Genomic DNA, 72,089 nt, shown 5'->3' with positions numbered 1-72,089 from the left:
TCAATTAGAAAGTGCCGACGTCGATAACCGATACGTAAGACGATAATTATTTGTAAAGTTAACTTGAGTACAAATATACTTTAGTGTGGATTCGATTCGATTAATCCCGGTACAAATCTATGAATTGATTATTGCGATTTATTAACTCAAATTTATATAACTCAAATTTAGAAAACACAAATCAATAGTGTTAATCCCAACCCTAAGTAAGACGTTTTGTTGAACATTCCCTTAAAAAATTGATGTTTAAAAATCGATTCGGCCGCATATCGAATGGTTTCGAGAATTGCGCGCTGTAATATCTTGCCGAATCGATTTTTTCTAACACCCCTATACTTTAGTCTTTCAATAAGTCTTAACATGTTAAAAATACATTGTTAAGCACCATGAAGCTGAATTTGATTGATATCTCTGCTTCAAAGACAACCAGTAACTCATTGTCATGTTTTAAAAATGCAACACAGAAAAGAAAGCCCACACTGGCGATATTGCCATGATACATCTTTTGCGAACACGAGGTCGCGCACATTATGACATCACAAATATGCGACACAACCATAGCAGAGGGGAAGGGTTGAGGAGTTGGGCACAACCTGAGCCGCAAACACAACAGGTGGACCAACGTGGCAAGTCTATTATTATCTGCAAATTTCTTTATTATCTGGTTTATATGTATGATGTCAAATTGTTTGATAATTATCGTCAGATTTCTTTATGATCCGTTTGACGTCAAATTGGTCGATAATTGCCGATAATTATCGGTCACCGATATTATCGTGCATCCCTAGTCTATCTGTGTGGTACCAAATGCTTAGGATTTCAAGCAAACTACTTGGGCGTGTTTTTTATTTGAAAACATTATCTTCACGTGATGTAATTATTGATCAAACTCCTTCGGTGCATGCATGTGTAGTAGCGTGTTTGCTTTGATACTTTTTTTTTTTTTCCCCTCTGGAAAAGTGAGGCGTGAAGTAGTGGGCTACCACAAGTGTATTTTTTTTTTGCCACTTGTCGCGGAATTTACTTCAAGATGGAGAGCGCTTTTGTTTTGTTCCGTTTGGTGTAAATTCACCCACTTAATGTGCTCGTATTTCCCAATTCATTTGAATAAATTCAAATGTGTGACGTGTGTGAACTTGACAGTATTTTTATTTATAGAATAACGCCCCAAATAAAATTTAAGTTGTAATTTTCCCCTCTGTTGTGTCTCATTCTTTCATCTTGTTCCTGTATTCGTCCATGTATGGTTGAATCTCAATCCACACCTGGAAGCAGTCACATAATTCACATATATATACTATATGTTTATCTTCAATATTGAGTTCTTGAGTTTGTTTGGGTCAAACTTGCCTTTTGCTGCCTGAGGAGCGCATGTGCCGCCTCGATATCAGAGCTCATGATGCGGTCTTTTCCCAAGCACTGGGGAGAAGACAATTTGTTAGCCTAAAAGCATTTTTAACATAAATCAACTGGTCTAGAAAGGCATGACTGGCTTCATGATGAAATGTGAAGACTATTTGTTTCGTAACAAAGTAAATTAAGATTATTTGAAATTATGATGTCAGGCGGAATCCTTGTACCTTCAAAATCATCACTTTTCAGGAGACCCCAAAAACGGCATTTTTGTTCAACTTTTAACATTGCATGGTCAAGAGCCAGCCATTTTCAAGATCTTAGATTGGGCAATAATTTGTATAAAAAAAATATCACCCCCACGTGTGGATTTAACAATAGTATAGATTTGACAAAAAATATTACAGGTAAATTTAGAGAAAAGTGTGACATAGGAGGTTTTGGCCCGAAATACTGTAGTGTAGCTGTTTCTCCTCTAAAATTGCACAATGGAAATTTATTAACTCATTCACTGCCATTGACGACTATGGATGTCAAAAATTCATGAGAACTATTTCTATTAGTTAAAAAAAAAAATCCCATTTCATTAGATTTTTTATGAAAACCTAGAAAAAAATCATTGTAAATTTATAGCATATAAAAATTTGTGATTAATCGTGAGTTAACTAGTGAAGTCTACATTTAGAACAGATATCAAATTTGTGATCAAAAGAGTTAACTAGTGAAGTCATGCGATTAATTATGATTAAAAAATGTAATCGCCCGACGGCCCTAATTTTTATTAAAATTTTCTTCTTTAAAAAAAAAAAGATTATTAAAAAATTGTTTTTTAAATAATTAAAATTACTTTAAGAAGAAGAAAATATTACAAAAAATTAGGGGCATCAGGCGATTTTTTTTCATAATTAGTCGCATGACTTCACTAGTTAACTCACAATTAATCACAAATTTTATATCTGTTCTAAATTTACAATAAAAAAAAGTCTAGGTTTTCATACTCTTGTTAGCAAAAGTGGAAAAAAATGTTAAACAAATAGAAATAGTTAAAATGAATTTTTGACGTCTATAGCCGTCAATGGCAGTAAATGAGTTAATTTTACATTTGACTTTCATTTCATAACAATTGGCTCGTTTCAAATACATTAATTTCAAATGTTATCATTTTAAATTGTGAATGAATTATCAACTGTATCATTGAAGCAAACTATTCATTTATCCCATTTGATCCATTGGTTAGTACATTTATTTTTATTGTAAATAAAGAAATTGTGAAAGCGCATCTGCCTGTTTGAAATCAAATGTGGCCCTTAAGGACAAAGGTTTGCCCACCTCTGTGCTAATACTTGCGGTGCAGTGTGGGATCACGAAGCCTCCATCTTTGACCAGGAAGGCCGGCAGCTCGCCGAGAGCCGGGTTCATCAGCCTTTCGATCCTCCTCTCGCTTAAATTGGCCAGCTCGTGCACACCGATGGCCAGGTAGTCCAGCGCCTGAAACGGCACAAATGGAGGTATAGTAAAGTCAAAGGATTTGATTGGATTGATGTTGTGCTTGGAAAGAAATTGCTCAATTACTGCCCAAACTTCATCATGCATATTATTTCACATAATATTCTTACTTGCCAACCCAAACAGAATTTACGGATCGGATGCATCATTGGCTATGACATCATCGTACCTTAGCAGGATACTCTCCATGGAAATTCCCTCCAGATATGATCTCCCCGCTCTCTGCAAACACCAGCTGAAGTCAAGTTCAGGATCCAGCATGCAGGTTTGAGTTCATGGAGTGAAAATACTTCTACCCTGTGGACATACTGTGAATTACAGCCAGCCAGGTGCAAAGGAGGTTTTTGGGTTAGGCTGACCACGTTGAGTTAATCATGTACAGTACTTGTAAAGTATATAATAAATAAAAAGATATGTAAAACACAAAAAGTATATACAGTTCATGCATTATTAACTCATTCACTGCCATTGACGGCTATAGACGTTTTGGTTAACCAAAATACTACAAATAGAGATTGTGTCTCACTAATTGTGCATGTGGTTACTATTGCAACTGGCAATGTGTGTGCGTATAAAACCCTACAGGCGACAACATGATGGGATTTAAAAGGTGGCGGTGTACCGTTGAAGGCCTTGATAATGGCATCAAGGGTTTCCATGGAGATGCCACTGTAGCCTTTTGCCAGTATGTTGATCCTCTCCACGCTCAGCGGAGGCCCCACACCTACGCACGCACGCGCACGCACACACACACATACACACACAGCAAGTTACGGGCTTTAAGACTAAATACCTTTGCCTTCCCTTATAAAGCCATCAATCACTGCTCTGCATTTATTGACTTTGTCCACTGCCTCTGGGGTTAACTGAGGGGAGGGGGTGGAGTCAAATGAAAAATCTGGGCGGGGGTGGTGGGGGCGTGGGTGGTCAGTTAAGTATATAATCACTTTTTGGACTGATTATAAAAATATGTGTTTAATCTGGAAATGTGGCACTTTGATTTCAACATACAGTATGCTTATATATGGAATTATTTATTGGCATTTCATCTCTGATTTATTTAAATTTAGGAAAATAAATAAATAAATAAAGAAAGAAAACAGGCAGAATTTTAAAATCCCATAGATTTTAACATGAAAAAAAGGTGTAGATTTTATTTGAAATATTTTTCATGCTCTTATTTTTTTTTTTAATTACTGATTAATATGTTTATATTATTTTATTTTAAATTGTGTAGATTTTATTGTAGAGCCCCAGCAGTCTCCACAGCCCCGTTCAAATGCCAAGGGTTTTGTGACCAAGCCAAAATAAAGCTTTCCACCGTTCGGAAAAGTATACTAGAACATCAGAACATTATTTGGGGTTTATCAGTGGCATTTTAAATGGTCGCAGGTGTGCGCTGACTCCCATTTCAAATGGGTTTGAATGAGATTAATTGTGAACATGTTCTGGTTATAAGACAACCGTGTACACACGTGTTATTTTTACTTCCCCTCTTGAAAAGATTAGGATTTTTCCCCCCCAATTGAGTTGTGTACAGTAGGTTATGGGAAATGTTTTGAAACCTGCCATTTTAACACAGTGTGAAGTATGAAGCTGCAAAGCACTCATTATCTTGATCTTGGTGAAAATCTAGTAAATAAATGAGCGAACTCACCTTTATTTTGAACAAACCTCGGCCCAAAGCTACCAGATTTGCTGTTGTCGGACTGTTGCCATCCACAGAGAGAAACTGGCAAGACCCACATAAAACAAAATTAAAAAAAAGAATAATATGATTTTCAGATTACATTTGTGTATAAATAACAAGAAACACACATTCTGTAGGCTCCGGAGACGGTTGCCTATTTCAAAGCAAGTCAAAGAAGTAGAAAGAAAAGACTTCCAAAGAGACACAAAAGCCTTACTTTAAATCAATCCCACAAGATGAGCTATTGTTTTGATATTTGATACACTGATTTGTGGAAGTGACATTTAACATGTAAGTACGTGGATGCAAGCAACTTAAATGTCATATTTCCTGTTCGTTCCCCTCCTTGTCGCTCCCCCGGGACAAACACTGCAAGTGGACTGAAGTAACTTAAATATTTATTAAAATTCCTCTAGGCGGTCCTTCCTCACTGCCCCTGGGACGCAACCGCACTTCCTCCTATAGAACCACAGGAACCGCTCTTGGACTTTTTGCTCGGGAAGCCTCCATTTGCAGCTTCCTGAGCCGCACCCACTTGAGGAATACACGACCCACTTCGGTGTCTCCCCACGCCACTAGCGGACGGACTACACAGTGCCAGAGCGTGTCACGCAAACCAGCTGTGCATCTATCTTGTGTCTGAAGAGTTTCCTTTCTTTTCAAACGTTTTAACACATCACTCAACATCAGGCCGCCTGTCTGCTTGCAACCCCTCCCATCCCCTTCTTGTGTTCGTATCACACTATAAATAACAGCAAACTACGCCTGAGTTCAAGTTGTTACCGCATTTATTCATCGTGGACAGGATCTTCTCCTCTAAACAGTAACAAAAGTACCATGAAACATCTGGAAATAACAGCAAATCTGTCAGAATGCAAAATTGTGCGTCAACAGCCCCCCATCAGGTCACCTCACCGTAACTCATTCACTGCCATTGACGGCTATAGACGTCAAAAAATTCATTTGAACTATTTCTATTAGTTTGACATTTTTTTCCACTTTTGTTAACAAGAGTATGAAAACCTAGGATTTTTTTTTAAATTGTACATTTAGAACAGACATAACATTTGTGATTAATCGTGAGTTAACTATTGAAGTCATGCGATTAATTACGACGCCTGACGCGATAAAAAAAAAAAGATTATTAAAAATGAGTGGCGTCAGGTAATTAAAATGTTTTAATTGTAATTTATCGCATGACTTCACTAGTTAACTCACGATTAGTCACAAATTTTATATCTGTTCAAAAATGTACAATCAAAAAAATTCTAGGTTTGCATACTCTTGTTAACAAAGTGGAAAAAGATGTTAAACTAATAGAAACAGTTCAAATGAATTTTGGACGTCTATAGCCGTCAATGGCAGTGAATGAGTTAATGTTGTCCATCAGGATAAGCAAAAGTTCAACTTTATTTCGGGTTAATCAGTTAGTTAACAGTTAAATACTGACTACCATTTAACAGGAGGTCTAATGGCACGAGTTAATTTTCAACACATACACATTCCCAAATTTAAAAGCAACAGGCCACCAATGCACATTTTCTCAAATTAAATGAGTGGACTGAATAAAGAGATCATTAAGATCATTACAAAGAAATAGCAAATAGCAAGTCTCGTTAATACAATTTCACCTGCTTAGCTCTTTCAAAGTACCACTTTCATGACCAACATTAAAAAACTGTTGCTTTGTAGGCCCGAGTATTCATCAAAAATGAGACAAAGAAGTTTTTTTTCTTAAAAATTATTCATATCATCAGCATAATATTTTTGTTAGCCACTGCCACATTACACACAGTTTGAAAATAAACACTGCGCTTAAATACAGCAAAAATAATTAAAAAAGAAATAAATAAAAAATTAAAAACACACACACACACTTAAAGGATTTAGTTGAAATATACTGCACATAAAGATTAATAAAAAAGAAATACAATTTGAAAAAAAAAACACTTTTAAATGCAAAAGCATTATAACGAAAAGTTGCATACAATTAATTCAGTGATTCTTTGGCATACCACTAGAGGGAGCCCCGCATACGACAGCAAATCCTTGCAGTACTACATTTAACCATTTCCAGATGAGCCTTACTATTAGCCATTCAAATTTGCCGTCTCAAGAAAAAAAAAAAAGTCGTCAGAAAACCAAGTATATGTACCATCTGCGACGAACATGGAACTGCTGTTAAGATGCGTGGCCGTGAAAAGAGTCAGGCATTCATCGGACAAAACAGTGGACGTCTGCTGTGGATCTTGCCAACAGTTTGCGGTGATAGCGCCTGCAGATAAGCGAGCTCGCCATCAGCCAAAGATAGAGGCATCACTCTGTCACTGATTCCTCGGAGGTCTCTCGGCCCAATAGCGTTCTGGTGAATGCTATCCTATACGCGCACATCACCTCCTCCCTCACTTTTGACCCTATCTGCTCTGGTGCGTGGCAACGTGACCCCGAAATAGGAGAACTGACAGCTAAGCGCCCCACAGTCAAAGCAGAGGCAGAGGAAAGTCGCATCTGCTTCAACCCAGAACTCCCTGACACAACTTTTTTTTTTCTTTTTTTTCTTCACCTCCCTTAAACACACGCGCACACTCCTTAATGCTCCAGATGCCGCTCCACTTGGTACCAGGCCTCTGATAACAAGGCGTGGAGTGTTCTGCATCCCATCATTACTCGGCGCGTCCTCCCACACTGCACGCCGCAGCAAGTGTTGCAGAACCGTTTTGCTGATTAAATATTTGTAATTCTCACTGAACATAAGCCAAAGAGCCTCACACACCCTCACCGACGTTGAAAAAACAAAACAAAAAACACCTTCAATCTAACCTACGAGAATAGTATTTACTTTTGAAACACAACATGCGAACAGTGGTAACAAAATGAAAACTAATTCTGACCATTTGTCAACATTTATCATCTTGGGATGAATAGAATGTCATTAGCAATCAAAAGGGTATGTTTGCTACTGACATGGTGGACTTAACTCCTTTACTGCCAATGACGGCTATAAACGTCAAAAATGTATTTAAACAATTTCTATTAGTTTAACATTTTTTTCCACTTTTGTTAACAAGAATATGAAAACCTAGAATTTTTTATTGTACATTTAGAACAGATATTAAATTTGTGATTAATCGCGAGTTAACTAGTGAAGTCATGAGATTAATTACAATTAAAAACTGACTCGCCTGACGCCCCAAATTTTTTATAATATTTTATTTTTTATTTTTGTATTCATTCACTCCCGTTGACGGCTATAAACGTCAAAAATAAATTTGAACATTTTTCCCCCCACTTTTGTTAACAAGAGTATGAAAACCTAGGATTTTTTATTATACATTTAGAACAGATATAAAATGTGTGATTCATTACAATTAAAAAAAAAAAAAAAAACGCCTCTTGCCCCTAATTTTTAACTATCTTTTAAAAAAAATAATTGATGGCAGTGAATGAGTTTTAAAGGGGAAGTCAACCCCCAATTTTTTTTTGGACAATAATATGTTCTCTGCAGCCCCACTGGTCTAAACATGGTATTCTGGTTAATATTGCGTTAGTGGAATATGAGTTAAGCAGCACAATCCAGCCGTTTTTATACTTTTGCCACTTGCTGTCGACCGAAGATGACATCAATCACAGCTCTGCTTCAGAAAACAGGTGAGCTGTGATTGGTCGTTACCTGAACCCTGAGCAAAATTGATGGTGGCAAAATGGCCGCCCTCCTGAGATAGATAAAAATGGCTGGATTTTGCTTATTTTTTCCACAAATGTAATATGAATCAGAATGTAATGTTTGGACTAGTGAGGTCATATATAACATATTATTGTCAAGAAATGTTTAAGGTTGACTTCCACTTTAACGTAAAAAATTCATTTGAACTATTTCTATTAGTTTGAAAAAAAATATCCACTTTTGTTAACAAGAGTATGAAAACCTAGACATCTATAAAAAAAAAAATATATATATATATATATATATTTTTTTTTTAATTAGGGGCGTCAGGCAATATTTTTTTAAAATTGTAATTAATCGCATGACTTAACTCACGATTAATCACAAATGTTATATCTGTTCTAAATGTACAATATTTTTTTTTCTCGTTTTTCATACGCTTGTTAACAAAAGTGGAAAAAAATGTTAAACTAATAGAAATAGTTCAAATGATTATTATTATTTTTTTAAACGTCTATAGCTGTCAATGGCAGTGAATGAGTTAATGGCTCAAAAATGGGTCCAACTGGACTGATAGGACAGCGACAAGGCCACGTGGCTGGGTTGTGCGTGTTTTGGTTTTAATCAACAGTTACTTCTGAAACCTATTTTTGCACATACCTCACATTCCAATGAACTACGCTAAAATGATACTTAAAACCTGTTGAACTCAAACGCAATATCCCAGTGTCATACAGTGACAACCAGACTAATTAACTGTTCTTCCACTAGATGGCAGAATGTCCAATTAACTCTTGTATCCACTTTTTTACAACAGTGGTGTGCCATGTACGTGGGAAACACTGACATAAGCAGCCATTACAAAGCATGTCGCTTTCTACTTGAAAGTCAAGTGTTGAGTGTGCTGAGGGAATTGTTCCTTGAGGCTTTAAGAGGCACTCTGGATATATGGACATAAAAGTGGCCACTCTAGTCTGGGCCGACTGACGGAATCAGGACTCTGGGAAAACTTCACGAGGAGCATTTCAGACATTGTGCTATAGTCGAAAGCAACAATTTTGCATGTCGGAAAGCGATCCAGGCAAGAGTGGAAGCATGCGTCAGTGTTTGAGTGATGGGATGACAAACGGAGGAAGGGAGCGAGGGAAGGATGTGTCACATCATTTCCGGAAGAGTGAGCTCCGTGTCTCATTTTAGTTGTGACTCACGCGTCGTGACCATTTCGAAAAGAGGCAAAACGCACAAACCTAAAATGTCAATACAAATGCTACAAAATACCATTTTTTGCACTCATATTAGTGCCACTGTCGTATATCAGGCATGTAATGATGATGTTCTACTTTGCCCTTTAAATGGTGCATCTCCATTGCAGAACAGGGCGAACGTAATAATATAGTATTATTTACATAATACCGAGCACGGCATTACAACACAAAATGAAAAGAGAGAAGGTAAAAAAGAAAAATGGACTGTTAGATGAGGCAAAAAAAAAGAAGAAGATATTTTTCTTTTTATGTTTCTTACATTTTTGGAGGATTTTGTGATTGTTGCCTTTTTTGTCTAAAGATGCACCCATGAAATCTTTTTTGTTTGTTTGTTTCTTTTTAGCTATGTACAGCATAAGACTTTTTGTTCAGGTGGTATCATTGATTTAGTATTATATATGTTATATGACACTCTATGGAGGACCAAAACTGCAGAAAGTCAAAATAAATAAATGACTAAATAAATAAATAAATGACGAAAAGTGAATGTAAAAACAAATATAAAAAAATATATTTCGAAAATGTAATCAAAAAAATATATATAAATGGAAAAAAAAAAAAATATATATATATATATATATATATATATATATATATATATATATATATATATATATAAATACATAAATAAATAAATACATTTGTATTTAATTTTAGAATTATATATTTTTTATATCCGTTTTTAATTTCTTTTTCAGTCATTTTCAAAGTCATTTATTTATTTTAAATTTTGGCAGTTTTGGTCCACACTGCCAGGACGAAATGTTATTCAAATGAGGGGGCGGTTCTAAGCGTGTCTTGGGTTGGACGACTATCTGGTCCACCTCGACCCAAGTCGCAAGTTGTGGTGACAGTGGACCAGATAGTCGTCCATTGCTGGAGTTCTCCAATGCAAGTCGGCGAGACGTCCTTGTTCGCCGACCCGCTCACTCGACCATTGAAAGGCAGTGGTGGAGTCCAACCCAATACACACTTAGGACCGCCCGCTCATTTGAATAAATGAATCGTCCTGGCAGTACGGACCAAAAACTGCCAACATTAAAAATAAATAAATGACTACATAAATTAATAAATCACTAAAAATGAAAATAAAAACGAATATAAAAAATATAATTCTAAAATTAAATACAAATATATTTATTTATGTATACATAAATATATATTGTGTTGTTTTTATTTCCATTTAAATTAATTTTTTTATTTAATTTTTGAATCCTTTTTTTCTATCCGTTTTTATTTTCACTTTTTGTCATTTATTTATTTATTTAATCATTTATTTATTTAGAATTTTGGCATTTTTGGTCCGCCGTAAGATTTTAAGGATTTTCCTTTAAAAAGTAAAACACAAAAGTGAATGAGATTTTGCTGGTATTCAAATGATTCCAATTTTCTTTTTGATAGGTAATCATTTCAACCACCTTTTTTTTTTCTCGAGCAGGAATGGGCAACTTCAAAAATGGAGGCCACATTTTTTTTTAGTAGTGCTTCTGTTTTTTGTATTTGAGAGTTCTTCTGTAGTAGAAAAAAAACACCTTTGTACCTATAGAATGTTTGGTTGGGTTATATTTTAGTAATTTGGCCCAAAAATATATATATAAAAAAAACTCTTGTTTTCTGAATTGGTGGAACAATACAATCATATCTAATCACTACGGATTTGTACGTGTGCGATGTTTCTACACACACACAAACTAGTGGCATCGGGCCCTGCCCTCTCATGTCCGGCGTTTGAATTCCTCACTTGTGAGCTCAGCCGCTCTATCCCGTCCAACTTTTCTGTCCTGTAGTCTAGCGAACCGAGGGGGTGGGGGTGGGGGGGGATGGGGGGCACGCTGTAACCCCCCTCGTACCCACACCACACCCAGCCTTCGTTAGCCTGCTACAATGACACCGGCATGTTAAGAATGTGGCACGCATACACATCCACACAATCCTCCTAGCACCTTCTGGTTCATCTTGAGAACCCCCCCCCCCCCCCCTGACCCTACCTTAGACTCCTCCATATCTTCAACCCGTCCGCCTGGTGCTGCTCAGCGCCTCTATCAGTGTTGTGAAACGGTACCAATCGCAGGGCGGTAGCGTCCTAATCCGACTCATAATTTAATGTTGCCTTCTTGTTTCAAGTGAATTTATTGTGAGCATACATCTTCATGTAACAGATTTATATGATCATGTCATGATTCAAACTCTTGGTTCATCTTTCAGGAATTGTTGAATTTATCAGTGGGGAGGCCTTTCTCTGTAGGTTTACGTTTGTAAGTTTCATCTGAGTATCAGGCTTTTTCATTTTTTTTTAGGCTGAAGGATGAGGAATGATATTTACCATGAACCAATCCTAGGATTACAATGAATGCAAAGCATACGTACATTTATTGATACGGAATATAATCTCCTTTGATTTGCTGTGTTGCCGTTTTTAAGTTGACTTTTAAAATACTGCAATTTTACCTTCAAATGAGGTGAAAACTGGACATCATTCCGAACTTCTCCCGCCGGTGATCGCAACACAACACGTGCAACCCAGGCCTGTTTGGTGAGCGTGTTGATGTCTGGGGAGAGAAGTAGCTTGGATAAGATCAGGGGTGTGGAAGTTTTCCTGGCGGTTTCCTGCCACTGCATCAGTTATTTAATCATGGCGGGGAGGAAAGAAGGAGGGGGGGGGGGGACTTCAAAGATTGAGATGTGAACGATATGAGTCACAGCTTGGGTACGGATGTTTCATTTGGTTAAGTCTTGTCTTTTACGTGACATATCCAAATTATTTACATACAGACTGAAAACTATGCTAAATTGGATAATAAAATGTGATAATCAAGCTTACAGTTGTTTAAATTTTGAAGGCTAAGCTTGTTTGTAAGCAGTTTAGATACAGCAGTGTTCCAAGTGTGTTCGCCCTATTACTCCCCCTACAGTTGTGGAGTGTCAATTAATTAATTTCAGGTTTACTTTCAGTACAAATGACTAGTTATTAGGGGTGTGCCAAAAAATCGATTCTCATAAGAATCACGATTCTCATAAGAATCACGATTCTCATAAGAATCACGATTCTCATAAGAATCACGATTCTCATAAGAATCACGATTCTTATTTAGTAGGATTCCGAATCGATTTTAAATGTCCCAAAATCGATTTAAAGTAAATTATTTTATACTGTCTTGCCTTTGTCTGTGTGTGCCTTTATTTGGAGCGCTGTTTATGTTGTACCCGGTTTGGCCACTGAGGGGCAGTGTGGTTCCACGCGGTCTCATACACTGTTAAGTTGTAGCCACATTAGAGAGTAGAAGGAAAAAGTCACGATCAAGTTATTCCAATAAAAGTTTTTTTTTTCAGCGTCGAGACGTTCTTTTGAGTGATAAAAGTGCCATGAGTAGCGCGCTAATTAGCATGAGCGAGTCCGACTGGAGTAGATCATTACAATTCCTTGCACATCAATAGATTGAAGCAAAAATCATTGTCAGTCAAATCAATTTGAATCAAATATAGTTCTTAATTGAAAATCGATTCTGAATCGAATCGCAGACCCAAAAATCTGAATAATTGAGCATATTATGAGAACTTGGGCTCTACTGCTTCTACTGTTCATTGTTAGTCCACTCATATACAAGTCTGTGAATCTTGACAAAGGTCTTATTTTGGAATAAATGCTTCCAGTGCCGTCAGCTGCTGTTTTTTTCTTTTCTTTCCAGTGACAACGTGTTTTTGGTGATTTAAAACTGAGTTAAGCGCTGAAAGAAACAAAGAGAAGAGTGACGTTGCTCACGAAGAATATGTCACAGCAAATAAATGAATTTGATTGCACAGTTCATTTTGAACCGGGACGAGCAGCTACTACTACTACTACACTACAATACTTGAATGTTAGATGCTAGGTACTTGGAGAGCTAGGCAATTTTTAAGTGAGATGATTGAGAATGACTATCAAAAAAGGCATTTATATAAATCACTTATTAAGTCCATCATGTTAGCTGTTTATTTTAACTCATTCGCTGCCATTGACGGCTATAGACGTCAAAAATTCATTTGAACTATTTCTATTTCACATTTTTTTCCACTTTTGTTAACAAGAGTATGAAAACCTAGAAAACATTTATTGTACATTAAGAACAGATATAAAAATTTTGATTAATCTTGAGTTTAAATAATTAAGTAATTAACCAAAAAATAAAATATTATTTCAAAATTAGAGGCGTCAGACGATATTTTTTTTATTTGTAATTAATCGCATGACTTCACTAGTTAACTCACGATTAATCACTAATTTTATATCTGTTCTAAATTTACAATAATTTTTTTTCTAGGTTTTCATACCCTTGTTAACAAAAGTGGGAAAAAATGTGAAACTAATAGAAATATTTCAAATTAATTTTTGACGTCTATAGCCGTCAATGGCAGTGAATGAGTTAAGATTCTTCACAACGTTGCATGCTGATGATAGATTTTTGGAACACACACGACGTGCCGTGTTGGTATCCAAATGTCAAAAGATGACAAGTTGACACAATGTTGACTCGATCAAACACTCGGTCGGTGCTGATGTGACTTCACCCCTCGTCCTTGATGTCACGCAGCATTTTGGGAGCAGAGGGCCTCATTGTCTCACCGCTTCCTTTGTTATTTAAAACGCCGCTCCGGGATTGGCCCGCGCTCTTGATAAGGGAGGCAGGCATGGTTCGGGGATGGCAATGAGCAGCTCTTTAGTGCTAGAGTGAGGGCCGCGCTGAGCACAATACTAGCCGGGAGCGAAAGGGAGAGGGAGGGAGCGAGCAAGCGCAGCCAAGGAGACGGCAGAAAAACTCGTCCCCCCCAAATCCCCATCTCTGCAAAGAGGGCCGGGGACGCAGGCATGCACAAAAGCATTCTTGGCTTTCACTTTTAAGGAAGAAAACACAAAAGGCCCTCGCGGCGAGATCATTTACTTCAAATTGGAGGAGAAAGGCGTGACAGGACGGCGCGGCTCCAGTTTTAGCACACTTAAAAACTCATCCACTGCATGAATGATAGCTACATCTGGGAGAAGAAGAAGAACGCACAAATAGGATGGGAGCCACTATGAGGATTGCGTGTCTGCTGCTTAGTGAGTACTTGTTGAGTTCTTACTCTTTGTATTAATGCAAAACAAAAATGAATACATGAATATGTTGGAAGCGTAAAGAGGTGACAAGAGCGCGCACAGCAACAGGTGCGCGTACATGGGATGCACATGGAAACATTTTGGTGTCATCAATTGTGCAGTATTCGCCAAAATCGAGCTGGACTGCTACCATTTCTTTTAATTTTTTAGAAAATGAAAACTTATTTTATCCAGATAAAAATGAAAAATATTTAAAAAATAGATTTTTTATTTGACATAAAATGCATTTCATTCAAATTAATTTCTATTCAATAAATTATTTAAGTAAATTATATTGATTTATTACACTAAATTATACAATTTTAAAAATAAATGATAAAACGAATGTACATTTAATTCAAAATAATTAATAACACCAACCCACCCCCAACACACACACACACACCCACACACGCACGCACACACACAGCTACAAAGTCTAGAGGAGCTTGAATAATGAAGTAGACCCATGACCTCCCTCCCTGGCTGCAAGTAAAGAGAGTTTCTTTAATTATGCACCTGCCTCAGCCACCGCGCTGCGTGAATCCAAATGGGAGCTTTTAGTTTTCTACCCTGGGAAAAACAACGTGTGACACAGGCCGCACGTCCAATACCACCCCCCCCCCCCCCCCACCGCCCCCCGATAGAAAAACTCAATCGAAAGCCTGTCAGCACAATACAAACTCCTAAAAATAGAAAAGAGTGTGTGAACATGCCGTGTGTGTATTTGTAACACTACACAAGCACGTGAAGGCTTCAACGTGCGCAGGACTAAAAAAGCGTTGACTGAAGGTTGTACTACGTTTGTTTTTGGTGAACAAAAGTATATCAATTTAACACTTAAAAAGAGAATCAATTGAAAGAATATTCAAGATGTCACAACTAAACAATGATGACGTATTGTTCTGTATTTTTTCATTTGCATGTTTATGTTCTTGTATTGCCTCAGCCCAAAGTGTTATATGTCATATAAACATGCAGACTATTATGGCTAACGTTCAAGCATCCTGCATGTTATATATTTTCAGCACTATTACTGCTGACAAGGAAATTATAATATTGTACGCATACGGAGTTCATTATGACTCCACCTGGTTAGCGTGTATTATTATTGGATTATTGCTTCTGTCAAGGCAAGTATACATTTTGGGCTTTCTCAATCAACTATGATTCCATAAACAGCCGAAAAATGGTTCCATGCCTCCAGCGCTACTTTTCTTGCTATGTTCTCCTCGGGTTTTGCATTTTGGAATTTTGCCTCTGCCTATGAAGTTAAAGCAGGTTCGAATACTGCAGGGTCAAATGGTCACTTCTTTTGTTACACCAAATCTAGTTACTATAACCAAAGTGTTGGGTGAGTGAGTCTTTGTTTTTGTCACTTTTCACCTGACGTTATTTAATGCTTGTTTGATGTCAAAACAGCTTCTTTTTTTTATTTATTTTTATTATTATATATTTTTTCTACTTACCTCCAAAACATGCTTGAATCAAACACTCGGACGCCGGCCAAGAGGAATTGGTAGCGTCATTAGTTATCAGTCTTCACCAGGACTTCCGAACTCTACGCAGACAGGCTGTCCTCTGCTTTTGGCTGGGGGTCGTGACCTGTCAGTTTCCTACAAGATAACAGGCGGTTCAGATTCCAGGACACCAGGGTGCCGGGGGGAAGACGCTGCCTGCTTTGGCACATTGGTTTGGTGTCTTTGCTTGCCGGTCGGAGCATGGGAGAGAAGTGAGAACAATAGATGGAGGGGGGGTGGAAGGGGAGGGGATACTTTCTATCAACATCCTGGTTCCCAAGGAGGGTGTGGTGGCAGGAGATGACCTTGAACCGCCTTCTCTCGCTTGGTGGAACCTTTTCATGTGGCCTGCATTGCGAAAAAAAAAAGAAGAAGAAAAAAAAAAAGCATCGTGCATGAATATATTTTTGCATTATTACCTTTGCCAGGGTAGGGAACTCCGTCCCTCGAGAGCCGCTGCCCTGCCTGTTTGAGATGTTTCCCCTCTTCCAACACACCTGATTCAAATGATAAGCTCATTGGAAACTTCTGTAGAAGTCCAACAACAATCCTGATCATCAGCGGTGTGAGTCAGCTGTGTTGGAGGAGGGAGACATCTAAAACAGGCTGGCAGGACAGTGCCTGTCAAGGAACGGATTTCCCCACCCCTAGGTTAAAGGCTGGGTCCTATAAACAGCACTTTAGAAGCTAAATACAGCTATTTGCATTTAGAGCCCCATTTACACTAAGGCTGAGAGGCTTTGAAATTATTTTGGATTATTACCGCTACCATTAATAGACTATAAGCATGTCACATTCTTTCTTCTTTTTTTTTTTTTCACCAAAGAAGCCAAACATGGATCCCTTTCATTTCAAAACTCATTTAATAGGCACTTTAAACCAGTAAGCGTGGCCAAAAATCATGCATGAATAAATATTATATTACAACCTCTGCCAAGGAAGTTACAATAGGGTTAGGCTTTAATTGGGAGGCATGCTCTTGTAGGTTTTTGCATTATTTTGGATGACCCCTGCCAAAGATATTAGAATAGGTTATCGGTATGTTTAGTCCAATGTGATTCCACAAAAGTAACGGTTCCCTTTCCTTTTTGAGCTACTACTTTTGTAACTGCACGTACAATATTCACGTTTGGATTATGCCAAGTCATGAACTCATGCACTGCCATTGACGTCAAAAATTCATTTGAACTATTTGTTAGTTTCACATTTTTTTCCACTTTTGTTAACAAAAGTATGAAAACATATTTTAAAAAATGGTACATTTAGAACAGATATATTTGTGATTAATTGTGAATTAACTATTGAAGTCATGCAATTAATTTAATAGTCTGACGTCCCTAATTTTTAATAATCTTTTCTTTTTCTTTTTTTTTAATTAGGGGCATCAGGCGATTAATTTTTTAAATTGTAATTAATCACATGACTAGTTAACTCAAGATTAATCCCAAATTTTATATCTGTTCTAAATGTACATTTTTTCCCCTAGGTTTTCTTACTCTTGTTCACAAAAGTGGCAAACTAATAGAAATAGTTCAAATGAATTTTTGACGTCTATAGCCGTCAATGGCAGTGAATGAGTTAAGAGACTGCGTTTTGATTGATGACTTATGTATTGTATACACTATATATATATATTCTTGCATGCCATTATCCTTTCCCAGGTGTGAGACATTACTCAGGCCCCGCACCTGGTACCGAATGGACCTCCTTCGCACCGCATGGTGTCCCCGTCTTGTTTTCGTTCGCTCTTCTTTTCAATCTGCCTCATCTTAGCATGTCAACTCCTCCGTCTGGTTGCAACATTCTCAAAACACACCATGGTTGGTGCTCAATTAGCCGTGTACGGTATGTGGGATACATGCTTACATGTTAAAAGGTTAATCAGACACGGTAATTTTTTTATTTTTTTTTAAGTGATATTCAAAGTTATCTTTATTCATGACTACTACGAGAGGGGTGCACTTTTATCACAAACGTACCCCACAGCTTGTGTAAATACACATACCAGTCTGGTTTCCAAGGTCGGGGAGTGTGCTACAGTGGATAATGTGCAAGTGTGTGTGTGTGTGTGACAGTTCATTTCCATTTGGCAGTTCAATTTACAGCGTCTCTTCATGTTCTCTCCTCTGACCCTCCTCCCTCTCACTTGTCTTGCTCTTTATTCCCACCGACGACAATCACGCCTCCTCACCTCCCGACACCGCACTTTGGGAAGACCCCTCCCTTATCCGGCTTTCACCCGGTGCCCCCTCACAATGGTGCGCCCGGCCGAATTAGCTCTCTGGGTGTAACGAGGCCCAGGGGATGTGGAATCGTTGCATGAGCGCACGTGGGGGCCCTTTGTGGGGGTGTCACCAAAGTAATGGGGAAGATTTGTCCCACTGGTTTTTTTTTTTTTGGAGCGCATTGTTTAAAGCGAGTTGTGATCAGTCCGGGGCCGCAGTCCTTGGCAAAGTGGACAAACTACTAGCTGGCTGGCAGACAAAAACACTCATAAATGTGTCCGATTAGTAGATGTAATGTCTTCCTGAGCCACTAACCCAATTTTCATGCTCACTCTTTTCACCATATTTAGCAACAAAGAGGTTCAAAATAGATGGGAGGCCATCCATTTGAGTCAGGCCACCTTCTTGACCATATATTTGTGTCTGCTGTTCAAACCTTCAGCGTAGTGGATCTAAGAGACCGCAGGTGACCTACAGTACATCAGTAGGAATGCGTGGGTGAGGTTAAAAACAACCTTGGTGGAGATAGTGGAAGGATCAGGGGTGCTGTCACCCGCAAAGAAACAGATGCTGCGCTGACAGTGGGAAAATGACATGATTTGTTGCTCAGCAAGTTTAAACGCAATCACTCAAAGTAGTAGTGTTGTAAGAAAATCACAACTCATTCACTGCCATTGACGGTTATAGACGTCAAAAAGTCATTTGAACTATTTCTATTAGTTTAACATTGTTTTCCACTTTTGTTAACAAGGGTATGATTTTTTTTTTTATTGTACATTTAAAACAGATATAAAATATGTGAGTAATCTTGAGTTGACTCGTAAGTCATGCAATTAATTACGATTTTAATCGCCTGACGCTCCTAATTTTGAATTGTAATTAATCGCATGATTTCAAGAGTTAACTCACGATTAATCATACATTTTATAGCTGTTCTAAATGAACAATAATTCGTTTTTCTAGGTTTTCATACTCTTGTTAACAAAAGTGGAAAAAATGTTAAACTAATAGAAATAGTTCAAATGAATTTTTGACGTCAATTGCCGTCAATGGCAACGAATGAGTTAAAAAAGAAAAAATACATGCGACTCAGAGGCCAAAAAGGATTGTTATGATTAAGGCGTATTAATGAAAGTGTTTGTCCTGCAACTGCAGATTTGTTCGAGAAGCAGGCTGCACTCTGGAGTGTCAGCAGCCAATCACAGCAACTGTGCCTTCCGCAGTAAAATAATTATCGCATCAAAAAAAATGTGGGGAAAAAAAATGGGGGAAACTGTGAATAATGAATACAAAAATAAACAAATGAACACAAATATCGCATATAGTAATCTATAAATATGTCAGTAATTGTATTACTGTAGGTGTTGGTGCGTGTTAAGTTAAGTTGGTATGCAAGGAGATGACATCATCTCCAGTAAATCATGGCTAATTGTGCTGTAATATGTCATATGTCATCAGTGGTTTTGTGCGCGGGGTATAATACAATAGCTGGGCGGAGGTCACAATCCACAGAGGTGGTAGGGCCAGACACTATTGTAGTGCAGACGTGGATAGCCCACTGCTCCACACACATATATACGAAAAGGCAATGGACTGTTGAGGTGTGGTGCTTCCAAGTTTATTGTGTACAACATCCTGGCCCGGACACTATAAATAGAGCGATGGAGGAAGATGGATGGCTGAAATAATATTAGCAGTGAATGTTAACATTATTTCAGTTTTGATATTTGAATGTGTCTTTGTTTGTGGGCTCTTATTGCCCGATAACCCACCTTTTTTACAAAAAAAATATTATTATTATTATTAACTCAAAACAAGCCAATAAACTGATAACTGAAACTGATCAATGTTGATACATTAGCTCCTAAAAGTGACAATATAGTTGTTCACAAAAAACAATTTAAAAATACAGTATATAGAAAAATATTTTTCTTCTTCTATTATTTGTTATAAATATGAATCATATACAGTAAATACATGACCATAATTCCAAATACCTTAGTGTTGTAAATTCCAATTGATATTTGAAATTGTAAATGTTTTTTCTATTTATTGAAATAAGACAATTAAAGTACATATTTTCATTATTAACTCATTCACTGCCATTAATTAATTTTTACTATATTTATAAGTTTAACATTTTTTTGACTTCACTAGTTAACTCACGATTAATCACAAATTTTATATCTGTTATAAATGTACAACAAAAATGTTTTAGGTTTTCATACTCTTGTTAACAAAAGTGGATTTTTTTTTTAAACTAATAGAAATTGTTCCAATGATTTTTTAACGTCTATAGCCATTAATGGCAGTGAATGAATTTATACATTTGTGTTCATAATCCAGATTAGTGTTGACTACCTACATTATGTCACCAATTAGCTTGCTTTTGAACTAAAATTAAATGTTAATGGTAATAATATTTACGTAGGCCTATACATTATTATTTTTTTTTATTTCTCTACAGTACTGTTGTGTAGTGGTAAAGGGAAAAGCCGAAAGGAAAAGGAGAAGAAGAAGTGCAGTGATTTTACAGTGGTAAAAAATATAATTAGGATTTTATATATATATATATATATATATATATATATATATATACTCTTACTCTATTTTTAGGTCTTTTATGTCACAAAGCGTGCTCAGACACGACGGCAGCTACCGGAGTGACTGTGGCGAAGAAGGCTCCCACACAAGGGACGACAGCCACACCCACGAAAGTGCCAACCGATGCCAGCATATCTACAATACAGGCTGTAGTAGAGCCCGTTACTGACAAAACACAAACTGTAGCGCCAACAATTGCTGACACAAGTACGGTGACGCAGGTCCCAACGAGTTTACCCCTGGTCACCTTACCTGCCCACATAACGGCACCCACTGTCAAGGTAACGACAGCCCCAACACAACCGCATCGGCCACAAACGCACGCCCCAGTTGTTGCTGGCACCTCCAGCGTGCCACTGACTGTTAAGAGTGCGACCCTTCTTAGCCCAATTATCACAACGGACCCGTCAAAAGCCACCCTCACAGCCACGACAGTGGCTGGCACACTAGCACCTGCCCCAAGCAAAAACCCCAATGATATAGTCACGGTCACGCCTACGACTGAAGTGGCCACACGCGGCACTACGGCAGATCATCAGCCCGCCATGCACACCACTGTCATCGTCAAGACAACGCAACAGGAAGTCAAATCAGGTAAGGCCACTATCTATCTATCTATATATATATATAGATATATCTATATCTATATATATATATATATAGATATATCTATATCTATATATCTCTATATATATCTGTCTATCTATCTATCTATCTATCTATATATATCTATATCTCTATATCTATATCTATATATATCTATCTATATCTCTATATCTATATCTCTATATCTATATCTATATATATATATATATATATATATATATATATCTATATCTATATAGATATATATATATATATATTACGGGTGGAAATCTTTGAATGTCTCAACATTCGATTCAGATTTTTGGGTGTGTGATTCGATTCAGACCCGATTTTCGATTAAGAACGATTTTTTATTCAAAATGGTTTGATTGACAATGATTTTTGCTTTAATTTATAGATGTTCAAGGAATCGTAATGATCTACTCCAGCCTGACTCGCTAATGCTAATTAGTGCTCTTCTCACTGCACTTTTATCACTCAAAAGAACGGCTCCATGCTGCAAAAAAACTTTTATTGGAATAACTTGATCGTGACTTTTTCCTTCTACTCTCTAATGTGGCTACAACTTAACAGTGTATCAGACCACGTGGAACCACACTGCCCTTAAGTGGCCAAATTGGGTACAACATGAACAGCGCTCCCAATAAAGGCACACACAAACAAAGGGAAGACAGTATGAAAACATTTAAATAAAATCGATTTTGGGACATTTAAAATCGATTCTGAATCGTACTAAATGAGAATCGCGATTCTTATGGGAATCGATTTTTTGGCACACACCTAATATATATATATATATATATATTGTTTTGTGCCTAATCCATCACAACAGATGTCAGTAACTATATTAACTCATTCAATGCCATCGATGGCTATAGACGTCAAAAATTCATCTGAACAATTTTTATTAGTTTAAAAATGTTCCCACTTTTGTTAACAAGAGTATGAATACCTAGATTTTTTTTATTGTATTAGAACAGATATCAAATTTGTGATTAATTGTGAGTTAACTAGTGCAGACATGCGATTACAAATTGTAATCACCTGATGCCCCTAATTTTTAATAATCCTTTCTTAAAACACTAACAAAAAAGATTATTAAAAAAAAAAAAAATTCAAAGAAAAGAAAATATTATTAAAAATTAGGGGCATCAGGTGATTACAATTTGTAATCGTAATTAATCGCATGACTTCACTAGATAACTCAAGATTAATCACAAATTTTATATCTGTTCTTAATGTACAAAAACAAAATTCTAGGCTTTCATATTCTTGTTAACAAAAATGGAAAAAAACGTTAAACTAATTCAGTTATTTTTTTTTTTTTGACGTCTATTTTAATCCAATGCAATGCTGTAGCTAAAACCACCATGACGAGCCCCCAACAAACAGTGACTTCAGGGACCACCAGAATAGCTGTGAGAGAACAGACGACGACGAGGCCCCCCATCCTGGCCTCAACTGCCCCCTCCGCTGTTGTAACCACAAGTGGGACCCCTGGCGGCACGTCCTCGAAAATAACCACAACAACTGAATCTTACATAAAGAAGTTTTCGGTAAGCTAGGAGAGTTGGAACAGAATAGTGCATCCTTGTAATAAAAATTGCTGATAAACTAAATTGCTTTTGTCTAAAATGCAATATTGTTTTTTTCCCTCCTCCATCATGTCTAGTACTCACTGAACAATGGACAAGAGGTAGGGATTTGATTTCTTATTATTTTTTAATCACTCTGTATCCCACTCTAGCTCTCCTTGCCTCAAACGCGTGTGCATATAAACACACTTGCTATCCGCTCACAATTCATAACTTCCTCCATTCATTCCTCCGTCTCCTGACTTTGCTAATTGTGCCCGTGCAGAAAGAGGAGGAGAAAGACCTGGTGGAGGTGTGCAGGCGCCTCATGGGCAACCTGAAGGACGGAAACTGCACGTTGACATGGCGCCACCATAAAGGCAAACTTCTCTTCGACTGTGTGGAGATCAACGGCAAAGGTACTGCTGACTCCATTTTATCACAGCAAAATTGCTTCTCTCAAATGTAATTCGCTATGCGCAGTGAATAAATGTCCTGGGCCACTAACAAACACAAACAGCATATAAATACGGAAGCGTATTACATTCACTTGGAAAAAAAAAAGTCCTGTTTTTCTGGCAAATTTTTGGGGGCTTTGCTTTTTTGAGTACTTTTTTCTTTTTTATTGAATACTTTTTCCCCAGTTTTTAAAGTATTTTTTTTTCAGTTTAAAAAAAAGATTTTCCTGTTTTTCTGAATATTTTTTTCCGTTTTTCTGAGTAATTTTTGCGTGTTTTATAAAAAAATGTTTTCCTGAATATTTTTTTAAAGGGGTTTCCCCTCAGAGATTAGAGAACAAACCACAATACAGTATACACATTCATTCCTTTATTGAGAAACATTAAGTAAACATGACCATCTTATTGCATATGGAGGTCTGCGGCAAAGTGTCCGCTTCAGCTATTAGCGAGTCTGCAACAAGTCACTTGGAGTTCAGAGGTAAAAATAAAAATAATAATTACTCCGAAAAACAGAACACCAGCTTTGTTTTTCGGGGAATTTTTTTTTCTGTTTTAATTATTTATAGCCTGTTTTTCGGAATATTTTTTTTGACAGAATTTTTTTTTCTGTAAAACAGAAATAAGTATTCAGAAAAACAGACAATTAAAAAAAATAATCCCCCCCAAAAAAACAAAGCTCCGCCCCAAAAATTAGTCAGAAAAACAGGAGTTGTCTTTTTTTCAAGTGAATGCAATACGCTTCCGTATATAAACACTTGTATGTCTGTTACAGTGAAAACAGCCCTGGCAACTCAGTATTATGAAGAAATAACCAAGGTGGGTTGGCTCTGATACAGTCACAAAGCATGCTTAGCTTGAACAAGCCACTAATATTTCCATTGGATTATTTTGCTGTGCACATGAAGAAAGCGACCGATAACAAAACCCTGATTGCTATTTTGGCTTCGTGCGGCGCTCTGCTGATTATGATCATCATCCTGGCCGTGTGTGCGTCCCACCACCGCAAACCTTACAGCGAGAACCAGGTACGTGGCCATCTCTCCTATTTCTAAATGTTGAGCAATGAATCAAATAAAAAAAATATCCATTTGCTTGTATTGGGTGAGTTGTCAATTTAAATAAAAAAATTCCCTGGATGAATTAAATGTACATTTTAAATTGGAATGGTTGAATTTGTGGAAAAATTTACCTTTTTTGTCGTGTTGAAAATGTGGCATTATAGGGAAAGTGGAATTTAGAAAACTTTTGCTGGATATACTGCATGAACAGAATATTTTTTTTCTAATTAATGCCTTTAGATGTGCAGCGGTATTTACTATTATTCCTTTGTAATATGAAAACTTTAATTTGTACATTGATCACAAGTTCGCACCATAATTCATCAACGACATTGTGCCTCAAATGAACATCATTTGAGCAAATGCCTTTTTGAGGAATACAGTCCTTTAACCATAGCAACTTGCAATTAATGGGTAAATGTCCGTTGGAACTCACCAGCAACACCTGACTGAGGAGCTGCACACGGTCGAGAATGGTTACCACGACAACCCCACACTGGAGGTGATGGAGGTGCAGCCGGAGATGCAGGAGAAGAAGGTGGCCCTCAACGGCGAGTTCAATGACGGCTGGATCGTGCCCATCGACAACCTGCTCAAGGAGGACGTCTCCGACGAGGAGGACACGCACCTGTAAAACGTGACAGCCTGGCACACATTAAACATGACCACCAATAAAACGGAAATGCGCAGTGGGTATCCACACTGAACTGCTTTGACACCCGGCCGGCTTCAACATATAACGCAAGTGAGGTTTACACACGGTGCCTTTACAAAAGGGCTTATATAAATGCTCATTATACACTTTGTACACACACCGGCTTTGTGTATCCCACAAAACAAGTTCAAAGACACTTTAAAATATGGATAATTACATCTAATTGGGATGGCTGCTTTATATTCCCAAGAAACAACAATGGTGCCCTGATACGATCAACCTTTACCCAACGGATATTTGTTGAGTGATGTCTCCAAGTACATCGATATTATACTGCTCCTAGGTGGCCAACAAAAAACTGTTATAGTTCTTTATACTCTATTTAATTATGTCACTACTGTATGTTTTTATAAATTACAATATAAAGAGTGCCATTGCATTTGGGGGGGGGGGGGGGGGGCTGCTGCATTGCATTGACATTTCCATTCATTTCAATGGAACCAATTAAACCCGTATCTCAATGCATCACTGTCTTTACTTGGGTATCAAACTTAGTCTGATGACAATCAGGCACTACAGGCCAACTAAATTCTTCTTATTGCTGAACATTGTAAATATCGAATTATTAGTTTTTATTGCTTATGCTGTACGGTTCAAGTCATTTTTGACCTGAGCACGTGTTTGAATGTATTCAAATGGTTTCCTTCCCCTTTAAACCAATTGATAACTATATCTCAACTTCAAACTACAGTAATCCCCCGCTCTTTGGCAACTAGTGAAAAAACACACGAAATTGACATGCTGCTAATATGTTTATAATTGCCTATGTTAATATTTGGAAGCATAAATATACCACAAACTTCACAAAACTGATTTCAAACTCATCTTATTACCCTTAAATATAAATGTGTAACGGATTATAGCGGTATTCCATTTTGAAAAATAAAAATAAATATGTGGCTCCCCATAATTTTCCACTAATCACAATCTTGTGGCATTTTAGGGCACTTCATAAAGTACAGAAAAATGCACCCATGTCACTTTTTCAGGCAAAAAAAAACAAAACGGTGTGGGGGCACAAAAAGGTGAATTTGTTAATAGCGGACTGTGAATATGTAGGGGATTACTGTATCTGTTAATTCATCACCTCCAATTAAACGTGTTTGTGTGTTTGATATCTCAAGTATGTTTCCAGTATTTGTACTTTTTGTATTTATGGTTGGTTTGCTGACAGAAGTGAACAACAGGGGTCTAACACACTGGAAGTTGTAAATTGTTGTCACTACATTTTTGCAAATAAAGATTTTTTTTCTTCCACATACAGGAGTTAAATTGCATTTTGAACACATACGAGAAGTAGAAAGGTAAGACAAAAGTCAGAATATAAGAAAACCTGAACAAAATACAATCTTTATTCATTATTTACATTACATACAATGCATTACTACAAGGCTTTCTACACATTCCACAGAGAAGTGCTCACAGATTGGACAGTACCACACTTGGAAGTCCACAGTTCCAACCAGGGCTCGAGATAAATGACGATGTGGGACGGGGGAGGAAATTAAACAGAAATATTTGGCATTGCTTTTAAACAAAAGGTGCTTTAGATTTTTTTTTTTTTATATATATATATAGTTATTTTAGACTTTTTTTCCTCTCAATTCGCAGACACACAGCAACATACACGCACACCCTGTTCCAACACAAAATATGACCAGTGTTAATGAAAAAGAAGCAAGGTGTAATTAAAAGCTCCCATTACTTGCACTAATGACGACAAGTCATTAATACAGTAAACATACGCCATTCTGTACGCATCAATGACATTTCTGGAAAGGACTATCAGGGCCACGCTGAAATACACAATGAGAATAAGAATAGAATTACAAGAACGAGTCTAAATATTGGGGAAAATGGAACTCAAAATTTTACATGATTTATTGGGGGAGAAAAAAAAAAAGTACAAATATTGACAGAATTTTTTTTATTTCAATTGATTTTTCGATAAGAAAATGGTAATTTGATGAGAAAAATATTATACACCGGTAATCACAAGAAAAGCAATTTACAAAGAAAAGTTTTATTTGAAAAGATTGAGTCATAATGTCAGCATTGTAAGCATCAATATTGGGGAGGAAAAAATTTAAAGTCTTCATATTCCAAGAAAAGTTTTGAGTTTAAGAATTGAAATTGATTTTAAGACGATCATTCAATCCCCAGAGAGGAAATTTTTGTTCATATTGTGTTTATTCTAGTCTAGGGCAACATAATGAATTGTATTTTTATGAGAAGAAAATCACGATAGTATAAGAAAAAATGAATTTTAGGAGAAGTAATTTATTTTTTGCAATTAAGTCAGAATATTACAAGAAAAAAGTCACTTTACAAAAAAAAAAGTTGTAAATTTATGTGAACACTTTAGAAAAAAAATCTAAGGTTAAAAATAAATCAAGAGAAATTTTATTTTAAGAGGGAAAAAAATACTCAATTTTGAAGTTTGACGTTCTAAAATAATCAATTAATTTTGAAAGAAAAATGAATGACCTTTACGAAACATTAAATATCATGACGGTAAAGTCCCATTACATTTAATAATTCATTTCTATGATGCAGATGATGCACACGATGAATTCCAAACCACAATGTACAATCTTGTGAACCTATCAAGTCCAATCAGAAAAGCACCAAATAATTATATTCAAGTGTCTCTAGCATGAGGGGAAAAAAAGGCTTTATGCTTGTGTTTTCTTACAATGGGTGCCATCCCATTTCTTCCATTTTAGGTTATGTTTCAAATTGTATTACAATTATAGCTGTAAAATTAGATAAGCCAAATTTTTACATAAACTTTTATTTTTGCTCAAAGGAATCTCATTTGTCTTAAGGTCCTGTCATGATGGGTAATACATAAAATTGTGAGCATAACTGTAATATACTCTGATGGAGGTTATTGATTGCAGAAAACTACTAGGTGTCTGTCTTACTGAGTGCTGTTCTACTTATTAATAATATATATATATATATTTTTTAACTCAAAACATAGCACGTTTGAACATGATCAGCTAGGTGTATGGATGCAAATGATCAAGGCAGGAGAGGAAAAAACAAAAGCTTGGCAGTTGGTCGTCTCACACGCACGCGCAAACACACACACACACACACACGCACGCACACGCACAATGTCACACTAGTATAGCACAGTGTTGGCTAGACGTGTCTCAGTTTCAGGGGGGCAGCAGCAGATTGTGACGTAAAATGGAGTGAGGGACTCGATATTAGAAATGGAAAGTACCTGGTGTGTCGCGCTCTCTCGTCCACCTGTGTCTGAGCACTTTTGTCCAGTTGGCGAGGTTGTGGTTTGTCACAAGGCAGGGGAGGGGACAAACAGAGGGCTAAAGGGTGATGAGATCCACTAGGTTGCCCTTCGGCGGAGTCATGCTGTCGGGAAAGAAGTTGACGAGTGTGTCGAAGAGCTGCGTGCGCTGGGCGTACGTCTGGTCCACGTCCGAGAAACCTGGAGGGCATTTTACATTTATCTAACATTTAGTACTCCAAGTGCTAAAAGGTGAGTTTAATTACTTAATACTGTTTGTGTAAAGTGCTAGTGTGTGCTTAGTTAGCAAATGTTTGCCCATATGACCCCAAATGATCAACTACTCAATCAAGTGTGTCGTGCTTTTTCTTTGCCTTTTCTCATGATGCTAAATCAGACAATTGATGGCAAAGATGAAAAATGCGATAACCGTAGAACTAGAAATGGAACTTAAGATATAGGACACGTCTGTAATTCATTTGATAAAAATATTGTCTAGCCGGTTACTAATAATGGATCTATGGGTTTAGTTTTCTTGTTATTCTCTTCCCATCCAAGTGAAAAAAAAGCTGGCCAATTGATGAACCCCAGTGCTCCACCCTATTGGTGCCATACCATTGTGGTGGGTACACCAAAAAGCACAGGACAAATCTGTACTTTTGCAGACTCGTGCCTCTGCATTGCCTTAACTGTCACAAAAGTATAACTTAGTATACAAATGTTACTGATAATTTAAAACCCCATATATATGTTATGTATAAGGCCAATGTAGATTATACTAATAAATATTACCATAGTTGCATTTCATTAGCGGTGTAACTGTATCCTGCATAATGACAGTATTGCTAGCTATCTCTAAACAGTTACACAACAGTATATATTCAATGTCTATCAAAAGATGTAGTCAAAAATAAGTTTGGAGTGTTACCCAGGGGGATGAAGTCATTGCTGGACCTGAACAGAGCTGAGGGCAGGAGCTGAAACTATAGTGCAACATGAATTGTCATGTCACACAGAAAAAAAAGTTAAAACATTGTTTCAACTGACAAAATATCTGCAAAAAGGACAAATCCAGTACCTCTTTGGTCTCCTCGGGGTCTGTGTGGTCCACAGTGAGCGACAGGTCATCCTGCAGGTATTTCAGCGCGCTCAGCGGCTCCGATTGGGCTTTTTCTTCGAACCTGGACACACAAAAACATATTTGTGTTACTGTAGTACTGATAAATAGACACTAGATGGCAGCTGAGTCACTGAAATTGTGTACCCTCTACAGCAGAGGTGGGAAAATATGTGCAGAAGGGCCACATTTAAGTTTTGCAAAACCAATTGAATGGGCCCTGTCATTTGTAGATACATTTTACTGTCTATGTAAAATGGTTTATCTTAATAATATATAATTGTCAGATCTTTATTGTACAGTTTCTAATTCTATTTGAATTTATGATTAAAAAATTCTGCTAATGTTAATATTCAAAAGGTTTTCTATTAACAGTAAATTAGAAAAATTACAAAATAAGTAAAATCAAACGTCCATGTTGCTTTTTTTTACCAAATATTTAAACAAATGAATAAAAAAAGAAAGTTTTTTATTTTTTAATTGTTCTAATTTTGTAGATGAAAAATGTGTAAAATACATGAGATTGTTTTTCAAACAAAATAAAAAGTAAATGGTTCCGCTAATAAAGTTTTCTTTTATATTTATAATTTAAAAAAAACTAATTATTTAATAAAATAAAGAAATGCAAAATATTTTGTATTGTCAATTTTTCTAATATTACAGCACTTTTGATTATGTCTGCTTGGTGGACAAAGAATGGCCATATGTGTGGCACTTGGGTAATGTCAGAGCCCCAGGTGGGGACATGGTTCTATCGAGCAGCCACAGACCTGTACTTCCGGATGAGATATCTGCAGTGGCGCAGCAGATACTCCTTGGAGGGCCGACACAGTTTCAGTGACCAGAAGTCGTCCAGACGCATTTTAGGAGAGCAAGACTTGCCCGGATTGCCGCCAAACAGGTAATGCACCTGGGAAGACATTCCAAATTGGGAAGACATTCCAAATGCAAACCAGACAATAACGGGACATATTTTAGAAAAATAACTTTTTTGTATGCTAATAGCGGGAGCTCTGAAGGGCCTGTGAACTTATCAAGAGTGAAATTAAACAAGCAACTAAATCTTTATATGAATCATGCTAAACATTTGCATAGTAGTTATGTTATGTTGCTATTTGCCACAAAAATTGTGTGATGGGTACGTGAATTAAAACACCATACCTTATGCATCTCGTCGTAGACCAGCTGGTGAGCGAAGCGCGGACACGGCTCCTCCTCCTGCAGGACCTTGCTGGGGTTTTCCTTCATTGCCTGGTCGTTCTTATACACACAGGACCTTGGATAGCAAAAAAATAAAAAATAGAAGAGCAAGAACACTAGCATAAATTAACTTTTCCTCAAACTCTCAAGGAAAACTGTATAAATACGCCACCACATGGCCAGTAAAAAGATACGTTTCTGAGTCCATTTGAAGACTTGAATTAAAGGTAAGCCTTTACATTCTACAATAATATCAAGTACTAGTGTTCCACAAATAGTAGTTGTCATCTATCCCTCCTCAAAAAACAAAAACAAAAAATAAGCAACTCAAAATATTCCAGCCCATTTGAAGTGTTTACTTAGGAGGGTTCCTTTTCTTAAAGTTTATTCCAATTATATTAAATACGTATTCCAATTACATTATATACTGTGAACAAGTTACTTAAATAGCGGCCGTCCCTAATAGACACCGTGCCCTCGTCACTGGGTGCATCAGTTGCTTAAGATAAATAAAACAAATGCCCTAAATAGACACCTCCTTTATTCACATAAAAAAAAAGTAGCAAATGTTAGTAAATGCCATCGTTCATACATGGATAGTAAAAAGTTGAACCCGTTCAAAGTCTTTCATTAGGTAAAAGCATTTAATTTTAACAAAAGTTTTCGGATAATATTAAATCATATTTCCTTTCGTAGCGAGATAGCATTTTTGGCGGATTAGTGTTTTAGTAGACCCTTACTGGAGGTCACTCCACAACACTGCAATTAATTGTAATACTTAACAGTAGACTGGTAGTATTCTTTAAAATCATTCCCAAAATAAATGTCTGCCTCCTAGTAGATGCCTTCCCCAATCAGAAATTGGGTAAACAAATGCACAATTTGCGAAAATACAGTTCTATTTTTTCTCAATTTGATAGAACTATTAGTTAAAATCTAAACTCGGAACCTAGTTATACTTCATAAATCCCATGAGGGTATATTAAGGGAACAAAACATAACCACCTTGGCGTTGATAACAAATGACAACCCACGCACCAAAAGAGTAATGAGCACAACACATCCACATGAAAAGTCTCACTGGTCTGTTTGAATGGGCTCGGGCAGAACAAGAACAGCTAAAATCAATGTGCTGGAACATTGAGAACGACCTGTACTTTTCCAACCACTGATTCAAAAACGGTGAGTGCAGATACAGGGCGCACACACACAGTCGCACTCTAGAGGTGCTACTCTGCTGCATGTTAGCTCCCTTCAGGTACCCTACCAATTGTTGCGGGCGATGTCATAGATCCAGAAGGAATTGCGTACGTTCTCCTCGCGTTTGTCTTTGTCCTTGCTGAGGCCCGACAGGACGTGGATCTCGTTGAGCTCAGGGTCAATCGTGGCTCTCTGGGTAAAGCCCGTCATAGGTACTAGGGAGGAGAGAGAGGGGTCGGGGTGAGTGGTGGTGGTGGAGCAACGAGGCAACAATCATTATTCAACCTTGGAATTAACGTTTACTTTGAGCCATTCAAAATATGAAAGACTACGAGAGAGAAAAATGGCAAAGCAGCAGAATTTGAGGCTCTGGAAAAGAACGCACCATAACAGCAAGCCGCCATGGCAACAAGGCCAGACGGGAGTGCGCAGCATGCAAATTCTGCCCGACTTTCATTTCCTACCCACCACCTCATTTGCGGTAAAATCCCTTCGCTCAGCTCTCTTTATGAGAGTCAATAAACCATGTTTGACAACTGGCAAGACATCAAAATAAATACTTCATTACGATCATTTCTTTGAGCTTTTTCTAGGGCCCACTAGTCATTTACACGCTGGTTATAAAGCAGCACAGGTACGCTTACAAGAGAGCTCCACTGATTTAGCTTGCTGCAGGTCAAACTGACCCCTTTTCTTTTTTGACAAATTAGTGTGTTATAATGTTCTTATAACAAACACGCTTAGACTCAATATAGCCAAATTTTGCATTCTGGTGCCTTGTAATTTTAAGACTCAAAACTGGACAGCGAGACTTATTTTTAGGTGCTAAAGCAGTTGTTCATTCGATACTGCCATCACTGACTGTACTTTATTAAACATTAATTCATAAGTGGTGCTAAAGGCTTGCTTTGTTGACAGGCGCCTTCAACGATGCTACAGCAGTGCTTCCCTGAGCCGCAAATTCACTCACATGAGAGTGGTACAGATTTACAAAAGATACAAAGAAGCAACTGTTTGTGCTGGTCGCTTCCTCCCTTCCGTCCCTTACAGTTGTTTTATTGCACTGTCGCTGGCAATTTGTCATCTTTTATGGGTTCAAATTGTGCTGCATATTTATTGTAGTTAGGGCTGAGACAACAAACGACAACAACAACAAATATTAGCAATGAATTAGAATTTGTCAGATGTTTTTTTGCCCATGTTGACATGCAACGCTCCTAACAACACAGCTGTGAATAGAGGAGCAGTTCAGTGTTGCCAAATTACAAACTTTACAACCCCATCTCATAACTATTTTTTCAAAAAAGTGACTTCACTTTCATTTGAGAAGAAAACATGAGCAAAATGGCATCAGGAGAAATAAAGCAAATTTGAAAATAGACCTTTGTGAGAAAAATCTCAAGGTTTCAAACCACCCAACTCAAACTCAAATCTTACCCATGCCCGAGTCCTTCTTGGTGCCATCAGATATGATCTCCACGTGGTCTCCATCCACGTCATAGCTGAAGAAATCATTGAGGTAGGTCTTAGACCGCTGACCGCCAAACACGTAGAGACAGCGGTTCCTCTGGGAGAGGGAGGGGGGAAACTCTGATTATAAAACAAGCTCATCAGGAGAGACTAATCATTTTGCAGACTCACGGTGTGGAAGAGCATGCAGTGTCCAATACGTGACTGGATGTCCTCTGGGCCGGCGTTGCACGAATCTTCCCGCAAAAGGCTCCACGTGGCTGCTTGACAGTGGTAGGCGTAAAGGCCGCTAAACTGCGGCTCGGACGTGCGGTTGTCCTCCACGCTGCCGTTGCACGTCAGTATCCGACCGCCAAACGTGTAGATCATGTGCTTCTCTGAGTCCATGCACATCTGTTTGGATGACAAAACGGTAGGTTGAGATGAACGGGCACTCATGTTGAACGTGTAGAAATTTTCGATGAGTCACGTTAAAAGGCACTGAACGCAAGTCACTGAGTTTTTGCAGATTTGCGACCCCTCTGGCGAAAAGAGGAATGGAAGCCAGGGACGTGCACGCGCCCAGAGTGCCGAGTCGTTAGTGGTAGTTTTATTGTGCATTGCTTATCATAAATAAACCCTATCGCATTTTCGTGACGAGGTCTTACCTTTTAAGCAAGCTTTGGGTCCCGTTCCATCCTCTTAGGTCTTTCCACATACTACAATATTCGCGCTGCTCTAATATTGATCCACGTCCCCCCGCGACGCTTGTGCGACTTCAGTTTTGCCCTTTTTGTCACAATTGACAGGTGTTATCTTTTCCTGATCGCCGGTATCCTGACCGTGGTCGGGGGACGCATTTCTCTCCATGGTCAGAGTCATCTCCGGGGACAACTACCGCTGCATGTTGCCAACGTTTCGGCCCGATGGTTGAACAAAAGGAGCCACCGGGAGATGGGTCGCACTGCAGTGTTGGTTTATTACTATTTTTGACACACTTTTATATCCGCTTGTCTTTTTTTCCACGGTTGCGCCATTCCAACGCTTCCCGTGGAGCGAGCGAGCGTGCACGCGCCTGACGTAACGCTTAGGGACAAAACCTTAAGATTCGGTCCCGAACACCCGGTCATTATTTCACTCAACAGGAAAATAGGGGCAACAGCCATTGTGCCACGGTAGTGCCTCCTGTCCGTTACACAATTCTTAAAACATGTGTGGGTGAAAAATATGGTTATTTTAACACTCCAATTTGCGTCAATCTTGATTACGCGACCTAGAACCAAACTTGACGAGGAATCAACTTTTGCTAACTTTCGCCCCTCAGTGGGATACATGCTCTAGAATAATTATTTTGTATTTTAGTGACCTTGAGAGGACTTTGACTTCAACAGACTTTGAATGGTTACCTGATGGTCAAACACCAGCTTGGGCCCCCCATCAGCCGCCGTGTCCTCGCTGAGGAGCGCCCACGTGTTGACATCAATGTCATAGCGGTAGAAGTCACTCTTCAGGGACTTGCTGTTCCTGACACTGGAGTCCAGGTAGCGGCCCAGCGTGTAGATCTGGCGCCGTTGGGAGTCGATGCACATCTTATGGCAGGAGCGGGCACTTGGGCCACTCTGAACAAAACACAGGCTTATTGAAGTTTGTGAGACGCTGTTTCGGGCCAATGCAGTTCGTTTAGCCTTGTGTTCTGACCGGATTACCTCTTTCTCAGTGTCTCTCGAGATGCAGACCCACTGGTTCTCCTGAACGCTGTAAGCCCAGAAGTCAGCAAGGTCCTGCGTGCCATCCCAGCCGCCGAACAAGTACACCGTCTCTGCAGGACACAAACGATGCTTGATAAATGCCCAAAGTTGAACTCGTTGGTATGATCATCCTGTTGCTTCACAGAAAACTGTAGTGTTGATGCCAAGTGATAGAACTTATGTGAAGCGCTAAAAAACTTTCCATGGGAGGAATTTACAAATTTGAACGTTGGTTTCCAATGGGGAACCTAAATATAGATGGGGAAAATGCATATGAGCATAAAGGAGAACTTTATTTTGATGTCTGCAAAACAACACGTTTATATCTATGCTTGATATCTTTCTATTATTACCCTCAATTATGAGGTGATTCACATTCTCACGGAAAATTACCAAATTGAAATATTTCCAAAGGTCACTGATGGTGTAGTGGTAGGTTCAGTTCCCATTCAGTAACGACATGAACGTGGGTCTGACTAGTCTACGCGCCCTGCAACTGACTGGTGACCAATTCAGGGCGTAGTCCGCCTTTGTCAAAAGGGCTGGATTAATATTTCCTAAAATCCCTTGGATATATTTGGAAATTTACCAGAAATGTTCCACCCTTTAGTGGTATAGTGTTCTGTGTTGGTGTCTACTTCAATACATGGTTTGAAACAACATATTTTATTCAGGTGAGGGTAGGGCTGGGCAATAAATCAAATAATTTGATACATAGTCATTTTAAAAATTGAATCGTTGAAAATCGTTGAAAATCGTTGAAAATCGTTGCTAAATCGTGAAATCGAGTTTTATCTTCTGGCTTATTAAAAGCTTTTGTTCTTATGTTCTGTTACATCCAAATGTTATTGTGAGTTGTAATTTTGCACAAGTGGCAGAATTCTGGACGGGTGGTTTACAAGACATGTTTGCAAAAGCTACCAACTTACTTAATTGTGACATTTAAGCACAAACTATGAATGTTAAGTTTATGTTAAAACAGATTTGGAATCAGTATACATTATTGTTGTCTGAACAATTTGCACAGGAATCATTTTTGAATTAATGGAACATTTAAATGAATGTTTGTTGATTTTATTATATTAAAATTGATTAAAATCGCAATCGTATAATAAAATAAAAAATCAAGATTTTATTTTTTTGCCATATCGCCCAGTCCGAGGTGAGGGGAAATAAAGCGGAGTAATTTATTTAAGACCATGTTTTTTTTTTCTCTCTCTCTCAAAGCAATTATTAGGCATTACGTACATAGAAGCGAATGCCACTATTTGAGGAAAAACAGCAGTGGAATATTTGCTATTGGCTATAAAAGGAATGCTCTTAGAGCAGTCTCAATTTTCAAAAAAATGAAACTCTTGTTTAAACATCATTGAGTACAACAACAAAAAAGGTCAGCGTGTGCCTTTCTGAAACAAAGCCCTTCTCTTGGCTCGGCAGACAATAACGTGTCATTCACTGGCACGCACACTTCCAGCAGGGAAGTACACATCAACCGCTACCCGATACAGAATCATCTGATTAAACACAAATAAAGCATCGCAAGAGTTGTGCGGAGGAGGAAATGAGTCAGAGTGCTTCGCTTATTTAAAACAGCAAAGTCATAACACTGCTTGTACGTGCTCGTGCTCTCACCAGTCTGAACGTCAATGACCATTTGATGTCCTCCCCTCATCCCTGGCCTGTTGTCGTCACCATCGCCTGTAGTGCGCAGGAAGGCGGGCACAAAGACGGCATGTGAGTATGGGATGCATTGGGGAGGTAATGGGAACGGGAGAGGATGGCGTGGAATGGGTTGGGAGGTTGAAGGGTCAGCGACACCCAAACACACAAAAAGGAAAGCCACATTGTTTTAGCGACAAAGCTTTGACATGACACTGAAATGTTTGGATAAGTCCCACTTGTAATAGATGGGCTCACTGTTCATGTCGTCTCTGTTGATTTCTTGGGCGCTTGTACCTTTGTTGCATTTGGGGATGATCTGACTCCACCTGGGCTTGTACTCCTGCTGGCTGATATACTGGTTAAATAAACCGTCTATGAAGAGAGAAGTGGCATCAGCGCATACAAGAACTGGACAAAAACAGACTCTCTGAAACGGCGCCGGACCTCGGACGGCTTTGTCAATGAGGTCCTCGCAGGCGTCGAAGTCGCCTTGCAGCACCAGCCGGTCGTGCAGGTGTGTGAGCATGGGGTGTTCAAGTGCGATGCGCGTCTTCTTCTGCAGTGACTCGAAGGCCTCTGTGTAGTTGTGCTGACGGAAGTGTTTGAGGCAAAGGCGGATGGCTTCCTGTTCTCTGTACTGAAAATACATTCAAAAAAAAACCTTCTAATTATCCCAATGAGATTCCAACTCTTCTTACCAGAAAGCTAGTATGTAAAGCAGCTACAAGAGTGAATTCTAATACTATTTTGCTGCTTAATTGGGCTGCTGAATAATATATTTTTTAAAAAGTCATAGGCAATCAAACATTGTCAATTGTTTCATGACAAGTTTGGCAATCACGTAAAAGATTGTCAATCAGGAATCCTTTCTTTGGATTGACACTAAGACACACACTGTTATCTAGTCAAGTCTTGAATCAAATGACTGGACAGGACAAGACCAGTAGAGGGTGCTGGAGATTCAGTTCGATAAACCAGAACTAATCTAAAGATTTCATACATCTACTTTTTCATTCGACTTTTGTATTTAGAAGCAAACATGCTTGTATGCTTTATGACGTGTCCCGTTTTCAGAAACTGCACATACTTTTTCACTCGCTTCCTTTAAGCAGAATACACCTACATTTTAAAACACTAATCGGGCCATTGTGCTGCATGCAACTACGACAATGTAAATAGAAGTAACTTGTCATTGATAAACTATTGTTTGGCCTTCTTTTCATAATTCTGTATTAATAGCACATTTTGGCATCGACAAAAAAGTAAACCTCATAAAAATTGGCTGAGAAACGAGCAAATTGTGACTTGAGTTCAATGTCAATGCATTGCCTCTGATTGGAACCACGTAAATGTGTTGTTTAGCTGGGCTGCTATAGAATGCTGGCATTTTATATATTATGTGTTGTCTTTATATCTTTGAACACAAAACTCATGGATGTGGAAAACAGCACATAAATCATGGGGGGATGTCATTAAAGTGATGATAATACTTTGAAGTTGGACATGTATGTTATTGTGTTATGGTAAAAATGACCAGGGTAGTCAGACTGCTAGGATTACATGTTTGGATCAACAGTAAATGTATACCTGACAATCACAGTTGATAAAAATCAAATGTTTTTAGGGTTAACCTTTGAAATTCCATAGAAAGTACTTGGTGTCATTTTGACCCCACTTATGGAAAAGTGTGGTACCTATACAAAAATTCAAATAACTCCAAAACTATAATAATTAGATAAAATACCAATTAGCCTCATGTCAAAGACAACCTATTAGAGGAATGCATGGAAGATCAAACGATAAAAATGTAAATTGAGCAAACAGTGCAAAAACAAGCCCTTGGGTTATTTTTCACACATGCCCACATCTTACCTTGCTGTACCAGTTAAGGCAGGGCTGCACCACATCCGGATCCTCGATACCATGCAGCTCAATGTACCAGATGCTGAAGTTAAAACTTGGACCCCATGACATCAGAGGCACTAAGGGACAGAATGTAGGGAAAAAAAATGGGTGAACCAGCTGACGAAAATGAACATTTAGATTTACATCGAAGCTAACCATTCCTCACCTATTTTGACGAATCTGCAGGGAAACATCTGCTCATCGATCTTGTGCTTTAAGGTGAACGTTTCCTTGTTGTAGTCGTTCTTAAGGCCACTGGCAGAAGGGAAGAAAAAAAGAGGCCACCCTTTCACTACTTCTACTGTTGGACGTGCTGAGTTCTCGCATATGCTGGGAAAATCGGTTAAAGGAGACATGTTTTTTTTTCTCTCTCTTTCATTTGAGATACGAGGGTTTTGGGCTACAAGCATGTAGTCAAAATTCATAAATCAAAGTGCCACTTTATTTGTACACAGGTGATTAAAATGTGAATTTTCCATAAGATTTAACCATCAATCATAACATTTTGTATTAAGCTAGTATTTGTAAGCAGATCAAGCTCACCTGGACAAAAGCTCAGTCATGTTTTCTTCGCTCATGCCACCGAACACCTTGAACTTCTTCAGGTTGCAGACGTGCGTTTTCTCATATTTCCCGAAGGTGATGCTCTGAACAATCGCTGGCCTCTCCAGTTTCAAGATTAAAAACTGAAAAAGCAGGGACAGCATCCTCAATTCAGCTGGTTGCATTTTGATAGGAAAACATTTAGTAGTTAAAGAGAGACGTTGCACGGACATATTTTGCCAGTTAAATTACAACTAATAAGACAAATAAGCACAATGAAACAATGCAGAAGTTGTTATGCAACACTGGTTAAGAACTGGCATATTGCAGCATTTACCTGTGGAGGGTAGTTGCTCTCAGATGACCACCTGGACGACTGATCGTTAGGTTTGTCCACCAAAATGTTCCTAAAAACAAACAAGCAAACAAACACACACAAGAAAACAAGACAGCCAATTGAAAAAAAAAGAAAAAAAAAAGCACATATGCATTTATGGGGACAACAATCACAGACTATGTTCATTAAAGATGCCCCAATGGCAATTAACCTTCATATGTGGGCATTGGATTGTGAGAGGCAGCCAAAAAGAATGTAAAAATTCCACACAGAAAGGCCTTGATTTGAACCCTCATCCTCTGAGGCAGATGAAGTCATTTTTTCACTGCAACGCCTAATTCATGAAAAATCACACGTTGGTGATTCTCAAGTATCTTTTTGAAATGGAGTTCCGCAAAAATAATCACTGCCCGAGTACAGTTCAGTTGTATTTAACTTTTACGTTCAATAATTTGCAATAATGATTAAGAACTGTTTGTTTTTTAACACATATAGGTACACTTTGGTTATTTAAGTGCAATACATTTCATTTGACTTGTTATGTTTATTTTTCTTTTCTATATTTCAGAGGAGTGTTAATGTTGTTCAGCCTGTGCAAAATGTATTCTAGTTTATGGTACTCAATGTAAGACTTTGAGAATGGCTTGGTTTATCTTGTGATTTAGTATAAAGCTGGATGTCAATATTATCTTGCTTTTTGTTCGTTCGTTTGTTTGTTTTTGCATGTGGAAACCTGTCATCTCTGCATTTAGGGCACAACAAGATGACATTGTCACTGCATTTCAAATTGAAGTACTGTAACCACTATTGCATTAGCTGGGAAAGTCCAAGTAAACGTAGTGTATTGTTTAATTGAGTTCAAATGTTTCTGTCATGCATTGTGGAGGTCCTGCAAATCACCCCTCCCCTCTGATGTTATTTATATTGCGTCTGATATTTACTGACACTAGAACAACGTACCACATATAATGGGGCGGGGGTACTAATATTTGCCCGCACAGTGTCACGGCGTGAATATTTAATACTCCTAGAATACTAACTACTCCTTTCCACCGAGTGCCTGTCACAAACCATTCGAAAAATGTCGCTAGCATCGTAGCCAATGCTAACTAGCCTGGATTTAAGACGAGGAGCTAGGCCAATGCACTAACTAACTCGGTGCTCACAGGACATAACAAAGGCCTAAATGCAGATAGCGGGCAGACGAATGTGGAAATTACTCACTCGGGTAAATACGTGGAGGAGTACGAGCTCCATTTAAAAACGCTGAACGTGAGAACCCTGCTCTCTGGAACGACAGCCATCTTGTTGCAGGAAGAAAAAAAGGGGGGTTGGGGGAGGAAGCTAAGGAAGAGGCACGTTAGCTCTAAAAGACATACGACACCTTTTCTGTTCAAATATGCAATGTAACACCATATTGCCTATATCTTTTTTTAAATCATATTTATTATATTTAAACAACGAAGCATCTCTTAAAACAACCCCCCAAACAATAACAAATCCATATTTTAATCTATGGTTTTATTTACACACACACACACACGTTAAGAATTCAGCTTCTATTGAACACTCACAATAAATAGCCGAATATAATAAGTATAAATTGTCTGCGTTAAGTGGGAATTTCTGACACGTAGTAGGGCTTTAATACAAAAAGAAAAAAGGAAAAAAAAACGCACGCACTACATTCACAAAACGAGCAGGCCTGCCCTGACAAATATGGCGACGACAAACACGCGTCATGTACGTATAGCTGCGTGAAAAGTTAGCCCATCACAACAAGACCCGTATCACTGGCTGTTTTGTTAATTAAATACTCACAAAAGTTATAAAACATAGTATGTTCACATACTGAGATCCACGCTGCCCGTAACATACATTAGTAAACCAGAATAACAATTTAGTTGATCTTGAGTGAGTCATTTAACTACAATCTGAAAACTGGATGTAAACTTACGGGCAAAATTGGCTTCTTTTTTTTGTGTTAAATTGTGCATGTTAATTATATGTAATTTCCCAAACAGGATCAAATAAAGTCTGTCTGTCTGTCTTCCATTTAACACGAGTTTCAATGTCATGATTAATTATGAACGCAGTCACATCCTCAGTTATAAAAGGTTGCGCTTATATGTGCAACATTATCTCAGTTGTTTATTTTTACTTCCCCTCTCTAAAATGCTTCTCTTTTTTCAGGAGTTGTAAAGGACATAGGTCACATTTATTCTTTTTTCTTTAACATTAGAAAATATATATCCTCTGTAAATGTACTGTGTGTACTGTCTTGTTGTGTGTCACCAAACATGCAAGCAATTTTGATTTTCAATTAAAAATAGTTTTGAAAAGCAACTTTCAAGGTGATCTCAGCCTTTCACGAAACACCGAGTCGGTGGACACAAACACTGCAGATGCATCATCGGATGACTAATATATCTATTCCCGTTAAATGGCTCCCCTCTACATCATCTTATTGTACTCCAAGGCACGACTCATCTCCTGCAACACTTGGGTCCCCCACCCCTGCACCACTTCTTCTCGGAGGCGTGCCCAGACCTCTTTGTGTTCATTAACTAAATGTCCCATTGTAATGTACAGTTTTGCATCACTTTAATCCGATTTAGCCGTGTAATTCTGTCTTGCATCTTGTTCAATGATTTTATACCTTGTAGTTCATTGTTTGGAAAATTGGTCCACAATAAATGTGTCATATAGAGCTCATTAATATCTTGACACAGTACAGTGTAGTAAAGCTATGTCATAACACACTGTGAATATCATTTATTTTCAATAACATTGCAATGCATGCATTATTGTATGTTCTATAATGGGACTTATGGCACCTAGCCAGAACAGCAACAGCAAGTATAGGATGCATATTCCTGATGAGTAATTCAGAATGCAATGTCACAAGTTTGTATGTGAATGATATTGTATTGAATGATAGTGTTTATTTTTTTTTAACCCATGGGGGAAATGACTCTTTGAAGCAAATGCAGTGACGACATAGTTACATTTGTTTCGCTGAGCAAGGGATGTTACAGGAACATGGCATCCAAAAGAGAAGATTTATGACCCTCTTGTTACACTCAGGATAAGTGAAGTTTTCAGATGTACCATTCGGATGAATGGTAATATGAAATATCGTGCCGTACAGGCAATGCCAGGGTATAGCAACATGCCACCTTGTTGTTAAATACGTATTAAGAAAGTGAACAATGTCCCAAATGAGCAGAACATATTTGTTTAGTATTAATAACATTTAGTAAATATTTATAATTATTCATATCATAATAATTAGTAATCATTATATTATTTGTTATTATTACTTTTAGTAACAGTATTTTTGGACACTTATAACTTTCCCCCAAGCATCATAACTTGATATTATTTTGGTCTCAAAATTAATAATTAAAATAAATATAATAAATATTATTTACAATTGTTTATGTATTTTAGATAATAACTGTTATCATGTATAATTATAACTTATTCTTAGCAGTAGGCCAATATAGGATGCTACAATAACATAGATCTTCTAGAATCATTAAAACTACTATTTTTTATTTACACCTCGCTCGGATAATAATCATCCCAATCCAATCCATTCCTAATCATCATCATCATCATCATCATCATTACATGATTATGTGATGCATATGACTACAGCGTCATATCTTTGCAATGGCTACCGGTGACATCACCACACGGACGTTCGTCATCATTCCGGTAAAGCACCGACCCAGCTACAACCAGAGTTTCTTCTTCTTCGTCGTATTTTATTATTATTTTTTTTCTTCGCCGTCACGTGGGAGGCCCCTTTAAGTTGCCGTTGACAGAGGCCGGAGCGTGTCACATGGACGCGATATCATGACCAGGCAGGAACACAGCGAGCGAGGGAGCGAGGACACTTCTCTCTTCTTGGGATCGGAGGAGGGAAAAAACCGCGCTCAGTCATTTCACGAGTGGCGGAACGAGGGTCTGGAACCCTGGACTCGGACTTATCTGTTACACGATACACCTGCCAGCAGCTGTGACGCGCCTTAAAAACAAATTCACGGAGGAAACATTGTGGTCCGGGAGCAGCGCCTTTTTGAGTGTGAGTGAAGTTATTTCTCCTATAGCTGATGTGCGTCAGGCGGCTGCATGGGCGCTTCTGCCGCAGGTGCGTTTGCGCAGACATTCGCAGTGGGATTTTACTTTGCTTTGGTTGTGCGTAAACGCGTTAGGAACTAGGAGTTCTCCCACACGGGAAGATTACGTGTTCATTCTCTCGTTCGCCACCAGTGTCCGCATTCCAGGTGCTGTTGCGCACATCGAAATGGAAGTAAACAAGTGGGAATAAGGGGAGAGGGCAAAAATAAAAATAAACAAAAACAAAAAACAAAACAAAACGTAAAGTAAAAGTCTACTAGAACAGCTGAATTTTATTTGAGGTTAATTAGCGACACTTTAAATAGTGGCAGGAGTAGTGCATTTGTTGACTCCCATTTAACATGAGGTCAAATGTCATGGTTAATCCTGAACACAGCCACATCCTCCGGCATACAGTTAAGAGGGTGTGCACACTTGTGCATCCACACTATCTCAGTTCATTATTTTTTACTTTCTCTGTAAAAAAATATTTCCTTTTTTTTCAACTTAGTAGTTGTACAGGTCATATGTCACATTAATGGTGGGAAAAGTTTTGAAAAACACAATATCTCAATGTGATTAAAAGTGAAGACAATTGGCAGTTTTGGTTCCGATTTGAGCAAGAAGCATGAAGTAGATGTGCATGATTTGCTTTTGTGACTCACATACACTGGCTGTTTGTGGTATGTGCGATATGTGGGGCTGTACGGGGCAATATGAATTTTGTTTTAATTTTTATTGCCATTGTGGAGAGATAATCAAGGAATCAAGGAAATTTAATCATATGTCAATCTCAACCAAGCATGTTCATTTTTGGCCTAAGTGCAGGTCATTATGTTAAAATTGCAGTTGCACAGTGTCAGTGCAACAAGAAAATCTAAATGTTATGATTTGGTTTGTTCTGGAGCCCTTGGCTGGGCTCCAGAAGCAGCCACGGTGTTCGTCTCACTTATATCAACAAACCACTGCGACAAGCCTATGAATGCAATTATTCAAACATGAGCTCAAATGAGGAAATAGTCGAACTGTCTGTCTTAGTATTTAATGCTAACAACGCTTCCTTCTTAGTAGAAACTCACTGTTTTATGTCGGTTTTTTTATCAACTTAAAAATGCTTTGAATGAAGCAATTGTGTGACCCCCGTGCAAACAAAGTAACAAAATGTGCCCAAACAAGTCCGAGTAGTGGCAGCCGTGAGCCTTCCTTGCAAGACAATGAAATGTACAATAATCCTGTGGCATTAACCACAATTAATCCTGCCGCGTTTGCCTTCATGATGGAAAAATCTGTCATCTTCATGAAGCACATTTGTATCTAATATAAAATGTATGTAATGTAATGTAACATTTTGAATTTGTAACTGCTTAGTTGAAGTGTATATATACGTGAAGAATGAGCGATGCAACCGTCCAACTCGTAAGTACGACCTGTAGCAAGTCTAGGCGGTGAATCAGCCAATGGCGAATTGGCGATATCATCAGCCAATGTCAATATAGAATTTCTAGGTGCATGAAAGTAGGACATAAAGAGAAACATGACTCCCAGCTTGGTATGTCGGCTCCCTGTAGCGGTATGCGAAAATGAATTAAATGCTGTGTATAATGTCACAGTGCCTTGGATCTGTGAAGTTGCACTTAACTCTGCAGTACAATACGTTTGCATTATTGTTTGCATTCCATATCATGTTCATTTAGGTTACTTTTGTTAGCTGAACTTTGATGTGCAATATATTTTAATTGAAGAATTAGTCAAATACATTTTTTATATTTTCATATATTTAAGCACGGTGTTGATGTCAAAGTTATTGTGGCTCACAATAAGATTAAATACACCTTTTTTTTTTATAAAACATCTACCTAGGTTTTGATAAATGCTACCTACTTGGTGTAAAAAGTTTGAGAACCACTTCTATAGAGAAATCCAAGTCACAGGACAAAGGAAGAGTAATGCTGACTTGAGCCTTTTGAGGTACTACGTTTGGAGACGGTGGGACCGAAAGAGAACTGTGACTCACAGGGAAATGGAACAATACATGTTGGCTGAGACTTGATTGTCATATAGCCTGGCCAATGACTGGAAGAAAGTGTGATGGTTCATAAAGAGAAAACGTGGGTCACAGGCTATGCTCGTGAATGTACCGAGTCCTGGCTGGATGTTGTTTTGCGGTTTACCCTACAACGGAAAATATTCCCGTAACAACACCTCTCAGTATGACGCAGTGTAGCTCTAATCTACGACAACAAAAAAGTGCCTGATGATATAGATTGCATTGCATTACATTGTGCAGGCGTACCTAATGTTGTGTCGGTGTGGGATTTTATACAGGGGACATTTCAACTTTGGTAGATTAGCTCCAAATCACAAGTAGAAACAACACGGCCTGTCGGCCTGTGCATGTTCCTGTTTGTCCATTTTCCGCATGCGCTTTACAAAAGACAGACCTCACCGTGTGCGTCACGGTCAGGTGTTTACACTCGCCTTCTTTCAACAAATAGATCCGTTTCATTCAGTTATAAATGGGCCTTTCGATCCTCTTTCAGAATCACTATACCAAGCTCTTTCTCCCATCCCACATGTGATTTGTAGCCCAACAATCTTTTTCTTCCCATGTGTTTTTGCTGATAAATTGAACTAAATGGGACAACAGTTTATTTTATTTTATTATTATTATTATGTATCTCAATGTGAGTGTAGCTAGAACAGCCAGCTGTGAAAGTTGCATTTCCGCTGGGTTTATGTGGTCATAATTAGCACCTCCCATGTGACTGCGAGAGAGTGTGTGTGCGCGCACGCGCGCGTGTGTGTGCGTGCATGCGAATACAATGCGATGCCGGGGTGTGCTTGTGTTTACATGACAGCCGACCAGCAGGGGAAGTGACGCAGGAGGCAGCCTTAAAGGGAAGGCGGTGGCGGCGGCGGCTGAAAGTTGCAGACAAGCTGCAGATGAGACCGGACAGGAAGGGCAAGGACAACACTGCAAAATAAAACAATATCGCTGACCGCTTGTTTTGTTGTGATGGTCAAGTGCGCAAACATGCAGGACAAATGAGTCATTGGCCGTGCCGGTCTGGCCCCAAATGCGCGTTTGATTATGAAATATGTTTACCCACCCGCTCACTATAAAAGTAGTGACACAAGGTTGTGTTTGTTCAGAGCTTGGCCTGTTTCAGTTCAGAGCCAACTTTCCCCCGGTTTGCTATTCACAGTGACCTCATCATCTCTCTGGCTCGCTTCCCTGCCGAACTGGAGCGCTCTCCAACTTTATTGACTGTGAAAGTTTCATAAACAAATTCAGCAATTGGACACTTAAGTAATAATTCCCTTACAAAGAGTTAGGCTCTTACAGGCAATGACTTGAATAAGCATGATGTTTAACATGCCAAATAAAGCATACTTCCATAAGGTATGATATGCAACCGGCCAATCAGTGGCACTTACTGCACGTTCATTGGGTCAGCCAATGGTGATACGGTATGCAGCTTCTATATTCAGGTGTGGTGATTGTAAGGAGAAACACAAGTAATAGGGAAGTGGAAGAATACATGTCTCCCGAGGCCTGTCAAGATTTCCATCTAGCCTGGCCAATGACTATGAACTGTAAGATGGTCAATAATAGAGAGTTTCTTCATCCAGGCATCATGCAAGAAGGTTGGAAGAAAAAAAAAAACTCAAGCCACAGTGCAACAGGAGAATACATGCTGACTGAGGACAATTCAACATGTCTGGTGAATTCCACTGCAATGCACCTGAGCGATAAACAGACACAACTTTGTGCGACTACATTTCAGGTTCGATTCACTAAAATCTGAAGTCTTGGATCAAATTTGGTCCAGTGTTGTCAGCAAGACCTGCCATTGACATTGTGTTAGCACGCACACATGACAGTGAGCCCATTGTGTGTAATATTTGTCCTTGCTCTTCTATGGGATAATGAATTAAGTGTCCAAAGAGGAAGTGGTGCAATGATTACACCCCACGTGAGGCATGAATGTGGGCAGCCCTGTACATTGGACTTATTTTTGTTTATGTTATGTAAGGAATGACAACTTTATACAGTTTTATCACTTTGCCGAGGCTTTTTGGTATGGATTCTGTGAGGTGTTTTGATACATTATACCCAGAACGGATCTGCTCTCAAGAGGCAGATTCAATTCTTGCGCAGCCCGCAGGATGGAGGGTGACTCGGCAGGCAGGCTGTGGCCCAGCTCCAAGCTGCACAATATACAACAGGGCAGCAGAAAGCCAAGCTGATACTCTCTTGCTTGTGAACTGAGAGTTAGTTTGACTGGCACTGTTGAATGTCTTAAAACTAAAACGGCTCAATATTTAAAATAACCCATGATTTTTTTTTTTTAATTAAATTTCTTCAAGGGGATTATGGAAAATAATAATAAAACACTCACATCCCCACACCATTCACATGGGTGCTATGTCTCTGCTACCACGTCAAAGCCAAAAGGTAAGCAGAGCTGCACTGTTAGCAGGGGCCAAGCGCAATGCATAACTGTTGAGCTAACATGAAGAGGGAAGTGGGCATGTTAAAGGTTGTGATGGGGATGCGCCGCGGTCGGAAAGGGGATAATATTAGAGCTTCAGTGCCGCTAAGTAGGCCAAAGGCACAGGGGAGTGTCACATGAACCGGCGCTGCTATGTTAGCTATTCTCCAGTGTCTTGTTCAGCTCGAGATGGGAAAGCAGACAGAGAGAGAGAGAGAGAGAAAGACATGAAGAGAAGGAGAGAAGGTCTCGCGTGCGTCATGTTTCCCATGCCGTCTGGCCTGTGTACATGACACTCAAAACCACTTGTCGACAAGGGGAAGTGTTCCTTTTCCTTGGCCCGGAGACTGCGGGCAACCTTTTTCCTTAAGTGCGTTAACTGGCGCAGAAGGCCAGCAAAGGGGGAGCGGCAGTTGGTTATTTCCTCGGTCAGTGTTTGTTAGAGGGCAGAGAAAGTTCAAACTCTTCCTCAGTGTTGGGAAGGGGATGACATTTAGATTTTATTTTCATGAAGGGTACATTGACGGCATGAATACGGTGAATAGTGAGTGACTACAAAGACTGGCCAAGATCTGCTTGGGAAAATCCAGGTAATGAGGCTAGCGCGAGAGACTACATGCTGACTGGAGTCATCCCAGATCATTTGCAGTCCTACTGACATCTTGATGCTCCAATAACTGCTTGGACAGTTAGTGAAAAGCTAAGCAATGGCGACAGAAGGTTGTTGCCATTCAAGAATTCAAGGGCCTAAAGAGAATCGCAGTAAATTGAGGTAATCCAAGACAATTTAAAGTCCATACCACAAACTTGACATCTACTCACTCCTTTCCTCTTGACACTCTCTTACCGTTAATGAATCACTTTTGCTGCTTATAATGATTGACAGGTAAACAACCTAATGATTGCCTAAGTCCAGTGTCGATAGAAAGCCTTCACCTTCAGCATCATGAATCACCAATTTGAGGAAAAAAACATGCTAACTGAGGTAATTCCAGACTGTTTGTCGTGCTACGTATCATGACTAGCATGTCGAGCGCCCACTGAAAAGCCGGACAATGACAGTAGAGCCAAAGAAGATCAAGTTAAGAAAGAAAGGTGCAAGCCACAGTTTAGGAGAAGAATTCATGTCCACTGTGGTAAAGCCAAATGCTGCATATAACAATTGACATCGAGACTGCTTGAACAAGTGGCAAAGGAAGTATGTCGATGACATCTCGACTGAGAGGGAGGAGCCAAGTTTGGCTTGGGTTGTTCGCAGAAGTTACGGAGAGTCTTACATCTCCTTACCATCTGGCATGTGCCGCTATCCCTCGCATCACATCCCCCTCTTGAGACTCTCCCACACTCATTACCCTGAAACTTAGTCTACTAAGCAAATGCAGTTCATCCTCGAGGCAACAGCAGAAAGGAGTCCGAAAATGAGCGAGGGGGGCCTGCAAAAACGCAAAGTCAGAGGACTACAACACTCCTACAACCCGAGTCTAATATAATCGCTCTGCTACCGGATTGTCTCTGTTGGCTTTAGGATTTACTTGTACGTGTTTGTACATCCGTTTCAGTGTCCTGCCCGCATGGGAGAGTTTCTTTGGTCTGTCTTCTGTGTTTGTCCAGCACATAGAGAAGGGAGGTGAGAGGAGGAGGGTCGGGTGGCTCTCCATTGAGTCGGTTTCCCCAGTGACCAGAACCAAATAGACCAGCCGGACCGGTTCTCCCCTGTAGGAGGAAATGGCAGATGATACCGTGGTTCTCTCTGTGGCAGGTCGTGGCTTTGCTAACTGGGCCCTCGGTGGGGATTTAATCCACTTCTTAATATTTAATACACATATCATCTGGAGCAGTTCAGAATGAATATTTTGAAAATTGAATAAAATGAACGTCTGCTAACCTAGGTTAAATATGCTCCCCCCATAAAGGTTTGTTATTCCCGAGAGATGCCTCAGTATGGTGAATTTATACTGTTCTTCCCTGACACCAAAGTTGTATTCTGATAGTGTTTATCTCAACATAGAAGGCCTTGCTTGCCATGACAGCCCACCACTATGTTCTGATTCCCCGGAAATCCTTTTACACAGCCTGTTTACAGTTTTTTTTGTAATCCCCCCCGGCAACTACCTTCACTTTATATTGAACCACGCCACAGCTAACCACAGCTCATTTGGTGCGCGCTAGGTTACCGACAGAGCAACTGGCCTAGATTTTTTTTTTCTCGCAATTGGACTCGGAACGTTGGCTGTTTATAGCCCCTTTCCTCTGCTTCCTTTGAATGGGAGAGAAGAGCAGGGAACTACTTTCTCAGAAGAAAGGTCCGCTTTCCTAGATTTGGGACAATGGAAAGGCGACTATGTGTAATTTGTGTTCATTCATTTCTGGTTATTTCTCTAGCGGGGCTTTTCTTGGTACTACTTGTCTTTGCGGCTTTTTTCAAAGTGACAACAATCTTGTCATGTCGTCTGTTATGGAAGTAATAGAAGTCATAAACATCATCTGTGCCATGTGCTAAAGGGGTGACATGATAAAAATGTTACATTATCAGACCCAAAATGATTATAAGCTTATTAGCAAATATAAAAGTAATTTGAAAAAAAAAAAGGATTGCAACGTGAGACTTGGAATACAAATAATTAGTGATGGGAAAATGAAGCTTCATGAAGCACTTGTGATATTTTTTGACTCCCCTAGATGGTGCTCTTGGTTTAAATATGTGCAAAGGAAATTGATTACATTTCCACTGCATCTTTCAACCAAGAGTAGCATCTAGAGGAGTAAAAAAATATTACAAGTGCTTCATGAAGCTTCATTTTCCCATCACTACAAATAATGGAGTGCACTTGTATAGCGCTTTTTTTGCACCATAGGAAATGAACAGCTATTTTTAAGTGTAATACATAGTATATAAACAGCGGGTATGTTTCTATTCATGCCTTGATCTACAGTGCACAGGTATACCTAATGTTTTGACCTGGTGTGTGTACTGTGCATGTATTGTGTTTTCAACTGCATGTGTGTGTGAATACAGTGGGCAACGTGACCAGACTTCTTTCTTTCTTTTTTTTTTTTTTTAATTTAATACAATTCTTTTCGTCTTTTCCTCTGGCCTCAGTACCTCCACCTCCCACCGCCTCACTTCTTCCCTGTTCCCACGGCAACTCACGGCTGTTGGTTACATAATGCTTGCCCTGTCAGCCTCTGCGTATGTATGTGTGTGTGCGCGCGTCTGTATATGGGTGTGTGTGTTTGTCCTTTAAGTCGGCCCCCAGGCTTTGGGAAATCAAAACATGCAACTTCCAAGGATTTATTAGCCTGCGGGCTAATACGTTACTGATAGCATTAACACTGACTGTGCATAAATACATGCATTCAGTAATTGCCGTTTTATTCACATTCGATGGGAACGGTTGAGTTTGGAAATATATACCGCTCAGTGGTGCATGCTGGATTCATGTACGACAGGTTATTATGGTTACGGTTATACAAGCCACAAGCATGTGTTTGAGCATTTATTCAATATCCTTGATATCCACTTGAACTCATTCACTGCCATTGACGGTTATAGACGTCAAAAAATTCATTTGAACTATTTCTATTAGTTTAACATTTTTTTTCCACTTTTGTTAACAAGAGTATGAAAACCTAAAACATTTTTTATTGTACATTTATAACAGATATAAATGTGATTAATAGTGAGTTAACTCGTAAGTCATGCAATTAATTACGATTTTAATTGCCCGACGCTCCTAATTTTTAATTGTAATTAATCACATGACTTCAATAGTTAACTCAGGATTAATCATAAATTTGATATCTGCTCTAAATGTACAAATTTTATTTTTATTTTCGAGTTTTTCATACTCTTGTTACCAAAAGTGGAAAAAATTTAACTAATAGAATAGAATGAATTTTTGACGTCAATAGCCGTCAATGGCAGTGAATGAGTTAATGTCCATGCACTAATACACACTTTGTCCTCACTAGTAAGACCATTCAGCTCACTGGTAGAACAACCGTCTCACTAGTAATGTTTTAAAATTGAATTGCAATTTAGGGGTCATTCTAAATGAAATTCTGAATTTCTCACAGCCCTGTTGGAAATTGGCTATCGAATAAAAAAAAAATGCTGCTTGAGCTTCTATTTGATATCATGCCAATAGTGCATGACGCATGCTTACTAGTTCGGGCCAAAGAGTTTTACTACTGCAGCACAGTAGTTTACAAATAAGGTTTAATTGTTTACCATTCCACTTAGTCGTTACAGTAGTGTTCTGAATTGTGCTAATAGTGAAGACAAAGAGTGAACTAGTGCACAGACCTCAAGCTGAGTCTCAAGGATATCGAATAAATGCTCAAAAAGGCTTTCCATATGGCTGACATTTAACATTGCTGTTGTTGGACGTATGAATGGGGATTAGTGTTTGATTAAATAGTGAGGTGGGCGTGTGGCAAATCAACCGCACACATGAACACACACTCGGGCACATACACACACCGTCATGGGTTCAGATCCCCTCTAATGGCATTAGGCAGGGCACAGCAGGAGAGGGCCAAGCTGCTGTTCACTTCAATTAGAGTCCGCGTCAAGGGAGGAATGATGCCACCCAACATGTTTGTCGCCATTCATCTCATGTCATGTTAATGAAGGGTAGAGGTGGCAAAGGTGCTCACAATCTGTACTCGAGGTGAAGTTCGGATACTTGAGTTAAAAAAAAAAGACTTTTAATATTACTGTACTTGGACTGAAAACTAAAAAAGGTACTGAGAAATGAACTGAAAGTGCTAAGTTAAATGTTTTTTTCCCATTGTCAATTTATAGGGCTGTCAAAATTAAAGCGTTAACTCTGGAGATTAATTTACATTCTTTAAAACTTTAAAAATCAACTCAGTTAACTTGACAAGGACTAAAATCGAACCCTTCTGTAGTGTGCTGCTTGTGAGCACAACTAAACCTGGACGCAAGAAGTTCTGAGAACTGTTTCTATGAGAAAAAAGATGACCTGGAAAGCGGAGTCCATTTTGAACGTTTTGTTTAAAGTTGTATTTTACAGAAGTATTCTATTCAAGGATCAAACTTACAAATTAGAACAGCCATCGATGATAAATATACTTTCTCTATTTGATGATTTTATGTTAATTCCAAGATCTTACTCAATAAATATCTGTTGCAAGCTTTGAAGAAAAAAGTAGAGGCAGAAGTAGAAAAATGTGATTAATCACAATTAATTACCGAAAATTATGTGATTAATTTCTTAAAAAAATGTAATCATCTAACAGCACAAAATATTTTACATTATTTGAAAACAGCTCTATCAAAATGTGTTATTCGCTAATCTGAAATGTGTAACAAGAAATACTAATGCTAATTGAAAAAAGGGCACCTTCTATGCGTTTTTGCAAAATTTTAGAACACCAGGAGAATATCTTGCTTCTCTAAATCCGTCATCGTTAATGCCAAAAATGCATGAATGATGTGGTACCAGTAGGTATGCGGGCTCCCTCTATTGATATACAAAATAATCCGTGCCTCAATACCGTTCAGTTGTATTTAACTTTTAAGTTTCAATACATTCCGTTGTATTTAACTTTATTAATAGATTTGCATTCAATATTTAAGGAGTTTGTTTTTAAATGTTTATGTAAGTAAAATCTTTATTGAACTTCTATGTACAATACATTTGAATAATTGTATGTATTTGAGCTTTTTCCAATCAGTGACAATGTATTTCAATGTTGGTCACAATGGTGGTACTTGGTGAGCTAAATATTTTTTTTAAGTTGTACTTGATCTAAAATGTTTCAGAACATTTGTTGCTATGTTTTTTATATTCATATTTTACAATACATGTTACTTTTCCTTTCTTAACATATTTGTTTTTATGCGGGCTGGAACAGATTAATGGCATTTCAATTCATTTCAATGGGGAACATAAGTCAAGGTATCACTTTACTTTTAAGTATTAAAAGTATTTGTACTTCCCACCACTAATGAAGAGAAAAAAAATGATGAATTGCATAAACGCAATTTTTGCGCACACGCAGGAAACGCTGTGTTGTATTTGCATAAATGGAAGGGAGTGTGTTGGTGTGTGTGTGTGTGTGTGTGTGTAGCACCTGCAGTGACTGAGCGCCTTTCTTTAGAAGCCCTCCAGACTGCAGAGGAGGAGCCGCCATGTGCCATATCGAAGGCCAGGAAAGGCATTACGTGAATTTTTTTACAACCATCAATGCTGCCCTGGCGCCGGCAGGTCCTGACAGGTTCAGGAGCCCCGCCCCCTATTAACGACATTTCATAACACTGAATTTACTCACATGAACAAAGCCTGTATTTTATGGAATCTTTTGAAGCACACATAAAAGAAAACACTTAACGTAAAAAAGCATGCTGGATCACTGGATTTAAATTAGAGTGGAGGTAAGGGAACTTTGAAAGATATTTTGAAGGACATTTTGGCAAGCTGGGAACTGGTGAGTTAACCTTGCCAGCAAGATGAATTCTCGCGGTGAACTCCGGAAAATACATCAGCTGCCGCTGATACGTTTGCAGCCGATCTTTTTTCAATCGGACCAATCAGCCGTTGTTTAGGCAGGACAAAACCAAAAAGCGCCGATGGCGGGGGGAAACAAACAAACCTAACAGACGAATGGATTCTGTAATTAATTATGAATTACTCACTGTTTCCCTGTTGAATTTGAACAGCGAGAGGTAAAGATGTTCGTGCCGCCCCCCCCTTCCTAAGACAAGACGGAAGACGAGATCTTCATCCGTTGCCTTGATTGGTCAAAACAAAATGTGCAAAGATGCCGCATCGTCCAATCAGCTCAAAGTATTGTACAGCAAGCCCCGCCTTTCCCGAACGGGTCTGCCTAGTGAAGTACCAGATTGATAATGTGAAGAACTCCCTCAAGTGAATCACAATTAGCAATCTGGCTGGCGAGGTTACTGGTGAGTGACGTGGGAGTCAAATAAATAAGTGTAAGGTTAGATTTTGCTTTGACTTTTTTTGTCATCAAATTATTCAAGTTTTCCTTTTATGTTGTCAAATGTAGTAAGATATAATCCATGCTTTTACTGTCTCAGTATTTTGGTCTAGGAAAACATTACCTTTACTCTGTTACATTGAGCTACTTTATGCTCGCTGCTTGTATTTTGGTATACCTGTACAGGTACAGTATTTACTATTGCTTGCACAATCTATTTTTGGTTCATTAAAGAGAATTGTCTCCCAGTCCTAGGTCAGTTTCACCCAAAACATAACCACAAGTGATGTTTGAATTTAATTTGATTAATCACATGGAGTCAGGCAGTCAGTCACATGACCACACAGCCTCGACTCCTGCTTATTGAGTATCAGCGGTAAAGAGAACGGATGGGTGGACTTTGAAAAAGAACAGCTGTGCCATATGTTGTCTGCCTAAAAACGTCTGCATTTCAGCCGACAATTTTGAACATTTTGAAAAACACTCAAGAGGCCGCCGTCTCGGTGTGCATTTGCAAAATGTAATGCTGCGTTCAGTAAAACCAGAAGGTCAACCACAGGTGGATGAAAACTGCAGTTTGTCTGAACCTTTTCGGGCACATTTGATGGTCTTTTCTTTGCTGTAAAAATAATTGTGCACATTCGGGTGGAGAACATAAAGATGGAAGTCGGCAGATGTCATGTTTTAAGTAATGAAACATGTCAGAATTGCTGATGAGTGCGAGTGGAATCATTTCAAATTGATGATGCTTTCAGAGGTGCAGGTTGACGTGACAAGAACAACTATGGGCGCAATAAGGTTAATTTCACCTCATCCTAATCTGTTAGCTGTACTGTAGTAGTCTGAAATGAGTCATCCAGAGCACTGATGCTAATGACATTCCGCCATGTATCTGGTTTGCACTCTTACATTGTTCTGTGGACTGTCGTCACGGTCCACTTGCATCGGGGTCAACAATTACAATTCTCATGTATGAGTCCAGTAACTGATTTTGCACTTTACAATCAAATACATTCATACAGTGCTGTCAGTGCAACAAAATGATCGAAAACAATGCAGCAGAAACTCACATTTTGACACTGATTACAGAGACACAGAGGAAGGAAGACAAGGTTACATAAGCGACTGTGAAAATCAAGAAGTATGTATCCGGCGTGCAAATTCTGCTCGAGTAATTCTGCATGAGTGGCTGCCAACTGTGTTGCCAGACAAGATGAAACAGAGCCATGGGTGGATGTCCTGTGTATAGCAACTGCAACATGTTTATGCTGCGGTTATGGTTAACACAACCTCAAATGACTACAGAGACGCTTCCACCGCTGACAGAAGACATGATTCCTCCCATTAAGTGTTCTCTACCACAAAAACACGATATGTACACAATAAATATCACATTTAAAATACTGTCAACGCGCAATCTAGACTGAATCTGGTTTGATTTTACAGTGTATACGCAAAGCAAAATTTCGTCAAAATTGAATTCAGATCAAATTTGACGGGGAAATTTAGAAATGCATTTAGGAAGTAATTTGTCTGCATTTATGCTTTATTGTATTTTATACATTATGAACAATGGGGTGGTAAAATGAATAATAATCTATAATAATAAACACAACTAAAATGATTACATTTTTTCTCATGTACTGAATTTTTACTCCATGGAGTATTGATAGTTTCCGCGATTATAAGGTAATTATTAATTTGGTGCCTCGAGACAAGTTTACTTTGCTACTAAAAGTTTTTCGAGATACAAACTGTTTTTGTTGTTTGTTGTTTTTGCTTCAACTCTTGAGCTAAAATTTTCGATACATGTGTCATGTATTTAAAACAACCACCTGACTTTGCCTTCTGCTAGCTTAATGCTAACACAAGGAAAACTGCCATAGAAATGCCAACGAATAGCATCGGTAGTCATAGTGTAATAGCCCGACAAACAACAGATGCTTTGACACAAATGGTACAGCAACAGACAATATAACATTACTCACAGGTATATATTCTTTATCCTCTGTGTAAAATGACTAACATTAATGCACTTTGATGCTTGGCCAAGTTGTGCACACAGCAAGGAGTCAGAATGAATTAATCATGATGCACAAACTGGTTAATTATTTCGATTATATTTATTTATTACTATATGTTCATTATTTAAAAAAAACACATGACATTCTTTTGTTGTTGGTAGCAGTATGGATTCATAGTAATAAATAAAGGATCAAGATAAAGGCTTGCATTCACGCGGGTCCATTAGCTGCTCCATTCATGTTTGACCGCCTACAAGCATCCAGTCATGGAAGCGCACAGCTGGGCCTTGAAAACATGATACTTCCCGCCGTGAAATCCTCAGACTGCCTCCTAGTTGTGCGCCATTGATTTACAGCCGGCCCAGATTACATTCGCGCCGCTGCAATTGGCCGCACGAGCTCTCCGAGGAGCGCGTAGATTTCACTCTGCAGAGCATTTTGCAATAAATCTCCATTTTATCAAACGCCTGTTCAAACCCCAAACTTCCAAACTGCGCCGCTTAATCCCAGCAATGATTTCTTTCCACTTTTACAAGCCTTAAATGCCCCCGTATAAAATATGGAGCAACATGAAAATGCCATCTTGTAAGTTTCACATTTATACAGGCAGTTTGATTAATTCTGCTTAAGTTAGTTATTAATTAAATAAGTGCATATCCGGGGTTAGAAGATGATTTTCTATTATTATAATATTCTGGGTTTTTTCAATTCAATATCAATTAATCTATCAATTATTCTGTCACTAAATTAATGAATCCGATTAAAAAAACATGTTTTCAATTTGATACCTTTATTCAAAAAAGGGGACATTATTTCAAATTGGCAATGTAGAAACGTAGCACAAACATAAATTATTTATAATTCTGTCACTAATTTGGTCTCTAATGTCAGAAAATAGGCAAAAATGTTGATTGCGTTCCAAAGTAAAAACAATTGTTTTACTTTGATTCAACACAAAGATGATCAATCTGCTTTCATGGAGAACTAAATAAATTAGAGAATATTTACTGTTGAGAAGGTGACATTTTAATTGAATATTTTTTTTTGTTTCTTGTGATGTCAACATGGCTCAGGCATGAGTGTTATGCATCTATCTAAGTGTGTATCTGTGCATGCGTGTGCGTGAACATTTCTCCTCTATGTAAAGCCTCAGGGAAGGAAGACATTTTGTAACCCGACACCCACTCAGGCTAACTGCACACTTTACAACACCAGACGTAATGCAACATCTGAACCCTGGCACTCATTCAAAAAAAAGCCCTGTTTTTTGCTGACTCAGTTTTTGTTTTTTTTGTTTTTTTTACAGCGAAACTCCAAGAAAACCAAATGGAATAACGGCGAGATTAGATGAAATTGCTGTAATTGAGGACTAGAAATACAGAATATAAATAATTCCCAGTCAGTCACATGCATGCACATGTGATGTACTATCATTCATGATGAACACTATCTTGCACAATTTGAAAGCACGTCTCATTGGTTAAAGGACAACGTAGGTGATTTAGTGTGAAGATGTCACAGCACACTTTCATCACCTTCAACATAAGTGTTCATTTTTTTTCTGACAAGCAACGTTGTGTGCGTGCTGACGGAAATGAACGGCATGCACGTCGTGTTTCTGGCAACCTCCAACACTGCCAAAGAATGTGATTCCTGGCATCGGCAGGGCCCTCTTGGTGTCCCTGTACACTCACACTACCATGCTACATGCTACACACAAAACCAATAATGCTCTCGGTGGCAAAAATGTTTATTGTGCTTTCCTCCATTTTATCCTCAATATAACCATAAAAGGGACATAGTAGTTGTTCCTTGCCAATAGGAAAGAATGCGTAAAGACAAGAGAATCACCCAAGTTTGTGATCCCTTCACACTCACAATCTACCGCATTGCACAACTGGCTTGCATAACTGTAGGTCTATGGTAAAGTAGCATCGCTGGTTAGAATGAATTGTAATATGTCCAAGGACAGACACAGCTGCTGGTACAAGAAACACGTAAAAAAGCATATTCGTGCTACGAGTGACGCCGATGTGCAGACTCGCTAACATGTTTGCACTCTCATTCACTGACTCCCAAATCACTCATGAATGGACCCAAAAATATTTTTTAGAGATTTAAAAAAAAATAATTCAGGGCCGATACTGCCAATAAACAATATTTGTATCCAATATTAATGTTTACGAAAAGGGAAAATATTGGCGTTAACATTTTGCTAAACACACTCCAACTCTTTAACTTTGTGAAATATAAGCATATGTTTATTAAACAACTTTTAAGAGTTGAAAAATCTTTTGCAAAGTTTTAAAAACTAAAAGTTCAGGGACCTCCCTTTACTAACAAGTAAACAATTCCCTATTGTTTTCTACATAAAATAAAGTTTTCCAAAATGTCAAAATATCTGAAATTGTCACGGTTGGCTGTGGTTTTGGACCCGAGGTCCAAAACAAAAGGGTTTTATCAATTAAAAAAAACAAGGTGGTGCACAACGTGCTGACAGAAAACAACAAAGTCCTAAATCAAAGCAAACTCAAGTGGCATGACGAGGAACTAGCAAGACATGGGAGAAACGACAAAACTTTGAAAAAAAAAATGGACCGACCCAGACAGGACAAACACAACAGACTAAATACACCAACACTAATGAGACACACCTGGAGAACGCAATAGGCACCGATTGGTCAGACACACCTGGGGGAAGGGAAGAAAAACAGGTGGACGTGATCAGACATAACGAGACAAGGGGAGAAATCAGGAACAGCTGAATATTGGCACTGATAATCGGCCTGGCCGATAATAATCCCTAAAAGATAATACCTGCACCTCACATGTATATACTTGTATACTTATTTGTGTGTATTTTTATCACCTGATTCAAAGAGTTGGCTTCAGCCAATTATGCTGTTAAGCTAACAATATACAGCGGACACCTGCATATTCACGGTTCAGCATTCGTGTATTCACCAAAGCCAGTCTCCTGAGAAACCCCCGCTTATTCACAAAATTGTTCTCCCCCGATCCCCCGTTTATTCACGTGTCTTTGCATTTTGTCAAACACGACAGTTTTTTTTTAAGTACTTTTATCAGGCCACTACATAGATCTTGAAGATATGAGGCTAATCTGCTATTCTGTTGATCTGTCTGGGGCACGTGTGGAAGTCGCCACATGCTTATTTATGCCGAGCAGCATTTATGTAACCGATGGGGGGGGGACGGCGAGGCTCGCTGGGTTGTTGATAACCAAGGGCAGTCAGCAAAAAGATGCTGTCCATCTCTCAGGGACTTCTTATGTAACCTCTCTCTCTCTCTCTCTCTCTCTCTCTCTCTCTCTCTCTCTCTCTCTCTCTCTGTCTCTGTCTCTCTCTCTCTCTCTCTCTCTCTCTCTCTCTCTCTCTCTCTCTCTCTCTCTCTCTCTCTCTCTCTCTCTCTCTCTCTCTTTCTCTCTCGAAGGTTAGTGTTTGGGCTCAAATTAGAAGGCCGGATTGGAATGACGCACTCCTGAAATGAAAATCTAAATGTGTGTGCGCGTCTGCTTTGAATAATGAATAAATACTGAAATAATTCTGACAAATGCATATTCAAGCATCAAGAAAGGAGCATTGCAAAATGATGGCAATTGTGTGCGTGTGTGTGTGTGTGTTGGCTGCGGTTAAAGCTTCACTGTGCGTCCACCTTTTGAACCAAATTGTTTACCTGACTATGGAATGAGAAAAATGTGTCCGTGTGGGTGGGTAGCATGAGCCTACCTGTTGTAAAAAAGGTGTGTGTTCGTGTGTATTATGGGCACGCCTTCTCACCATGAAATTTGCCTTTTCACTTGGACTTCACTAAATTAGAAAGGCAGCTTAGTCTATTTTGCTTTTGTTCTGATTAAGTGAATAAATTACACATTTTATATGAGGAAAATGTCACGAGTATCTTCAGTGAAAATCTACGAGTAGGTGGCGACCCCCATAAGAAAGGTTCTAATTGCCTAAATAGCTGCCACAAGATGACGGGAAAGTGCTTTTTATATTAGACAAGGCTATGGCCCGACTACAGTATAACTCCTTGGCAAATTAATCAAGCACATTTGTCAAATAGAATTGCTGCATTCAAATGCCACACCCACTATTCTGTTTCCTTGGAAACAAGGGGGGCAGATAACTCAGGTGTGCACTTGCCCCATAGAGCAATGAATCAATAAAATTGAGACTAGTTATTGGTGGATTATGTCACTTGATTGTCATTGGTTAGCCTCCATGTCAGTCGTTCCACACAGTAGCAGTGATTGGTCGGTGGTGGTTCCCATTCATCAGCCCTTCGGCATCAGGATTGGGTTAAACAGCAGATGCAATGTATTAATATCATTAATATCGGAGCTATTTTCGGACATATCAATTACATTGTAATAGTTATAACATTTCTTGCCTTTCAAAAGGTGAAGAAAAACATGTATTTCTATTACGAGTTGCATCTTGGATTTGTGGGAAGAAAAAAAAACCAGCAACCACATGGGTATCAGATGACCAGGGTCTAATGCGAAACAACGCGGGAATGAGGTGAAGGTTCATGAGCAGATGAACAGTGGGATGTGACACATACGCACAGAGAGCAGTAATGTTTGTGATGCATGATGACGAATATCACTGTGTGCGCGTACGTAAATTCTTCATTCGCAACTCACTTCCTGTTGTTTCACCCACATCTGTCACCCAGTGAGTTGAGGTTATGCCTCTTTAACGCCGCCTTTAACGGCGTTGCATAAGATGATGAGTCAGCATGTCAACCTCACACACACACATATATGCACACTGTACAGTATATGCATACAGTCAATGCCTGTTTATTTATTTATAGGTGAGAATCCGTTATATAACTAGGCCATATGTATTAGTATTTTCATATTGTAGTTTTACCCTCTCACACACACGCACACTTATTAACTCATTCACTGCCATTGACGGCTTCAGACGTCAAAAATTCAGTTAGTTTAAAAAATTTTCCACTTTTAACAAGAGTATGAAAACCTAGAAAAAAGTTGTTATTGTACATTTAGAACAGATATAAAATTTGTGATTAATCGTGAGTTAACTATTGAAGTAATGTGATTAATTACAATTAAAAATTGTAATCACCTGACGACCTAATTTATGATAATCTTTTTTTTTCTTTTTTTTTAGTTATCTTTTTTTCAAAAAAAGAAGTTTATTATAATTAGGGCGTCAGGCGATTAAATTTTTAATTGTAATTAATCGCATGACTTCAATAGTTAACTCATGATTAATCACAAATTTTATATCTCGTCTAAATGTACAATATTTTTTTTTCATATTCTTGTTAACAAAAGTGGGAAAAATGTTAAACTGATAGAAATTGTTCAAATGAAATTTTGACATCTATAGCTGTCAATGGCAGTGAATGAGTTAAAATATATTAAGTCTTACTACTAGTTTACTGATTTGTATTTTCTAAATTTGAGTAAAAAAAAAAATCGCAATCAATTTATAGATTTGCATCGGGATTAATTGGTATCGAATCGTGATACGAATCGAATCGCCAGGTACTAAGCAATTCACACCCCTAATATATATATATATATATATTACTTCGTGTATTTACTTTTACAGCAATTGATTGTAATCTAGTTTACAACCGTTTCTTGTATTCTACGTAATTTACAGGAATTTACTGGCAACTATACAGTATGTCGCAAAATCCATCCATCCATTTTATTTGCCGCTTATTCCTCAAAAGGGTCGCTGGAGCCTCTCCCAGGGGGTACACCCTGAACTGGTTGCCAGCCAATCGCAGGGCACACAGAGACGAACAACCATCTACACTCAATATCACACCTAGGGACAATTTAGAGTGCTCAATTAACCGGCCATGCATGTCTTTGGAATGTGGGAGGAGACCGGGTCACCCGGAGAAAACCCACACACGCCCGGGGAGAACATGCAAACTCCACTCAGTAAGGCCGAAGCCCGGACTCGATCCTACGCCCTCAGCATTGGTACTGTAAAATTTACAGGAGTAATGAGATATCAAACCACATAGGCAACACATTTCCATATTCACTGAAAATTCAGTGGAATTGTTGCTGGGCAGATTTTGTAAAGCCACTTCCACTTTACTGTCAGCACTTTTGATTGGTCGGTTGCATGACTAGCTCATCATTGGTCAGTCTGCACCGATGATTGGTCAGTTGCGAGTTCTTGATCGAACATGTCAAACCTTGTTATTTTTTCACCATAGCAACCAACTGGTGGTCATTGTGGGGTACTGCTCCACTTTGAAAAAATAAATAGAAACGCATCCATTTGTGTATATCTGTGCTCTGTAATTTTGGTGGACCAACCTGGACACCCGCATTTCAACGATATGCTTTGAGTACACTGCTTAGTTTCACCCATATCTTATCAGTTAATTGATAACAGCATTTCTTCCTGTGTTCAATTTACTTATCACAATTAAATTAAAGTAAATAATATTTAACAACCCACTTGCATTTTTCCACATGTAATCTGGGTCACGCGCTGTTGACCATGTTCTATTTATGTACCGGGGATCAAACAAGACATCTTCTCATTGCTAGAAAGCCACCGTACCACCTGATCCACGCCCGTGACAAAAAGGAGTTCTGCTGTTCGCTATGAAGTCTTTGTTCGGCTATGCCACTGTGAAGTGAAGCTGGCGTTCCAAAAATCTCGGCCTTTGTTTGTAAATAGACCCGTCTTAAAAGTGCCCCCCACTTTTGAAGTTATGAGCCGCCACTCGCTTGATTTCGTATTTTGTGTTGTGGACAAAAAACGGATTTCCAAGTGAGCTATAGACACTAAAGGGCAGCAGCGGACTTCACAACATCCGGCCACCGCCAGTTCATGTGGTTACCTTGCAGGGAAAGTACAGGTAGTGTAGTGTGTAGTGTTTTGTGCTGCCATTTTGCATCATCTGTGCATGTATTTTGCCAAATATCTTTTTTTTCTTCCAACAATTGGTCTTAACTCTTTAACTGCCAAACGTTATCCAAAAAACAACCCCGACAATGCCAGCCAATTTAGAGTATTTTAACTCATCTTTCAGGCAAACAGAATATTGTGTTTTTTGAGTACATATACATGGTGGGTACCAAATAGAAAATCGCGTTCTTTCATTAGAAAAAAGATATTCTCTCTCTCTGCTCAAATTAGAAGGCCGGATTGGAATGACGCACTCCTGAAATTAAAGTCTAAATGTGTGTGTTTCTACCTTATCCCGTCACTAATATTTTTGGTTTAGTGACGCTCTGTGAATTAGATTTAATGTGACAAAGGCTTTGATCATTCACGTCATCCTTGAAAAAATTCTGTTTCATCAGATTCGTTTCATTGTAATTCCATTCACCGGGAGCCCATTGAAAAGAGATTCAATGCTGCCATCTGCTGGTCATAGTTAGTGGCTGTTTTGGGATTTTACAACCCCAATGACAAGGCAGTGCTGCACAAGACGTTGCACTGCTCATTGAGAAAAAAAACGTAGTTGACGTCAATTGACGTTACTGGCTGCATTCATTATTGATTTTAGCATATGTCATTCAACGTTTTTGGCGGTCAAAGAGTTAAGAAAGCGAGTGTTGATAATGTCCATTGAATTTAAACTTGGAATCATTAATTAATTAATTGATTGATTCATTGATTGATTCATTCATTGATTCTCCGAACCGTTTATCCTCACTGAGGTTGCAGGCGTGCTGGAGCCTATCTAGAAAAACTGTGAGTAGTGAGGTATACTTTGTACGTGGAGCGATTTGACGAAGCAGTACAAGCATAATTCTACTTTGCTATTTTTTTCTTTCCTCAATATTGTGACAGCAATTTCATATGTGATGAATTTTCAAGGTCCTCTTCCCATGTATTTTGTTTTAACGAACATAAGAAATGACTAGAACAGACAACATTACATGTATTATACATAAACGTTTTGGTCATATACAAAATGATTTTGTTTTCCCAAATGGCAGCTTTCACGATTTAAAATTGCATCCTCCTACAATGAGATGGCAATTTCGAAGAATTGTTCAGCCGTAGTTTCAAGCATGGAACGATAACCGTCAACACAAATGCACCGTCAAGCAACTTGACTTCGCAGGACAGGAAGTAGTTGAACCCTGCTGTGACCATAGATCACATTCTATAATTGGGAGACAGCTGTATGGCTTTCTCAGGGTTCTTAGATTTGCTTCCACCGGTGACCCACTTCCTACCACTACATTCTGAAAATAACTCCTTTAACTCCCTGTGTCCACAGACTTAAAGTGTATCAACTATGCATATTAGATGGTCATTCATTTGGACTGTTGGTTAGGTTAGGGTGCCCAGACTAAAAGTGTCTGTGCTTGTTATGTTTTTTTTCACTGTTCATGAAGAAGTTTCAGGTTAATAACAACGTTATTACACAAGTTTTTAGTATGAATTCAATATTTTTTAAAAAAGTGCTGATTTTTCTTAAGGAAACACAAAGTGAACTGATTTGTTTGTTGTGACACTCATCGGACGCAAGCATTCGAGGGCCTGTGAACTCCATCCCTTTTCCCATATTGCCGTGCATGTGTACAGAGTGGGGAGGGCCACTCGGGCGGACTGGCTCTTTGCCTCCGGTGTCACCATGGAGATGGGGGGGTGGAGTGGGGGGGGGGGGGGGTAGGGGTAGGGCGGCGGGTGCTCTTTTTATAGAGTTCCTCTCATTCTGCTGCTATTTACCATTCAGTACATTGAAGGCTGAGTGCCGTTTTGCCTCATTCGGCTGCAGAGTGTGCGGTAGCCTTTCCGCCCTCCGGTTAGAGCAAAGCACTTGTTAAGGGGTTGCAGGTTCAACTCCACGTGTGTAAACCACATCCTATTAGTGGTTTAGCACCTTTTTTGCCTAAGCATGCTTCTGGCCTCGCTGGGATCCCAGCCAATTGCATCACACACACACGCGCATGCGCGCATACATTTGAATCACAGATGTGGTCGTGTGTGTGAGAGTGTGCGTATTGCTGGAAGTAAATGTAATGACTGAGTCATTCAAGGATTCGAGGACAATCTAGGCACCAACATTTTTGAAAAATGACCATTTATTTTCCAAATTTTGAGAAAACCATTTAATAAATAATTATTGGATTTGTCAGTTAAACCATCAACAGCATTTTTTTTATTACATATTTTAGTCATCATATTATATATTTGGTTGTATTAGGCAAAACCCCATTACAGATACTCAGGCATAACATATATATTATCTCATTCACTCACAGCCATTTTCACTGAAGCAACGGCAGTTTTACTGGATTTTGACAGATTTTGCATAGCCCACAGAATATTGTGTTCCATCGCTATAAAAACATGGAACTTACCAAAAGAAAGATTAGAGTCTCTTCATTCATCAGGAAAAAAAGTATGTATTTTTTCTGTTTTATAGCAATTACCATTAGAATATAGTTAAGTTTCATCATTATTCAAAAACCTGTTGAAAAACACTGGCAAAAAGAGCTTGTTGCAACATGGCCCTGGCGGATCTCTTATACTCTGCTGCCACCTGCTGGCCGTTTTTGTAATAACTACCATTGTTTTATGCGACCTCTTCAGGTAAGATGCTGCATCAAAGCCTTCTGTATGCTCCAGCACAAAACAACAAAGTATTAAAAAACTTTACTTTATAAAAATGTATACTTAAGAATAATCCTTTGCAATTATGCAAGGATTTTAACTTTAATTTAATTTTAGCATTGCTCCAATTACAATTACCGGGTTTGCAGAAAATACTATTTGGTTTGAGTAACACTCCATTATGGCTGAAAATATCGACAAAATAATTTCTACTGAGTCACGTGTCACTCACTTTTTTTTTTTTTTACTCTACCATTAGAGGCTAAAACGTTTTTCAGAACAGGTTGTGTGTGGGTTGAGAGACAACACGCATGGTCATAAATACTTCAAATAGCATCACTAATATTAATTTCAACTCAAACATTTGAAGTCATGACACAGAAGGCATCTATCGTCGGCTTGCCCGTGGGTGTGTGCTTCCTCATCTTTACTCACATTTTTGGGGCTTGTTTCAAAGAGGGACACACCCACTTTGTTTTGTAAGACAGGACACACACACACACACACATATCCAGAGTGAAAGAGTGTGTTATTCAAGTCTGGAACTAAAAGCACATTTAGATGATGTCTTATGCATAAGAAGGCAAGAGTGTTCTGGAGATTTGGGCAAAAATGAAGGAGAGGACACCGAAACACACCTTATTACAAAGTCGGTGAGTAAAACGGACTTTGCTGTTAATGTTTACACGTGTGCCCGCCATTTCGGGATTACCACACTACTTAATTATACATGTGTAGAAGTTTTAACACCTGAGTTTTCCCACCACAGACTCCTATGAGGAAGGTAACAGGAGCCACCGGGCCGTTAGCCAACCTTCCTGCTGTAAACGGTTCCGCGTCACAGTCACTGAGGCAACGGTACATAGACGACGCACGGGGTTGTGTGCGGGACATGGGAATGCGGGGGATTGAGACGAACGAGTAAGACGTTTGAAAGTCTTTCGATAACGGACAGCGATCAACCCTCCTCGCAAAAAGTGAGTACATGCCTCACATTTTCGCAAACATTTAGTTTAGGGACAACCCCGAGGAAATGTACCAGTGAAAAAGCACTTTCTAGCAACAAAAGTGAGTGCACCCCTTAAGGAAACATGTCCTAATTAGTCTGAATTTGTGTTACAAGGATTCAGGTGTGTTAAACTTGACTGGTACTGCTGCACTGGGATGCCACACCTTCTAGTGAAATGAAAGGAAGACACTGTATGTGTTTAAATCAATCATGCCCACGCGGGGACTTTTGTTATGCATGTTGGGTGTAAGATGATTAGATTGAAACTTGGACCAAAAACGCAGCTATTGTCCTTCTTGCAAGCTAACAAGAAGGGAATTTCCACAGGTATTCCCTTCAGCTCCTGAAGGATATCTGATTAACGGCCATCAAATCCATTCTAAAATGTGATACCTGACCTTTTATAAGGTGCTGAGGCAAGCCAGACATGGCATCATTACCTGCTTTGAAACAATTCTTCTATATCTTTAACTCGTTCACTGCCATTGACGGCTATAGACGTCAAAAATTAATTTGAACTATTTCTATTAGTTTCACAGTTTTTCCACTTTTGTTAACATGAGTGTCAAATCCTAGATTTTTTTTATTTATTTTACACTTAGAACAGATTTGTGATTAATCATGAGTTAACTATTGAAGTCATGCGATCTTTTCTTCTTTTTTTTAATTAGCGGCATCAGGTGATTTATTTTTTATTTTTATTGTAATTAATTGCATGACTTCGCTAGTTGACTCAAGATTAATCAGGAATTTTGCATCTGTTCTAAACGTACAATACATTTTTTCCTAGGTTTTCATACTCTTGTTAACAAAAGTGGGAAAAAGTGGGAAACTAAAAGAAATAGTTCTAATGAAATTTTGACGTCTATAGTCGTGCAGTGAATGAGTTAATTCACCTTACATATGTAGTAATTAAGACATAAAACCACTCGGGAGTGGGGTGATGGCATTATTAAAAAAAATAAAGTAAGCAGATTGAGACTGAGATCATTTGCATCCATGCAGATTTCAGTACTGGCATTGAAACAGGAGTCCAGAACATTCAGAAGTAATGAATCAATTCATGCGTAAACTTGCCATTAAAACGCAATGTTTTGTGGTCTTTTGTCAAAGCGTAAAATATAGTAAAAAGTCCAGTTAAAGTGCTGTGTCTAATATAATAATAATAATAATAATAAAAGACATATTAGCAAACATACTGAATGGTTTTGGGAAAGTCAAATACTTTTAGTCCACACTTGAAGGCAGCAAAGCCCACAGCTCTCCGATTGCGTCCGGAGATTGACGTTAAACGCTAATCAGCAAATCTCAAGAGGCCTTCAGGGCGCTGGCTTTTGACTTTGCACCGCTCCTGTGGCTTTAGTGCGATTTGCAGTGCTCCGATCCCGTAAGCCGGGAACAGCAGATTTGAAAAACAGAACATCCAGTTTAGATTTTTTTTATTTTATTTTTCACCCAACTCAGAATGTTAGCGATTGTTGTAAAGTGCAAGTTAACACAGGGATTCACGTGTTAATAAACATGGTGAGGTTGTGCCCAAAATGATCCTATAGGACATAAAAGTCCAGTTGTCGACAGAACACATCTTTTTTGGGACAGAGCGATTGGCACAAGTCGCAATTTATGTCAAAAACAAATTCAGTTTGTGACTCATTGAGTGACTCACGTCGACCCACACAGTCATGGCGCACGTGTTAGCTTTGATTTGCACCTTACGAAGATGCAATTACATGAACTCTCTGTCAATAAAAGGCATCACATAAATGTTTTTCGTGATTTAAAAAAAAACAACTAATTAAATTGCATGAAAAAATACTTGTATTAAATTGCATTGTCAAAATATTGATTGGCTATAGAGTTGTGAAGTAAATAAAGTAAACTACTGAATATATTCCTCATGTAGTTGATTAACTCATTCACTGCCAATGACGGCTATAGACGTCAAAAATTTATTTGAACTATTTCTATTACTTTTGTCAACTAGTGTATGAAAACCTAGATTTTTTTCTATTGTACATTTAGAACAGATATAACATTTGTGATTAATTGTGAGTTAACTACTGAAGTCATGCGATCAATTACAATTACACATTTTAATCGCCTGATGCCCCTAATTTTTATCATTTTTTTTTTGTTTTTTTAATTCGTGTCAGGCGATTACAATTTTTAATATTATTTAATCGCTTGACTTCAATAGCTAACTCACGATTAATCACAAATGTTATATCTGTTCTAAATGTACAATAAATAAAAAATTTGGCTTTAGATGTCAACATTTCATTTGAACAATTTTTATTAGTTTAACATTTTTTTCCACTTTTGTTAACAAGAGTATGCAAACCTAGATTTTTTTTATTGTACCTTTAGAACAGATATAAAATTTGTGACTAATTGTGAGTTAACTAGTGAAGTCATGCGATTAATTACAAGAAAAAAAAAAATTGCCTGACGCCCCTAATTTGTAATAATCTTCTTTTTTTTTTATCGCGTCAGGTGTCTTAATTAATCGCATGACTTCAATAGTTAACTCACGATTAATCGCAAATGTTATATCTGTTCTAAATGTACAAATTAAAAAAAAAATCTTAGGTTTTCACACTCTTGTTCACAAAAGTGGAAAAAATGTTAAACTAATAGAAATAGTTAAAATTAATTTTTGACATCTATAGCCGTCAATGGCAGTGAATGAGTTGATAAATGGGTGCATAATAGAGCGGAGACCACTATTTGAGGAAATATGGCATGTGTTGTAATGACAAGCCTTTATTTTTCACATGGCATCAATTGGAGTGAAGGTGGCATTTGAGGAAATATGCTATGTTGTCATTAAATTGAGCATATCATAAAAATGTCGGCTATTATTCGAGGAAATAGAGTATGTTGTGTTTTCATGACAAGATTTTACGTTGGAACCAGTGATTGATTAACTGGGGCACAATATCAAATGGAGTCGCACTTTTCCAGTCTACAGTAGCGCAAATGGTGAGTCACCGCCCACAGATGAGATTATGAGTCGAATGATGGTGATGACGAGCCCAAACATCCAACCGCCAGCACTCCCCCCCCCCCCCCCCGTTATTACGCACAGACTTTTACTTTTTTTTACACGCCAGCCAAGAGACCATGACGTGACTCCTTCTTCACTCTTTACTCGTCTATGCTTTCAATGCCAGGAGGCCATTCGGGATGAGTGTGTGGCCAAAGGGGGTTTTGTCAAGTCACAGTGATTCCGCCGGGCAGATAAGACAGATTCCGAGAAGTACTCTTGACCATCACTCTCTAGTCATTTGAGGAATTTCAAAAGGAAGTTGGGGATTTTCATGTTGGTTTTTTTTGCCACATGTTTGTGTGTGCGTGCGTGCGTGTGTCATTTCTTAAGGATGTTTTCTGAGTCACTGGTCTGTGGTCTTCAGAAGTATGTTAGACTGAAAACAAGTAGTGTAATACAAAGTGGTCTCAGGGGTGTTTTATTCGTGTGTGTGTGTGGTTATTGGCAGAGAAATGACTAAACAGCTCATTTTACTGTAAGCGGCTGATTAACGTGTTTGTTTCACTATCTATGTGGGGACATCTCATTGACAGAATGTATTTCCGAGCCCCTCCCCCTAACCCCAACCATCAAAAATGATTGCCTACCCCTATTGCTTACCCCTAACCTCAACCATAACCCAATTCAAAGCTAAGCTCTAAAACCAAGTCTTGACCCTCAAAAAGAGGTCTAAACTTGTGGGGCCCAGCAAAATGGCCCCACAACTCTGTGAAATCCCAGAATGTTGGCCCCACTATGTACAAAAACAAGACCACACACACACACACCTTTGTTTCACTATCTTTGTGGGGCCATCTCATTGACATAATGCATTTCCTAGCCCCTCCCCCTAACCCCAACCATTAAAAATGATTGCCTACCCCTTTTCCTTACCCTAACTTCAACCATAACCAAATTCAAACCTACACTCTAAAACCAAGTCTTGAACCTCAAAAACAGGTGTAAACTTGTGGGGCCCAGCAAAATGGCCCCACATGGACGGGTAGGCCCCACAACTCTGTGTTGGCCCCACTATGTGACAAAAACAAGACCATACAC

General features: G+C 38.6%; 4 protein-coding genes and 1 long non-coding RNA gene across 8 annotated transcripts in view; 3 read left to right on the top strand and 2 right to left on the bottom strand.

Moving 5' to 3' along the window:
* nfyba (nuclear transcription factor Y, beta a) overlaps nt 1–1,193 on the top strand; it is a 3,849-nt gene extending 2,656 nt beyond the window's left edge. For all 3 annotated transcript variants that reach the window (XM_086058263.1, XM_086058264.1, XM_086058265.1), the window contains exon 7: nt 1–1,193. This exon is cut by the window's left edge and continues 282 nt beyond it. The gene's annotated coding sequence lies outside the window, so the exon portion shown is untranslated.
* LOC147159821 (histidine ammonia-lyase-like) lies at nt 629–7,002 on the bottom strand. The gene is made up of 7 exons (XM_086058266.1): nt 6,705–7,002; nt 4,517–4,591; nt 3,482–3,583; nt 3,029–3,081; nt 2,683–2,841; nt 1,351–1,419; nt 629–1,265 (listed from the first exon to the last, which is right to left on the bottom strand). The coding sequence occupies exons 1-7, from the start codon at nt 6,718–6,720 to the stop codon at nt 1,209–1,211; spliced, it is 531 nt and encodes a 176-aa protein (XP_085914392.1). The 5' UTR covers nt 6,721–7,002; the 3' UTR covers nt 629–1,208.
* A 7,132-nt stretch (nt 7,003–14,134) lies between these two features.
* Nucleotides 14,135–26,610, top strand: podxl (podocalyxin-like). Its single transcript, XM_086058261.1, has 8 exons — nt 14,135–14,552; nt 20,950–21,531; nt 22,903–23,099; nt 23,216–23,239; nt 23,404–23,536; nt 24,351–24,394; nt 24,484–24,603; nt 25,076–26,610. Exons 1-8 carry the CDS (start codon nt 14,516–14,518, stop codon nt 25,268–25,270), a joined length of 1,332 nt encoding a protein of 443 aa, XP_085914387.1. The 5' UTR covers nt 14,135–14,515; the 3' UTR covers nt 25,271–26,610.
* Nucleotides 26,611–26,675: 65 nt separating this feature from the next.
* mkln1 (muskelin 1, intracellular mediator containing kelch motifs) lies at nt 26,676–41,111 on the bottom strand. Of its 2 annotated transcripts, none has more exons than XM_086058259.1 (18): nt 40,993–41,111; nt 39,769–39,838; nt 39,432–39,574; nt 39,055–39,143; nt 38,856–38,965; nt 37,428–37,620; nt 37,239–37,355; nt 36,954–37,019; nt 35,280–35,392; nt 34,980–35,192; nt 33,766–33,987; nt 33,562–33,691; nt 32,192–32,339; nt 30,886–31,000; nt 30,495–30,634; nt 29,686–29,788; nt 29,536–29,590; nt 26,676–28,808 (listed from the first exon to the last, which is right to left on the bottom strand). In XM_086058259.1, exons 1-18 carry the CDS (start codon nt 41,070–41,072, stop codon nt 28,687–28,689), a joined length of 2,229 nt encoding a protein of 742 aa, XP_085914385.1. In that variant the 5' UTR covers nt 41,073–41,111; the 3' UTR covers nt 26,676–28,686. The 2 variants fall into 2 exon arrangements, with proteins under 2 accessions (XP_085914385.1, XP_085914386.1); XM_086058260.1 differs by having other exon boundaries at nt 37,278–37,355.
* Nucleotides 41,112–67,492: 26,381 nt separating this feature from the next.
* LOC147159818 (uncharacterized) overlaps nt 67,493–72,089 on the top strand; it is an 8,483-nt gene continuing 3,886 nt past the window's right edge. The window contains exons 1-2 of the long non-coding RNA XR_015090589.1: nt 67,493–67,646; nt 67,763–67,970. This is a non-coding gene — a long non-coding RNA (uncharacterized LOC147159818). The remainder of the gene's footprint in view (nt 67,647–67,762; nt 67,971–72,089) is intronic.

Source organism: Leptonotus elevatus, chromosome 17, assembly GCF_054856555.1.
Source record: "Leptonotus elevatus isolate MCC_2025b chromosome 17, RoL_Lele_1.0, whole genome shotgun sequence".
Lineage (NCBI taxonomy): Eukaryota > Metazoa > Chordata > Actinopteri > Syngnathiformes > Syngnathidae > Leptonotus > Leptonotus elevatus.
The sequence above is the reverse complement of the archived record's forward strand: the minus strand, read 5'-3'. Positions and strand labels throughout refer to the sequence as shown.

Coding starts and splice junctions, on each gene's coding strand:
- mkln1 (XM_086058259.1), bottom strand. CDS start 41,072: ATGGCTGTCGTTCCAGAGAGCAGGGTTCTCACGTTCAGCGTTTTTAAA. Junction 39,839..40,992: donor TCCTCCACGTATTTACCCGA/GTGAGTAATTTC, acceptor GTTTGTTTTTAG/GAACATTTTGGTGGACAAAC. Junction 33,988..34,979: donor AGCTGGTGTTTGACCATCAG/GTAACCATTCAA, acceptor TCATCCAAACAG/ATGTGCATGGACTCAGAGAA.
- LOC147159821 (XM_086058266.1), bottom strand. Junction 3,082..3,481: donor CATTATCAAGGCCTTCAACG/GTACACCGCCAC, acceptor TGGTGTTTGCAG/AGAGCGGGGAGATCATATCT. Junction 1,266..1,350: donor CGCTCCTCAGGCAGCAAAAG/GCAAGTTTGACC, acceptor GACTGCTTCCAG/GTGTGGATTGAGATTCAACC.
- podxl (XM_086058261.1), top strand. CDS start 14,516: ATGGGAGCCACTATGAGGATTGCGTGTCTGCTGCTTA. Junction 21,532..22,902: donor GCAACAGGAAGTCAAATCAG/GTAAGGCCACTA, acceptor GCAATGCTGTAG/CTAAAACCACCATGACGAGC. Junction 24,604..25,075: donor AACCTTACAGCGAGAACCAG/GTACGTGGCCAT, acceptor GGAACTCACCAG/CAACACCTGACTGAGGAGCT.